Source organism: Lygodium microphyllum, chromosome 11, assembly GCF_053477565.2.
Source record: "Lygodium microphyllum isolate KBCC chromosome 11, Lygodium_microphyllum_v1.1.10, whole genome shotgun sequence".
Taxonomy (NCBI): Eukaryota; Viridiplantae; Streptophyta; class Polypodiopsida; order Schizaeales; family Lygodiaceae; genus Lygodium; species Lygodium microphyllum.
In genome coordinates, this window is record NC_141145.1 from 144,273,027 (window position 1) to 144,345,115 (window position 72,089).

A 72,089-nucleotide genomic window follows, 5' to 3' on the forward strand; every position below is an offset into this window, starting at 1 on the left:
CTATTTTTGGATGCTTCCTTTCTAAGTGGATCAGAAGTCTCGACATCCATGGGAATCAATGCATCGATCATTGCCTCTATCTCAGGCTCCAAGATTGTAGGTAGATCTGGAAGGCTGCATGTCTCCTTTGGTATTGACGGTATAGATTGGGTAGTACCTTCCAAGTGGTGGATTGGCTCAGGCACTCCATCCATCGCACGCCCACGAACTCTTCTAATTGGCTGCAAAGGGTGCACTCCTCTTTGGGATGAGACATCACCTTTCTGGATAGAAAATTTGCTAGCCACACCTAATCTTCTTGTATATGGTATTCAATTAGCTTGCAAGTACAATGCATGATTGATATTAACTTTTCTTACCGTTTGCTAAAAATCCAAGATCATCTTATCAATGATCTCAGATTGCAATTTGCCGAAGCGTTATACATGTTCTATAGACAATCGACGTTTTCGTCTAATTGCCAGCTTGCATTGAGAGCAAGGACATGGGACACACTAATTAAGATACGCCTCGCGATCTTGAACAATAAGACATTCATCATTTTCCATTTTATACGTTACGACAAACAATTTGTTTTTGTTATCATTCTTTTTTTCTTTCTTAAATTGTTTGAGAAGGGATTTCTTCTCTTGTAACTCAGCAAAAATTAACGTATGTAAAGTCTCTCTCCCTCTCTTATTTTCTTTAACAATCACGGCTACGACTACGATGAAGACCACGACCACGACCACAACCACGACTAAAACAACCACGACCACGACTACGACTACGACTACAACTACGACTACGACTACAACTACAACTACAACTACAACTACAACTACGACTACGACTACAACTACGACTACGACCACGACTATGACTACGACTATGACTATGACTATGACTACGACCACGACCACAACCACAACAACAACAATGATAACGATCACGACTACGACTATGACTATGATGACCACGACTACGACCATGACCACGACCACGACCATGACTACGACTACGACTACGACGACCACGACCACGACTATGACTATGACTACGATTATGATCACGACTATGACTACGACGACCACGACCACGACCACGATTATGACTACGACCACAACTACAACCACGACCATGACCACGATGACCACGACCACGACCACAACCACCACCACCACTACCACTACCACTACCACTACCACTACCACTACCACTACCACTACCACTACCACGACTACGACCACTATAATAAACAGGAAAAGAAGGCAAAAAAAAACAACAACAATTACTACTACTACTACTACAATAAACAAGAAAAGAAGAAAAAACTACTACTACTACTACTACAATAAATAAGAAAACTAAACAACAATAAACAAGAAAAGAAAAGAATACTACTACTACTACTACAAACAACAACAATTAATTTCCTTTTCTCTCTTTTCCTCTCCCTCCCTCATCCTCACCCTCTCTTTCTCTCTTTCCCTATCAGGTTTAATGTTTTTTCTCTCTTTTTCTCTCTCCTCTACCTCCCTCACCCTCTTCCTCTCTTTCTCTCTTTTCCTATTATATTTAGTGTATTTTCTCTTTCCTCTCCCTCTCTCATTTCCTTTTCTCTCTTCCTCTTCCTCTCTCATTTCGTCTCCCTATCTCACCCTCGTCCTCTTTTTCTCTCTTTCCCTATTAAGTTTAATGTTTTTTCTCAATTTTTTTCTCCCCTCTCCCTCTCTCATTTTTTCTCTCTCCTCCCCCTCTCTCATTTTCTTTTCTCTCTTTCTCTCCCTCTCTCGTTTCCTCACCCTCACCCTCTCTTTCTCTCTTTCCCTATTAGGTTTAATATTTTTCTCTCTCCTCTCCCTCTCTCCTCCCCCTCTCTCATTTCCTTTTCTCTCTTTCTCTCCCTCTCTCATTTCCTCTCCCTTTCTCACCCTCTCCCTCTCTTTCTCTCTTTCCCTATTAAGTATATGGGTTTTTTCTCTCTTTTTCTCTCTTATCTCCCTCTCTCATTTTTTCTCTCTCCTCTCCCTCTCTTATTTCCTTTTCTCTCTTTCTTTCCCTCTCTTGTATACGCTCCCTCCGTCACCCTCTCTCTCTCTTTCTCTCTTTCCCTATCAGGTTTAATGTTTTTTCTCTCTTTTTCTCTCTCTTCTCCCTCTCATTTTTTCTCTTTCTCTCATTTTTTTCTCTTTCTCTCCCTCTCTCATTTCCTCTCTCTCCCTCACCCTCACCCTCTCTTTATCTCTTTCCCTATTATGTTTAATGTTTTTTCTCTCTCCTCTCCCTCTCTCATTTCCTTTTCTCTCTTCCTCTCCCTCTCTCACTCGCTCTCATTGCCTCACCCTCTCCCTCTCTTTCTCTCTTTCCCTATTAGGTTTAATGTTTTTTCTCTCTTTTTCTCTTTTCTCTTTTCTCTCCCTCTCTCATTTCTTTTTCTCTCTTCCTCTCCCCCTTTCATTTCCTCTCCCTCCCTCACACTCACCCTCACCCTCTCTTTCTCTCTTTCCATATTATGTCTAACATATTTTCTCTTTTTCTCTCTCTTCTCTTTCTCTCATTTTTTCTCTCTCCTCTCCCTCTCTTATTTCCTTTTGTCCTCTTCCTCTCCCTCTCTCATTTCTTCTCCCTTCCTCAACCTCTCTCATTTATTTTTCTCTCTCCTCTCCCTCTCCCATTTCCTTTTGCTCTCTTCCTCTCCCTCTCTTATTTCTTCTCTCTCCCTCATCCTCACCCTCACCCTCTCTTTCTCTCTTTCCCTATTATGTTTAATGTTTTTTCTCTCTTTTCCTCTCCTTCCCCTTCTCTTTCTCTCTCACTCTCCCTCTCTTTCTCTCTTTGAATGTTTCCCTCTCCCTCCCTCTCCCTCTCTCATTTCCCTATTATGTTTAATGTCTCCCTCTCCCTCTCCCTCTCCCTCTCTCATTTCCTCTCTTTCTCTCTCCCTCCCACTTCCTTTCCTGTTTCCTCCCTCTCTCATTTTCTCTCCCTCCCTCTCCCTCTCCCTCTCCCTCTCTTTCTCTCTCATTTCCTCTCCCTCCTCCTCTCTTTCTCTCTCCCTCCCACTTCCTTTCCTATTTCCTCCCTCTCTCATTTCCTCTCCCTCCCTCTCCCTCTCCCTCTCCCTCTCCCTCTCTTTCTCTCTCATTTCCTCTCCCTCTCTCAATACACACGAATTATACCAAAAACAAGTAAAAGAGAGAGAGAAAACTCCCTCTCCCTCTCATTTTCTCTCCCTCTCCCTCTCCCTCTTTTTCTCTCTCCCTTCCTCTTTCTCTCTCAATACACACGAATTATACCTCATTTCCTCTCCCTCCCTCCCTCTCCCTCTCCCTCTCTTAATACACACGAATTATACCAAAAACAAGTAAAAGAGAGAGAGAAAACTCCCTCTCCATATCTCATTTTCTCTTCCTCTTCCTCTCCCTCCCCCTCTTCCTCTCCCTCCCTCCCTCTCCCTCTTTTTCTCTCTCATTTCCTCTCCCTCTCTCAATACACACGATTTATACAAAAAACAAGTAAAAGAGAGAGAGAGAACATTAAACCAAAGCAAGAATGGACAATGCACTCACCGTAAAGGCTTGAAGAAGGGTTTGGCGGCTCCTCTTTGCCCTCAGTACACCTCGTCCTCTTCTTCGCGAACGGCGGCGGTGGCTGCGGTGGCGGCGGTGGTGGTGAGAAGCCTTATTTCTCCTTCTTTCTTTCTTTCTCTCCCTCTCAACAAGATGCTCGCTCTCCCTCTCGCTCTCTCTTTTGTGAATGGGCAAAAAAAGACGCGCTCGGGTTTCGGCCTGTGTTAGCGACACCGCTATTTGTTGTCGCTAATGGGCGTCGCTATACCCTCATATCCTTGTAGTGTAATAGGATACTTTCATTAGCCTCATCCACTCAAATTCTTCATCTTTTAAGAAACATAGACAATACTAGGAAAACATGGACATGAAATAAGATCCCTTGTATCCAATAATAACAAACTCTTTAAATGCTTTGACTTAATCAAACCTAGAGACGTGTTTTTGAAAATTGCCTATAGTTATTGCCTTAAAAAAGCTTTGATTAATTGTATTACTTTAAATTTGCATATAAACCCAAATAAGTTTATAAAGAACCATTTAGCATATAAGATGAATCTATATGCAATAATTCTGATAGATTTTGATTATTTTGTAAGAAAATTGAGGAATTTTATTTAAACATCACTTCTTATCATTTACGCATCCTTCATCGCCCCCTTCTTATTGAATACTTCAATAAAGGCCTCAATCAGATCCCACAAGTAACCATTCTCCTCAATGAATTGTCGAATGGGTGGAAGAACTATGTGACATCTTAAACATTGATGTTTGGCAAGTGTATAAGAGCTATCTCAAGATTATAGTTTGGGTATCATTTCATAAAAAGTTTCCATGACATAGACAAAATAAGAAACCATGGTACTCTAACAAAATATTCTTAGATGAACTTAGGTTTATAACTAAATCACTTTTTGCATTTGGGCTTGATAAAGTAGCACAAATACTCGTCTTCATGTGTGAAAAACCAATTAGATTGGTTACATAAAAAGGATTGAATGACCATGTTTTGTCGAGAACGATCCCAATGCAGTAGACATTTTTGCATGTTGGCTTTCACTTCTTGAAGAATTAGAGCTACCCTATTCACACAAACACTTCCATTCCTATCTTTATCGGAATATATGAAATCGACAAATTTTCATTTATATGGATAACAAATGTACATGATTATATGTTTTTCTCACTTACAACATTCTTAGAAAAAACTCTCTAAGCTTTGGATATAATTATCAAGAGTACATTGAAGGATTACATAAAGATATAAACACTTTATCTAAAACTCAAATGTTCTTATTAGATCATTCAAAATCAATATGATTTTGCAATCAACCTTTCTAAGGATGTTTTCTCTATCACTCATACCCTTGACATTACTTCATGCTACAAAGCCATCCCATAGTATGGCCCAAATAGTCTTATGGAAATTATAATTGGCCTAATCAAGTTTGCCAAGAAGTTAGGGTGTGTTGGTTTCAAAAAATCTAGGAATTTGGTTAAAATGACTAAAAAAGCCAAAGACTTTTTCTTACATTTAGAAAGCTTTATCAAACTTAATTAGGGGTACTTTATTTAATTGCACATATTGGGAAAACCATAAAATAGCAAATAGAGGGCATTGTGATGGACTATCCATGATCTCCATTATGATGTAGCTTGTACCTCCACTTTTTAGAAATTGAATTTAACTTGAAAAACTTTCTAGACTTCGAAAATTTGGCATGCTCTCTAATTTCAAATTTCCATTAAAACTCATCGATGATTTATGTTCTATAAATAATAATTTCATTCTCACTTTTTTGAAGAATGGCATGTATTAATCTCACGGAGACCCTATGCCTATATACCCCATACACATAACTCACCAAACCTTATATTGGTGATTAATGTCTTTTACTACATGGAAGAAAGATAAGTATAATGTATAATGCTTCCTTCAATATCTTTTGTGTATTAACTATTTTTGCATTTGAATTATTTGTTTCATAAAAATGGTTTTTTCTAAATTGTGGCGACTAAAGATGTTGTCAATTTTTAAAAAGAAGGTAACTTTCTAGGAGTTCGTATTAACATGTAGGATATTGTTTTACTACCTTGTGGAGAGTGGGGCCACTTAGCAGACCTTAGTCCCCCATCTTGTGGCCATACCCCCAAGAATGGGGTGAGACAGACGTACACAAATGTTTACTATTCACTATGTATTCACACTTCCCAAAGCACATGCACTCTCTCCAAAAGCCCATTTACACTACTGCCCTCAAACCCTTTATGTTGTCTAATATTATAATAATATTATATTCTTTTATTACGTCAATTTTCCTTAATATCCTTCTTTTGGGAGATCCTTTTATATCAAACAATGGGGGAGGGTCCCCTTATCATGGCTACACTGTCCTTGAAATAGATGTGGATCGTATTCCCTTCTATTTGAGAGAGAAGCAATAATGGGATACAAGGTAGAAGCTATGGATTGCAAGAGGGTTGAGAGAGTTATTTGGGTTAAAAAATGAATGATATCCTTAATCTTTGTTATCTTCACATATATATGACTCTACACAGTGTGTACATATACAAAGGGTGTTTGGCTAGCTATTGGCCATTGGCCTTTACCCCAAGAGCCCCCCACTTAACCTCCCACTTAAAGGTCAATGTACCTTTATGGGATTATAAGCAAAAAGTGAAGATAATATCCAATGCCCATTAGTACTACATGGTATGAAAAGCACTCAAAAGATAAATTATTCATGAGTAGATCTACAGGGTTATTGTCTATATGAATCTTGAAGCTTAATGTGCTTGTCCTCAAGTACCTCCCTCATGAAGTTATAGTTCACCTCAATGTGTTTTGTCTTTGCATGAAAGATAAGATTGCATGCCAACTATCATAGTATAATATAGGCACCTCTCTCATACAATGCCTAGGTCTCACACTAGATGGGTAAGCCATATACCTTCATTGTAGGCTTCAATGATGACTTCAACATGCTCTCCCTCAAAGGTAGATAAAGCTATACACGGTTATAATCAAGAGACCCAAGAGACCACACCACTTGTGAAAGTGAAGATAAAACTTGTAGTAGACCTCCTAGTCTTTACATTCCTTATTAAATCAACATCTCTATATCCAAGAATAAATGCACCTTTACATTCAAAGCATATGCACATAGATCTAGTGTCATTCATGTATCTCACTATACTCTACTACCTTATGAATGCTTTTTTCTAGGGTTTTCCATACACCTGTTAATAACTCCCACTACATAGATAATATATGGATGGATGCATAGTAACCATAGCATATATCAAGCTATCAATTGTGGATGCATAAGGAACCTTGGTCATTTTAGTCTTTTTCTCATTTGACTTGGGGCTATCTTCCTCGCTAAATTTCATATATGGAGGCAATGGAACATGGATAGCTTTCTTGTTCTCCTTATCAAAATGCTCCAATACCTTCCCAATTTATGCCTTTTGAGACAAATATAGTATCTTTTTGCCTCAATCAATGTGTATACTAAGAATGTTGCCATCATTTCTGAAGCTCTTCATGTTAAATGCTTCATACGAACTTTTCTTTAAAGTATCCACATCCATGGTTAGCATGTCATCCACATACAGAATCAAGATCATAAGGCTACCATCCCGAGTCTTCCTATTGTATAGGCAATGATCAATCTCACTTCTACTGTACTCTTGAGATTACACGGAGGCATCAAACTTATGCTATCATTCCCTAAGAGTCTATTTCAAACTATATAATATTTTATGCATCTCACACATCAATTGCTCCTTAAGGGCCCTTCCACTCAAGTTGTTACGTATAAATAGACTCGTACAAGTCCCAGGAAAGGATTTGATCTTTACGTCTATTTGTATCAATTCCATATTCTCTCTATGAACCAAAGAAAAAACCATATGAAGGATGGGTATCTTAACTATTGGTGAGAAGATCTCATCAAACTCAATCCTCTTCTCCTTCTTAAATCCTTAGGCCAACAATCTTGCCTTGTACTTAGGCTACGCATCAAATGGAGATACTTTCAGCTTGTAGATCCACTTGCATGGTAGTGCATATTTGCTCTTAGGAAAAGAAACTAAATCCCAATTGGCATTCCTTTCTAGAGAGTCCATCTCTAACTAGATAGTCCTCTATACTTATGAGTGTCATCCCTAGTCATAGTGTCTGTATAACAAGAAGGCTTACCATAATCTATGACCATGGCATAGTCTAGAGTTGGAATATATCTATCTTGTAGTTTAAGAACCCATGTAGAGCTATGTAAAATTGGCTCAACAAAAGCTCTAGCTACCCCACCTTTCTATCCTATAAAACATGAGGTTGTTCACCATCCCATGGCACTCCCATCTTAGCTATCTAAGTGCTAGATCATGTGGAATATTCATGCAATTTCCTCATGTGTTGGTTGTCCATCATCTTGAAATACCACTATATAGATCTCAACTATTTTGATAGGCTGCTTATACATTTCATCCTCATTAAAGGTGCTATCATAGATACGGTACTATCCTTCTAGATTCAAGATCCCACAAGTGATAGCCCATTTTACCTTGACTCTTCATAGCTAAGAAAGATGCATTTCTTGGACTTAGGATCAACCTCATTCTACTTGTTTCTAGGTATATTCATAAATAGCTAATATACAAAAACACACCAGTGATCATAACTAGGTATCTTGCTAGACCGTAAGTTCTTTAGTATCTTACCATCCAATAGCTTGCTAAGAGACCTATTGATCAAATTACTATTGTCTTTATAGTTATAACACAAAATCCATTAATGAGATTAGTATTAGAAAGCTAGTATGGATCCTTTCTTGAATGGTCACGTTTATTTTCTCAGCTACACCATTTTGAGAAAGATTCTTAGGAGCTATTGACTCTCTCTTGATACCACAACTTGCACAAAAAGTTTGTAAAGCATGCAAGGTGTACTCTCCACTATTATTAGTCTTTAAGTATTTAAGCCTCTTTCTTGATTAATACTCTACAAATACCAAAGAAATTTTGAAATGTGTCAAATACATTACTCTTCTTACAAAGAGAATTAGCCTAAATCTTCCTTGTTTTGTTGTGCCGCTATTCGGACACAATGTGAAAAACTCTAGATCGCATTGTCATTCGGCTTTCTTATTGATCTAGAGAGTGAATGCCATATTAGTCATTAATGTCAGCGTGCATAGTATGGATGGTTCAAAAATACTAGATTTTTGGACAAGTTTAGCCAATTTTTGATATTTTGGATATCATTTCTTGTAAATATCTTAAAAAGCTATCGAAACTTCTAAAATAGGGTGACATGCAAAAATGAAGTTGATTTTTCAACTAGTTTTGGAGATTTCATGTAAAAAAGGACTAGTGAAATCGTGCGATCTCACTTTACACGCAACAAATAGCACTCCGAACTGGGAGAAGAATGAGTGATCGATCTGGAAGAATTCTAATCAAGTGTCTTGGGGTTTTACCCCCCATTCGGAGCCAACTGAACCATTAGATTTGTGATTTGAGCAATATAGAAGAAGCTATTGTTTTGATGCATGTTTTTGGTCTACAAGGGAGCTCCAGGAGATCTAATGCTTGGAGATTGCTTCTGAGTAGTGCTAGACAAGGAATTTGTTTATCTTCTCAGGTTCTATCAATAGATAGTGCTTTGATTCATTGTGCTTTGTCTTTATCTTGTGTACCTCTTGTCTATTGTTTTTCTTCTCTTCTATCTCATATTCTCTACTTCCTTCTATCTTTGATCCCCGGTGGATATGACATAAAACCCCTTCGACACTGGTGAATGTGACATGAAAGGTCGTCAGAAGGAAAGACTGGATGGGAGAGCCCGAGTTACTAAATTGTACATGCAAGATGCTAACTGGGTAGCTTTCAAGAAGACACTCAAAGAAGAATTTTACATTGAAGACACTAGTTTGATTACCCGCAAGGCTTTTCAAGAGTGGGTTCTACAACCCAATAAGGGTCTTGTGGCTACATAGTTATTAAGAGAATTTGAAAGTCAGTTTGAGTAGTTAGATCTTGTAGAACAGCAAGCTCTTGTAAGTTAGAAAATTAAATTGTTTCTACAAGCAATAGATCCTGAGCTTCAAGAGAAGCTTGATGATTTGTTAGAGGATCAAACTACAGAGACATGTCTTAAAACAGAGTGGAGGCATGCTAAGGAAGCTATTACTACATTGGTGAAAAAGCATAGAAGAAGAGAAAGATTGCATGTATCTAGCTTGCCCACTACTACAAGCAAAACAGTTGATGTATCCAGTAAGTCATCCACTTCTGTGGCTAATCCTATGGCTGCATCTACTATTCCCAATGTTAGAGAGAAGGATGTATTAGATGAATCAGTCAAGGCATGCAAGATCTTCAGTTGAAGGTCACAAAATTGGATGAGAAAGGACAAGAGAAAAGTGGATGGGTAGCAGCCCCTAAACAAAGAAAAAGATGTATGTGGTGTGATAGTTTGTAGCATGAAAAGAAGGATTGTGTTGCTTATCAGGAGGCCTTGGCACGACAACTTATCTTTTGGAAAGATAGAAAGATCCATGCACAGGAAACGGGATTGCCTCTTGCTTTGAATTTTGGAAAGGGAGGTATGCAAAATTTGTTGACTTGATTGGTCGAAATGCTAATATAGCTATACATGATTCTACTTTTGGTCTACATACAATTAGATAGAATGCTTGGCCAAGTGATGGTTGGTCCGAAGGCTACAATATAGACACATGCTTTGCATGTAGTTGAAAAGAGGAAAGTTACTGATAGTGAAATGTCTCATGTAGGGCAAGAAATTCGTGACATAATTGGCTGAAAATCACAGGTAGATACATATTCAATGGATGCATATTTAGCAAAAAGGCAAAACATGGATGTACTTGTGGAAGAGAAACAGAAGAGAGATGAAGATAATGCAAGGATATCTAAGAGAGCGACAAGAAGAAGTGTGGATCCTCCTAAAGTTGCAGATCGGTCACCTCTTAAGCATGTTATGGAAGAGATTGGGCACATGACTAGAAACATAATAGTAAGCAAGAGGGTAAGCACTTGGGATATAAGCTACAGTCTGATATTGAGACAACCATGGATGTCTTGGAAGATCATGTAGTGGAAAATTCAACTAATGCATATGTAGATTTTCTTAATGCATCTAAAGAGGTTTACAAAGATCATGTTTTACTTGATGCAAGGACTCAAAGGGAGATTGGTGACTTGTTGGATGCACATGATTTACAGGATATAGTTATCATTTCTAAGACAATTCATGAGCTCGATGACATGCCTTTAGAGGATGTTAGATATAATGCTCCACAGCTGGAAAATGTTTTGGATGTTTTGTCAGAGGCCTTGATAGGCAATTCAAAGATACTTCAAGATATACTTTACTATTTTTGGTAATGGTTAGCATGTGTTGGATGCAAGTGAGTCTCAATTTATGTTTGATGTGGTACACAATTGTCAATATAAGTAGATTTCTATGTGTTGGACTGTGAAAAAACATGCATGTTGCAATGTATTTATTGATGGATACATTGATAACATGTATATGGAGATTCAACAGCCTCTAGTGTATGATGCACATCAAGGCATTATGACCCTAGATGGGGCACTAGGTGTGGCTTAAGAGTTGTACAAATGCTGAATATTTTCATCTATGATCTAGGGGGATGCCTTCTTATATGCACATGATGGGTGACAAGTTGACGCTATGGGTGTTTCACTTAGTGGTGCATCAGTGGCACATACTAGAGGATGTGAAGGTTCAAAGCGAGTGGATGTCGCACTGCTACGCAGACACAGTGTGAAAAAATCTAGAGTGCATCGTCATACAGCTTTCTTATTGATCTAGAGAGTGAATACCATATTAGTCATTAGTGTCAATGTCCACATTATGGATGGTTCAAAAAAACTAGATTTTTGGATAAGTTTAGCCAATTTTGATATTTTGAATATTATTTTTTGTAAGTATCCTAAAAAGCTATGGAAACTTCTAGAATAGGGTGACATACAAAAAGCAAGTTGCTTTTTCAACCAGTTTTGGAAATTTCATGAAAAAAGGATTGGCGAAATCGCGTGTTGCGCGATCACAATTTATAGGCAGCAAACAACACTCTGACCTGGGAGAAGGAGTGATCTGAAAGATTTCTAATCAAGTGTCATGCGGTTTTACCCCCTTTTGGAGCCAATAGAACAGATCTAATACTTGGGGATTGCTTGTGAGTAGTGCTAGATAAGGAATTTGTTTATCTTCTCATGTTCTATTAATACATAGTACTTTGATTCATTGTGCTTTGTCTTTATCTTGTGTGTCTCTTGTCTATTCTTTTTCTTCTCTTTTGTCTCCTATTCTCTACTTCCTTCTATCTTTGATCCCCAGTGGATACAACCTTTTGACTAAAACCCCTTCGATAGCAGTATTGTCTATAAAAGTGACAAAGTATAATGCTCCACCCAATGAAGCCATGAGCATTAGGCCATATAAATCAATATGAACCAAATTAAGAAAAATAGGCACCAACATGGAGAGATGTTAGAGAAGATTGTTAACAACACAATGGATAAAGCTTTGAATGGATAACATAGTACTATGGTTGGAATCCTTATTTTTTGGATACTAAGCACCTCAAGGGGGCTTGGCCTCTCTTGCAAAGATTGAAAATCCATAGTTTTTTCCAAAAGGATGTAAGAGAAAGGCTTGAGATGAGGGATATTAAAAAAAGAAGAGAGAGAAAGAGAGTGCAAAACAAAGAGAAATGCTAACACAAGTGAGAGAAATATAGGAACAAGAGAGAGAAAGAGGTACAAATCCATTCAAGTTGTAGAGAAGATAGAAGATAAATAGGATTGTTTATTAGTAAATGATGATTTTTAAAAATCCTCTTATATCTTATATACTCATGTTAATGTGGTTAGAATGTTTCTTACTTGTTTTCTCTAAAATAATAGTGTCTTTTTCACTTTTTTACAAAGGAAAATGTCTAAATAGATGTTTGGGAAACAAGAATCTAGCATGCTTCTATATTTTTTAATTTTCTTGGTGCTTAATTTTTTAATTATTTATCCTTATACTTTTATCACAAAAGTTAAAAAAAATTATTCTTATAATTTTATTTTCCTTATCTTATTATCATAAATGTGGTTTTTTCCCATGTTTCTTGTGGTAAGGCCTAGTACATTCCCAATGTTATATTAATATGTTAGAAAATTGTGGAGTGATTATTTTTTCAAGACGATTGCATCTAGCCACTAAATTTTTCTAGTTCTAATGTTAAGCAGCTTGTCTTGTAATGTATGGTGATTTTGATCTTCTAACATTACGAGTTAAGGTTTTTTCAATATCATGTAAATGTGCAAATGTGTCAAGTATTCAATTCATTGATGAAATTAATATTCAAAATTTTTTACATAATAATTAGTTTGTTTCAAAACTCTCATTGGTTTATTGATCTGAGCTGCATGATGGGGAATGCTATTATTTCCCCCTTAGAAAATTTGAGACATCCTTAGCTCGAGAGAGAATTGGGATATTCTTTTAAAGAGTTGCCTTGTCAATTGAAGTGGCATCCTCTTTAGGATAATCCTTCCATTGTATAAGGTGTTCTCTTAGGATTTGACTCTTTAGAGGCTTTTCCTTTGTCTCAAGGATTCTCTCGAGTTGTATTTCTAGAATCCCTTAGGGAGGCATAACTACTCATCATCAATACACATTCTCTTAGGATTTGACTCTTTAGAGGCTTTTCCTTTGTCTTAAGGATTCTCTTGAGTTGTATTTCTAGAATCCCTTAGGGAGGCGTAACCACTTATCATCAATACATGTTCTAGATTAGGTATATAGGGCTTAAGTAGGTGTATATGAAATGTAAAAATTACAAATCATAGTGAACAAAGTCTATGCAAGGAGCAAAGAATGCATCAAATATCAGAATAATAGAAACTTATCTAATTACAAATAAATCAATAGAAAGATGGCTTTGTCCATCCATGCTTTTCCATTGTGAAGCTTAGATTGTGATCTAGAAAGATAATAGGTGAAGAGCTTAAGGCTAATTGAAAGAACTCTAATTGGGTGAAAGATAGATTGATAATGGCTTTGGAGGGCTCTTCCCTCTATAGCATGGGAATGTAATTTGGTCGATATGTTCGACCATATTATGAAGCTTCCTTAGTTGGCCAAGGAATATTCCCTTTATCATCAATTTGGTGGCACTACCCTCGAACCCCTATCAAAAGCCACTCCTCATCAGGATAATGAATATGAGGTGCTCATGGCCAAGGTACTTCAAGTTAAAGTTTTTGGACGAGGAAGCCAAGATAAAAGACTATCATGCAAGCAATGGGTGTCCTTACTACTAAGACTGATATGCATGCTCATCCTAATGAAGTGACTTTGGTCTGTGATGAAGAGACATTATAGCTTGAAACTCAATCCAAATTGGGCTAGATTGAAGGAGAATGCTTTGCTACAGCAAAGTAAGGACACTACTATGAAAGGCAATGCAAACAAATCCTGAGGGAATTGGAAATCCTTCTTTCAAGTATGGTAAAAGTTTTTAGAAATTTGTTATATCCTTGGCTTCCAAGTTTAAGCATCTTGCTAATAGATCATATGTATGTACTACAAGGCAACAATATAATAATGCTAGTTCATGGCATGTTGTATAGGCCACACAATCTCAATAAGTTCACTTAATGCATTAGTTGTTGGCTAAACTACTATTGTGCTACTACTACTACTCACTGTGATAGATTATTACTATTGCTATTTGTTCACTATTGCTCTACTGCTAGCTTAACATTCTTGCATTGGTATTCCCGCTCACAATGCAAAACTTTGTAACTCAAGCATACTATCCACTCATCTTTTAATTAGGCACCTATCCCAATTTTAGGTGTAGTAAATGTATCCTTTACTCATGGTATTATGGCACGAGAGGCAAGCACTTACTTTGAAACAGGTTGCTTCAATGAGGCTAGAATCCAACTCAAATTTCATTTGCTAGCATCACTTGGTCATTCAAATTAGCCACCTGGTCCAGTAGCTAGTGCATGGATTTACTTACAATATTGCTAAGAAATCACCATCTCAAACTATGCAAGCAATTTCTAATGCCTCATTCCAATCTTTGATTGATCCTTCAAGATGATGATCGTAGTGAACTACAAAATTCCATAAATTTTTGCACTCTAAACTACCAAGAAACACATGCATATACTATTGTTCACTACTACCTATTGAGAGGAAGAATCTTAGGAAGAAGAACAATGGAGGTCATTGCTCAAAGAGTAGTGAAAGTTGCTATTGATATTCAATTTATTTAACAGAGATGTCCTCTAGAGACAATCTTCTAATTTTCTCAGAGCAATATCCCATCTATAACAAATATGTCCTCCAAGCCCTATTGTGTAGTTGTTGCTTTTATGCAAAGATAGTCCATAGGTCTACAAGCATTTTCCAAGAATTTCAGTCTTACAATCATAGTGTGATTGTTGATGATGCCATCCATCTTCTAGCAAATTTGCAACCTTGCATGCTTTGAATCTTTAGAGACATGTCACTACCAACTCTAGGTTCATGGACCATTGAATAGTCATTATCAATCTTGTCTAGACCCAAGGCTATGAGAGCATTAATTAGGACTAAAATATGGGATGTTGGTGCAAGGAGATCTTTGAGTATTGTGTCCTAGTCTACAAAATTTAGACTCTCTAATTGACCACTAGGAATTTGGAAATAAGGTTCTCCTAACTTGGATGTTGCATCTTGCCTAGATCCTATCTCACTCCAAGTTCACTGCTTGCCTCAAAGAAATGATATCTAGTTGCTCCTACATGCAAACGATTGCACGATACAAATAGACTTGATAGCAATTCAATGCTTGCAGCACTAGCATTTTCTCAAAGAGTAGTAAAACTTGATTGTTGAAAAGAAAAATACTAGGTAGGCTCCAAAATTATATTGATAATGAGTCACCAATGTATTATCCTTCAGCTGCTAATGTTGTAGTGGTAATCTTCCATGATAATTGCAACATTAGTTCTCTTTAAGAAAATGAAGTATGTGGTTGATACTAGTAGCTTTCCTTCACAAGGAACTATAACCTCCCTTTATGCAAGTAGAGACCTTTTGGGCCACTCCTTCAAGCTCAAGAAGAAGATACTTTGTTGCAAATGTCATTGTCCTACCCCATACTCATCAATAGATAGCATCCACCATGAATAAAACCTCATAATCCTTTCTCATTCAATTTCTCCAGGAAAGAAGAATTCTCCATAGACTTCTTTCTCTAACCAATGATAGGAAGTATATGTCACTCTTCCCTTCCTTCATACATTAAACTAAGTGATTTGCATCACACTCTTGGTAGAGTGGTACCTCAAGAGATCAAAAAGCTTGGATCTATTCTAGCTATCGTCATGAATGCCTAGCTTGAAATGGTATAGTTTGCAAACTACAAACTATAGCCTTTCTAAGATTGATGAGTGCCATCCTTTTTAACATTCATCGTGTGTAATATGAACCCATTATGTGGCTTTAATCATGTCCAAAAATGTTATAGTATTGACATACTAAGCAACCTCAAACCAATAGTTTGTAAAAATCTTCTCCCCCACCCTCTGTTTGTAGCTAGCCATACCTATCCTTCAAGGCCTCAAATTATAGCTACAATCTACCTCTAGGGAATGCACAACTTGCATTGGTGCTAGTGCTAACAGAAAAATAGAGAGATTCACAAGTATGATTTTGCCAATGTCTCCTAGTATTTGTAGCTAGCCAATTGCAACTAGAGCCTAAGCCCGAACATTGGTTAGATTCTGACTTGACTTATATATCAAATGAGGTCTATGTTACCAAATGGCAAAAAGGTAACATTTGAAGATCTAGTCTTTGGGTTAGATAGAGTAGTTATGCTAGTAGCAACTCAAGTTACAATGAATTGAGTTTTGGGGTGTGGGAGTTACCATAGATAGAAATGGTTTTGAGTCAATTCAAAGTCAATTTGGCATAAAAATTATCTCTGGGTTCTAATTCACAAAAATAGGGGCTTGGCAAGGGTTTAAGAGGCATTGAATAGACTTAACAAGGATGTAACATTGATCTTTACTAAGCATGAAACCCAAACACCATCAAAATGGTCACCAACATGGAGAGATTTGAGAGAAGATTGTGAATAGCACAATGGATGATGAAGCTTCTTCAAGTGGATAGCATGGCTAGGATCGTCACATATTGAAGATTAAGCATCTCTAAGGGCTTGGTCTCTCTTGTGAAGATTAAGTCCATGGTCTCTGGAAGGGAAAGGCTTAAATAGATGTTTGAGGAAGAAGAATTTGAAATGCTTTTCTCTCTTTCCCCCTTTTTTTTAGCGCTCTTTTTTTGAATTAGCCTTGTTGAGTGTACCCTTCTTCCAAACACATGCTTGATTTTAGTTTTCTTATTTTTATCACAAAAGTAAAATTTAAAATTCTTTTACCACTCTACTTTATTTTTCCTTCTCCCAATTATCTTGTTGTTCTAAAAGCACTTTTTCTCCTTATTTCAGGTTAGATTTAGTCGATCCCAATATCATATTGCAAAATTGTAGAGTGACTAATTTTTTGAGACAAATACATCTATGCCACTAATTTATTATTTTTTAAAGTGTTAAGCAACCTATTTAAAGTGTGGAGATTTTTTGTCCTTATTTTATAAGTTAAATTTTTTCAATTTAACTCACATTTAATAATGTGTAAATGTGCAAATGTGTCAAGAATTCATATTTCGTTGTCAATCACTTTGATTCAAAAAAAATTACATATCAATTAATTTTTTTTGAAACTCTTAGTATTATAATGATCTAAGCTATGTAGCAGGGATGTTACAAGGGTTGCAAAGGAAGGATGAATATTAATTCAACACTATTTGAAGGGAGGAGGGTCATTTTAAGATGCATCCTCTCATCTTCCCTCATCCTCATCTTATCTTGTCATGCTTTTCAAATGATGGTACTTAGTGTTTAGATGGCCATGATAATACCAACAATGAGAACATCTAGAAAGAGGCTAATTTTATAATTCTCCTTTCATTTTAGTCCTTTGTATTTTTCAAGGCTTATAGTCTTTATTATTAAAGCTCATTCCATACATAATGCAATCGGGATGCAATATGGAATCGAAAACATTTCATACTACATTATCTCCCCCATTAAAGAAATCGAGATGTCCTCATCTCAAGAAAAACTTAGTGTTCTAGCTTGCCTTAGATTCATCAAACACTGTTAAATCGAGCTCAAAACTTGATTTAGCTATCCACAACATTCTCAATCAAAGTCCTTACATTCACTCTATATACTCATTTCAATTAGTCTATTTTTCCCTTTTCTTAATTTGGAAATCCCTTCCTTCACACAAAGTCTACTTAACATCACTTCTCAATCAAACCCTCATGGAAACAACATGGAGTAAGTTTCCACCAAGTAACTTAAATGAATGTCCTTTTGAATAATAATGAATCCAATGATAACAAAATACTTATGCTCTAATAGTATGTTGATATACCTATTGCTACACTACAACAAATGAAGGGTACACCAATGCATACTTTCATAAAAGTACACATGAAAAAGTGTAAAAATATTGGATCACATCATTGATATATATGCCAAAATAATATTCAAAACAAACATATTGAAATATATGGCAAAAATACCATCAAAATATTTGTCGTTATGACCATGACCATCTACTTTTTATGCATATTTTGACTATATTTATAATTTGTATTTACTTTCATTGGTTTTCTTACTTCTCTTAATTTCTCTTAGTTTAAGCTATACGTAATTGGTCCTAGGTCAGTGCTTATACTCTAGGGTCTGAGAAGAGTACTTGACATGAGACTTAATGGCACTCTTTCTCTAATATGTACTCCCTTCAAAACTTGATAGGCTGTTAGTTGACTCAACTATACCTTGCTAAGGTCTTCTATGCCTAAGTCCTTAATCATAAGGTTCTGTAACTTTGAAATCCCGCCACAACTCATCAACACTGAACTCGTCAAGTCCCAACACATCAAATCCCACCTTACCAATACACAATTTGTGAACTCTCAACTCATCAATTGTCAATTTTCCAATTTGTTAACTCTCAACTTGCCAATTGTCAACTCGTCAATTATAACCTATTAACTTATTGCTTGAGACATAACTTATCTTGTCAATGTGTTGAGTGTTGAGAATAGCAATGATGCTTGGCCATAAAGGCCAGATGTATGCCATAGAGGCTGAATCTATGCCTTGAAGAGGCTAGAAAGATAGACAAACAATATATGCTCTAGGAAGAGATGTTTAGAATCCCATATGCACAATGAGAAGAATGGTACTATCCAAAAATCTATAAAGGCATGTACTTGGTTGTTGACATATATAACAAGGGCAATGGAACTATCAGTTTGAGTTGCTCGAGAGTGTCTTTATGAATCCAAGCTAATCTATCTTGGAACCTAATTCACTTGAGTTACAATCTCTCATTCTGATAATGTATCATGTGTTTGATTTGCGTCCACCATAGCTAACTAGCTCTAGATTCGTGTTTCTCAACATTGAGGGAACTTGTCAACTAATTGAGACAAAGCTTATCAACTTGTCAAGACAAGGGGAACTTGCCAATTTATCAATGCACCAACTTGTCAGGTTAGTATATTGGTTACATTACAAGACTAGAAGAGCATCATGCTAGTCTAATGAATTTGTTTAACTATCCTACACATTTGAATATATTTATTAATACAAATTCTATCTTTTCATGCCTACTTGTTACCTACTCATTTTTTTCTCATGTTTATTCACTCATTTTAATTCTCATGTTTATTCAAGTTTATTATCAATTTTCTTTTTACTTTTTGTATTTCTTACAACAAACTAAAAAGATATAAATAATTGTTTTTTAGATTTTGTTACTATACAATAGTTAATACTTTCTATGTGAAAACTTAATATTTTTAACTAGTATTTACTTTTTATTTTCACATTTTTTAACACTTTACACACTCCAATAATATAAAAATATAATGCCAAATCAACATGCCTAGTGTAGGCTTAGTAAAGAGGTCAAAGTCAAATATTGGTCCACGATTCTAGACATTACATATAGGAGGTATCTCTCTAGTAGTGTGTGATCTAGGAATTATACTTATAATCATAAAATTAATCATTTTTATACCTCAAGCATATATATATATATATATATATATATATGCATATATATATATATATATCTCCCCACACACACACAGGCATGCACACACATGCACGCACACACGTATGCACACGTGTGCGCACGCACGCACACACACACACGCACACGCACACGCACACACACACACACACACACACACACACACACACACACACACACACACACACACACACACACACACACACACACACACACACACACACAAAGAAGAGAAAATATGAAAAAAATAGGTCAATCCCATTCTAATCAAGAAATTCTTAAAGCTTCTTAGAGGGGGTGACATCTATTATTTGGGAGAGGCCTGGTGCCTTCAATGGAAATTTAACTTTGCTAGGACTCCTCCTTGACTTTCCTACGCTTGTTGCTATTGATCATGCAAGAGAACAGGGTGACGGTCATGTTTAGGTGGTGGTTGTAGTGGCAAAATGTAGAACAAGTAGATTATGTGTAACAACAGTAGGAAGTTGCTCAAAAACTCCTTGCACACACTCAATGTGAGATACCAAGTGGCATCCTTGACTTCAAAGAAGCCACCCAAAATTCCTATCACAAGTTTAATGGTTGACCAAATGAGGATGCTAAATTACATATTAACAACTTTCAAGAGCTAATGTTTAACTATCAAATAAATGAGGGAGCCCATAACATAATGTTTTCTAGAATGACACTTAAAGGGAATTTATTGTAGTGGTACTATTACCTTGCGAATTATTCTCAATTGCCACTATGCAAGAGTCTTAAGTCTCTTTTCATATGGAATTCTCCCCCAAAAAAGGTGGACAATGCTAGTTATATATACTCAATGAGACTTCTAGAGTTTAATGAAAGTGTAAAGTTGTATGCTCAAAAGCTATGTGAGATGTTTCATTACTTAGACACAACCATTCCATTAAGTTGTAGTTGTTCTTAAGGGGTTTGGACACTATGATCAAGCTTCACTTGAGTAACACCTCACTTAATGATATTGATGTAGCTATAACTACAAGCCAAAGGGGTAGAATTTAAAATTCAAGCAGCCTATGTAGTGAGAGGGCAAACTCTCTCAATCCCTAGTATAATGCCCAATATTGTGCTACTAGATTATAACCTATTACCTGAATTATCTAGTAGTTCTATAGGTCAGACACATGGACTCATAAATCAAGGGTTTCTACAAAAGGATGCCCAATGCAATTTAGTCTATGCCTATGATGTCTATGATTAGTGGACATGCTCTACTAGTGAATCAAGGAACTAAACAACCAGTCAACCCTTTACATATAGTGAAATCTAACGTGGAGGTGACTACTAAAGCTACAAGATATGAATCTTCTATGTCTAATACCATGCAAAACAATAATTGATTGATTGCTAAGATCTTCATACATGTTGAAATTTTGTGTCAAATAAGAAACGTGTCAGTAAAGGAAAATTGGGAAGCATCCATGATTTACTTAATTAAATCTTTGAACCTATCTCTTTTTTCTTTTGAAATTTTGTGAAAAGTAATATTTGTTGTTGCATGCTAGAAATAGAATTCCTCTCACACTCTCCCCATCTCTCCTTTTGTGTGGTGCACTTCATTCCTCTACTACAATATGCTACTCTCTCTCTCTCTCTCTCTCTCTCTCTCTCTCTCTCTCTCTCTCTCTCTCTCTCTCTCTCTCTCTCTCTCTCTCTCTCTCTCTCTCTCTCTCTCTCTCTCTCTCTCTCTCTCTCTCTCTCTCTCCCCCACCCCGCCCACACACACACACCATGCTTGACTGAGCGAATGGCGATGCCAACACCACATGGTTCATTGCATGAGGGTATGGCTATGGGCATTGCTTGAGTTTTGTAATGCATACATATATTAAATAATCAAGAACATATGTATATCATTATGTAAGAAGCACTAACACCAAAACTTTAGCTATATCTAGGTAAATGCTTTACTAGCACTAATTTAAACACATGTGCCTTCTTTTTAAAAACCCTAAACGAGGCCAAACACTCTTTCTTTACATAAGATAAACACCTCCTTAATTGGGATTTTCTTTTCCTTTCTCATCACAACTCTATTTATATTTTCCCAAAGATGCTTGAAGACTAGAGCTTTGACAACATCCCATAGCTTCACAGTCTCCTTGTCCATGTTTGCCACATCACCAAAAAGTGTTGTTCTCATTCATCTTCAGCTTCTTGTTGAACCCAACCATCTTAAACCACTTCTTGACCATGTTCCAAAGAATCTTTGACTCCCTACAACACCAAAAGAGGTGCATAGTTGTCTCTTTGCTAGTTGCATAGAAAGGGATTGTGTGCTCCCTTTCCCCGTTTTCCCAACTCTATCTTTGGTTGATAGCTTCCTAGCCACCACCTTCCAAAGCAATCAATTAAGTTGCTTACTTGGTGTTGCCTTCCATGCACTCTCCAATCTTTTCTTCCATATAAACACAAAGGTATGTGGATACTTTGCTTGACAAGTACTCATAGTCTTCAATGCTCCTATGGGGTTTTTGTCTTGAAAGTTTTTCCTTTGCTTGAGTTTGACAACTGGCTTTCCCCTTCAGTTGACCGTACATTTCCATAAGCTTCTAATTGTTGTATTACCCTTTGGGGGCCAATCCTTCTTCTTTTTTTCTAGATCTTGTTGCAACCAATTTGTTTCCCTCTTAGTCAAGCCACATCTGCCTATGATCTCTTCCTTAGTCAAGATTTCTTTATCTCCCTTGTGCCATACATCCATCTTAGCACTCCCTTCCTTGCCACACTACTCGCCATCTTCCATTGGTGTCGCTTTCATCTTATAGCCAAAGGGGAAAGTCCATTGAGATTGGAGTAGGCCTAAATCCCCTCAAATTATCTTCCATCCATTTCAAGCCCTTGATTACCTCTCTCTAGCCCTTCAACATTGTTTTAACCATTTCATATCCTTTGATGTGAAGCTTAAGTTTTGGGGGAGTGCAAGGGGTTTTTAGCTACACATGTGGTTGATCTATGCACCCATAGTTTCAATGAAGAGGGCTATATTATGGGAGGAATTAAAATTGAAATTACAAGCTAGATGTACAATTCTTATTGGGAAGTGGAACACGATAGTTTCACAAATGGGCAGATCACATGCTAGTTCCATGGTGACTAAGGCAAAAAAAGAAATCTTGGAAGAACCTTGTCAACCAAAATGTTGATGGATGTTTCATACATGATTGAAAAGGAGAAAGCAAGGAGATTCACTTGGCATAATCATTAGTGAGATGACTCCTGGTGCATGGTTAGATTGGATAGGATGTATGTAAATCTAGAAGGGTGGTGGATTGTACCTCAACCATCACTAAAAGTCATTGGTGAAGTCATGGACTCAAATCATTCCTTGATTTAGCTCACTTGTAAGGTCACCACCCCAAGGGCTTTCAATCATAGCCACCCTCCTTTATGTTCAATTGTTAGTTTCTTAAATATAAGAAGTTTGTTAATAGAGAGTTATGGGCAAAGCTTAGCTTAGAATCAAATGATCAAATAAACAAAGTCATGAAGGGAATTAAAGCAATCACATTAATTGTTAAAAAGCATGGCCAATTTAAAGCTATGAAAGTGACGAGAGATAGAGATCAAGTTGTTAAATGTAGATGATATCTTTTGGATACTCTTATTGCTTGCCAAAGGGATACTATTTTGGTTAATGTCTTACAAGATGTTGAAGTTTTTCTTGAAATGGAAGAATGTGGCAGAGTTGTAGCTATCAAGACACAATTAAAAGGGAGCCACTTCATCAAAAGAGATGCCCCTAATCATGCTTTCTTTTAGGCATTGCAAGAGAAATAGAGAAGGAGAACATTTTGGTGATTGAAGACAATGATGGCCAGAGATACATTGATGAAGTGTCAATTGCTATGGTATTCATGTGACAACTGTCAAGTATTGTTAGGGCCCCACTAGTATAAGATGTCAATTATGGGGAAAAGTTGAACATATTTTTGTAGCCAATAGAAAGGAAGATAATGGAAGATTATGCCATCCTATTGGCTTGGCCTTTCTCCACACAAGAACTAGAATTTACATTTCAGATTATGAGAAAGGGGAAATCCCCAAGACCTGACGGTATACCAATTGAAGTGTATGAAACAATCTAGGAAGCTTGTGGGAATTATGTATGTGCTTTTGTAAATGCATGCATGAGGAAGGGAAAAATCATTCAAGAAATAAATGAGGGGAGGATTGAATTGCTACCTAAATCCCTCATAAGAGACAAACTTAGGCAGTGGAGACCTTAATCCATCCTCAATGTCATTTATAAGATAATGGCCAAGACCCTAGCACTTAGAGTGAAATTCCGATTGGGCAAGGTGCTTCATAAGGCCTGATATGGATTTGTGCATGGCAAGAGAATCAAAGATGCCATCTTGAACTTGGTCCTCTCAATAGAACATGCCTTGGTGGAAACTAGAGGGAACTTCATATTGATCAATATGGACTCAAATAAAGCATACGACAAGTTGTAGTGGGACTTCCTTCTCAAACTTATGGAGAATATGAGTTTTGGTAGTCAATTTTGTAAGATTTTGAGGACTTTGTTTTCTAATGCCACAAATGGCAAAAGTGGGGGTTGAATGGATTCATGTAATAGGCATTTATTTTGCAAATATCAATTAGAAAAGGATGTCCCTTTGCCCCTCTCTTGTTTGCTATTGGAGTTGACCCTCTATTGAGGGTGTTGGAATATAAGGTACAATGTGGAGCCATTCACAGTCTTCCATTGCTAGATGGGTCTCAACAGCTATGCCCATTTGTTTCCTAATGACAATTCTAATATTGTTAGTGCAGATAAGGAGAATGTGGATAGGCTACTACAAGTGTATGGTGAATGTGCCTAGCTATTTGGAGCATTAGTACATAGACCCAAAATTCAAATGCTATTCTTGGGATTGTAGGAAATGCCCAGATGGATCCAACAATATGGGTTCAAATTGATCAAGGTGGGGGAGATGCTGAGGTATGTGAGAGCCCTTCTAGGGATGGGCACCACATCTTGCTAGAAAATAAAATGGATCGAGGAAAAGATGGAGAAGAAAATTGGTAAGTTTTCCAAACTACCTCACGCTCATTGTGTGGCACACAAAATTGTATTCCCACATGTTGTATTTGTAGCGGTAGTGACTGCTATTACCCCCCAACCTTCCTTTTCCTGCCTTCTCAACTTGGTGCTCAAGTCTTCCTTAATCAAAAGGGTTGAGAGCCCCCTTTACCTCTTCTACCAAAAGCAATAAAAATAGTGTAGTTGGATCCTTAATGTCTCCCTTATCAATCTTGATTTTCTAGAGAGCCACCATATAAGTCCTTCTACTTGGTCCATAAAATACATAAACAAAATGCATGTTTGAAAGTTTGCATACCTTCTCTTAATATTCTTAATGGAGAGGGCCACTGGTGCTTTGGGAATCTTGGCCTTGCCTTCAACTACTTTTTTCCTCTTCTTGTTAGCTGAAGCCATTGATGCTGGCATGAACCTTTTTCTTAACCTCTCCCATATCCACTTCTTGATGCTTAGCCACAACCAAGCAATCCATGTCCATATCTCCATTGTGCGTGCATTTCTTGCTTACCTCCTCCATAGTCTCACCATTATCAGTCTATGAACAGTTACCTGCTACCTTCTCCTATGTGGGCCGCTACCATTTGGCAACCTATTATTATATAAATGGCATTTAAAGGCTTTAAACATGCATGTTCTCTCATACCTAGCTCATGAGCTGCCCAAGTTTCCATTTCATGTTTTCACTCTTGTTTCAAAATTATGCAAGTAAACTGTTTAAGTTAAATGTTGGGGGTAAAGGTGCCCATGCACCTAGCCACTTGTGTATTAGTTGCACTGTATATTAGCTACCCGCACCATGTATTAGTTACCCACACGCTTGTACAATGCACGTGGTGGGTGTCCATCACTTATTCTTTATTCTCTTAGTGACATTTGAATAAAGAGAAGGCAAGTCACACATTGTGACTATTGGAGTTCCCACATCTTGTGTGTGTCTCTCTCTTGCTCTCACTCCTTCCACCATAGCTCTTGCTTCCACTCCATGCTTCCACTTTAGGGCTCACTCCCTTCAACTAGTATAAGAGCCATCTTCCCCAAAAGCTCGAGCTCAACCTAGCATTGCTTTAGTTTGCATTCAAACACCTGCAATAGTTCTTCTTTAATGGCAACCATGGCTCATCTTGGAGAGGTATGATTTAGTGTTCTTCTCCTTCTTGGTGATCAAAGTCTTGTTGAGGCCAAGCCTTTGCTCCAAGCCTTCCCTTGGCCACAGTAAACATTGTCTTAGGATCTCTTGTGGGAGCATAAGCTATGGTAAGAGGGGCTACAAGCAGCGTCTTCACGCTTGTTGTCCCTGCCCCATTTGGCACTCCTCCTACCTCCCGTTTGGCTTCTACCACTTGGTTGAATCTTGGGCAATCACCCTTTGTACCCTCAGCATTGGTTATTGGCTCTTGGGATTGGATTTGAGCTTTCCCATTTCAATCATTGACTGTGTATTCATAGTAGTTTGATGTATATTTCCTGTGAATAGCAAGTATTGAGCTTGTCTTTACCTATGTGATGGTCCCCGGGCATGACATTGATGCCCAGATGTTAGCTTGATTCTTGGGATGCTTCTTGGGCTTTGATTGTGCTCATTCCGATCAATTGAGAGAGTTGTTTCATTGTTGTAATAACAAGGCAACATACTATTTTATCAAAGATCTTGTATGCCTATTTCTATTTGATGCACCTTGAGTACTTTGGATGATACACTAGGGTATACCACTGATCTTACACTCTTGGTTATGCTCTTTACATGTTGTTGAGCTAAGATTGGAGCTTTGACTCTTAACATTGGTTGTCATTCAGTGTTATGTATAATCATCAAATGCTATAGTAAGAGCTTTGCAAGTTATTTAGATTAGATGCTCCTCTCAGATATATGCTACTTCAACATTGGATGTATAGATGCCTTCCAAATGATGTTTTGAGCTTTGTTTGCTCATCTTGCATTTGACTTTTATTCCAATGGGAGGTGTTTCTTAACACTTGGATGCTACATTGAGCATTTGGTTATGCAGTTGAGCTTGAGGGTCTCACAGTGAGACCATGGGACTTGGTGACATATACATGCTCTCGTCATGCTTTATGTATGTAGTTGATGCTTAGTGGGTTGATCTAACATTGCTTTTGAGTTGGCACCTATCTCTATCACGATGTTGTCAATGATATATACATCTTGGTTGGCTATGTATTGAGCTTCCATTACATTGCTCAGTCCATTGTGCCTTTGGTCGGTCTCTTCTGTTACCTATGGGACCTGCTCTATGCATGATGGTTATGTCTATGGGATGTATCTCAGTCTTACACATTGATCCTTTGATAGTTCTCAGTGCCAGTCGCATATTCCCTCATTGCTAGTTGGAGCTATTCCTTGGCAGTTGTAGTTTGTCTTGTATCAATGATTTCCCCTCTTTAGCATTGATTTCTTATTGGGGTACTTCATTTCCAGCATCTTGTAATTGTAGTTTACTGCACTGTTTATGTGAGCAATCACCTCCATTTAACAGTCTTGTGCATTGAGTTTGTGGACCGCTTATTACTTGGTCAATATCCCTTGTTTTTAGCTTGATCTAGCAGAGGTATTGGGGTTTATTTGCAAGTAATTAGAGCAACCTATTTTTCCCTTTTGTGCATTTTATTGGTCCTAATATGGTTGATGATTCCAATGATAGTTCTATCTTTAATATTGATAAGTTGGATGGCACCAACTATAGCTATTGGAAGGCCCAAATTCGATAAGTTTTAGTGTAGAAAATGCAGGTTAAGCCTTTCAAACATGAGGGTGTCAAGCCCGAATATATTGATGCAAAGGATTGGGCTGAATTAGATGAGATATATAAGTCTATCATCATTTTGTACCTCTAAGCATGTATTCTATAATGTTGTCTGTGATGGGCAGTCTTGTGCATGGGACTTATGGGATAAGTTTTGCAATTCCCTAGTAAGTCTAGTGTTAAGATTGAAGAGATTAATATTGTGTAGATTGATTCTAATTATGATTTCATACTAAAGGGCACAATAGCTATGTGCATTTGTTATGGTGGCTAGGATATAGGAATCATGGGGTACACTGACTTTGATTATGTAGGACATGCAAACAATAGGAAGTCCAATCTCGCAATGTCTTCACCTTTGTTGGAGGTGCTGTTTCTTGGATGTCTAGGGTGCAAAAATGCATGGCCCTATCTACTACAAAAGCATAATATGTTGCAGCCATTGAGACTTGTAAGGAGGCTCTCTCGTTAGGCGTCAGACCTTGGCATTATTGGTGAGGTCCCTACACTGTATTCGAATTCTATGAGTGCTATTTAGTTGGCCAAGAATCCGATCTTCCATGTGAAAACAAAACACATTGCGAGGTGTGTTACCACTTTATTTGAGATGTCATTGAGGACAAGTCCATTGAGCTTGTCAAGATCTCAACTGACCAAAATCCTACATATCTGCTCACTAAAAGTCTTTCAATAGAGCATTTTCCACTCCTTAGGAAGTTAATGGGTATTGGATGAGGTGACATCTTTCCTCATCCTGTTGTACTTATGTACATTTGTACTTTGTCAAATTTTTCTTGTTCTTTTCTCACTAGGGGCACATTCGCCTTTAAGCAGAAGGTTGTGGGGGGTAAAGTCACTTGTGCCTTGTCGCCTGTGTATTAGTTACACTGATAATACCCAGATGTACACTATAGGGGGTGGGCGTTCATCATTGTCACTTTATTCTTTGTTCTTTTAGTGACATTTGAATAAAGGGAAGGACAGTCACACATTGAGATTGTTGAAGTTCCCACATTCTCTCTCTCTCTCTCTCTCTCTCTCTCTCCTTCCACCATAGCTCTTGCTTTTGCTCTGTGCTTTCACTTCATGGCTCACTCCCTTCATTAAATAACAATTATTTATTGATCATACAGCCTAAAACCTATGCATTAATGCATATATGATAGATAGTCTACTTTGTAAAAGATATTTAAAAGTTGTTCCAATATATCCAAGTTACAAAATGATGCATTTATAGAGGAAGTTCTTTCAACATGTGAAGTTAACCCTTCCACTCATTGTTGACATTGTGTATGTACGAGAGAGAGAGAGAGAGAGAGAGAGAGAGAGAGAGAGAGAGAGAGAGAGAGAGAGAGAGAGAGAGAGCATTCACCGATGACCTTATGTTTCAAAAATTTACCACTTTACTTTCTATAAATGACTATCTACAAACAATTGATAGGCAAACATATCATACCTATGTTTCCTAGAAAGATGATTTTATGCATGAAGAAAAGTCATTGCATACATCGAACATAGTGCAAATACTTTGGATTGTACAAATGCACCCATGATAGGCCTTGAAGTACGCATGTAATCTCCATGAAAAAGCTTGCATTGATTGATGTTGCATACTTGATACCTAACATATACTCTATATTACAATAATGCTCTCTATGCTTGTTATAACCTATCCTATAGCTCTCAATAATATAAGACACAAGTATAGCATGAGTATCATGTGGATGAGATCACAACTAATTGAGATTTGTAGTAGCCATGCTAACATACTTGGCTCATGTTGTGGCACCAAAAGATGGAATCAAAGCCTCATGACACACACACACACACACACACACACACACACACACACACTCTCTCTCTCTCTCTCTCTCTCTCTCTCTCTCTCTCTCTCTCTATGTGCATGGCCATTGTGATGAATTGGGCATCGTTTGTTGTGAGCTCCACCTAGCCATTGAAGGAATTGCTCTTGCCCAATTAGTACAATAGTTAAGTACTTGCCTTTTGATATAGTAGTCTAACAAGATCCATGCTATTTTGAACTCTCTTTCCAAGCCATACCACCATATCCAAATGATGAAAAGTTGCCCATTGGGTTCCATGCTTCAATTAAACATGCCTAATAAAAAAAGGCCATTGAACACCCTCTCTAAAAGAAATAATCACCCATTGAGCTCCATGCTCTGACTAAACTTGCCTATTAAAGAAAGTCCATGTAACACCCTCATTAAGAGAACTGTGTTTAGTTACTTGGAGTGTTGCAAGTCCAATTATTCTAGGTGTGCATGAATATGCACACCATGACATACAAAATGAAATGGTTAGTTGGAAACTTAAGCTTTAAAATGTATACCCCTTCTATTATCATATATTTCAAGGGATTGGGCCGGTAGCATTGTTTTTCTGAAATCAAGAAATTTGTGTATCTCCATGCTTGTAAAATGCCAATTCATGAAATGTACTTGGAATGCTAACCCCTGGGAAAGGGAAAGGATGGACTCTTCTACCTCTTTCCATGATTGGAGGAATAACACAGGCATGACGGTTACGAGTTACTACGGAGTGCTCCCCTAAGATCTATCAAAGAAAAGAGGTGACCAATCCAAATCTTATAACATAATCATTGAAAGGATTATCGGCAATTGAAATGTTAGATAACTTCCAATATGACCCTTGTAATAGTGGTTCCTAACATAAGCTAGAATGAATCCAATCATCTTTGGTAGTTTTTGCTACATTCGAGCTTGTGTAGGTGTTTCAATGTGCTTTAGAACAAGTTTGAAACTCATAAGACGTTCAATGGTGGGCATATGCCTATGCAATAAAATATCAATAAGGTGGTTGATTTGTTGGTGATTGTAGCGTCGATGGTTGTTAAAGCCACATATATATCAAGCGATTGTCTGCTCAAGCATTATATGCCATATGCACGTTTGTACCATAAATTATGTAACGTTTTGATTTATTAATTGAACGATACATTTCGCTTTTTTCTGCTATTGTATGCTGTACACGAGTTTCGTAGTGAGATAAGAGCAAATCAGATTTTATTTGCAAGACAATTGGCTCGTCTGCGGATCCCTTGCGCTGTTTGACCTATTTTTTGTGATCACATGGAGAGGGCCGTGGCTATGCAGATTCACCATCACGTGCGATTTGCATCACAAAAATAGCAAGATAAATCAAATAGCGAAGCTGTTGTGGCTTCCTAGTTCCAACCTTCGCGAAAATAAATAAAAAATCGAATAGCGCAAGATAAAATAAAAAAATGTGCAATGGTGAGGACGGATGGCTAAGAGGACGGGATCGCGATGGAGAAGAGCAAAAGCAGAGTGTTAATCGTCGGTGCCACAGGTCACCTAGGCAGACACCTTGCTCTCACAAGCGCTGCACTCCATCACCCTACCTTCGCCTTGGTCCGCCCTTCCACCATGTTGACCAAGCAAGAGCTGATCTCTTCTTTCATCTCTGCTGGTATCACAATTCTTGAGGTAAGCCTGGAGTATCAGCTGTCAAGCTTTTCTCGCTTTACACACCGATCATTTATCATCAGTGTGTTCATACAGGCACCTACAGACCTCCATATAAGCCTACGTGTGCTTCTAGCCTCAACGATGACCTTAAATCAAATACCTTTTGTGCATATCTCAGGTTTGCATTTGCCTTGCAGGGCTCTTTGGAAGATGTTAAAAATCTTGTAGGTGCTGTGAAGCAAGTAGACATTGTCATTGCTGCGGTTGCAAGTGAGTGCCTGATTGATCAGCTCAATATTATTGTTGCCATCAAGGAAGTACGAACTATAAAGGTACTGATTAATCTTCACAGTAGCTCCATCCATTTTGTATGATAACTTGTTTACTCTGTAATCCTTCCCAGACTATGCTATAGCTGGGTTTCTTTATATCATGTTCCAGACTATGCTATAGCATATATCAAAGTATCAGTTTAGAAAAATGATCAAGCATGCCTAGCTTCTAGCTCTACATCATGCTTCAGTGACCCTTACACGCCAAGAGAAGAAGATTTGATTGATTTGGCTGCACTACAGAATCCTTCAGTGGCCCTTACATGCCATGGAAGAAAAATTGATTAATTCTACCACAGCTGAAAATGTGAAGGCTAAAAGAAAAATGGTAAAGCTGAACCCAAACAAAAAGAAAAAGTCAAAATAAATGGGTGAGTACAATTATCCAGACTAGTTTGAGTTTGCATGTGGAAGCAATAGTGCATCTGAGAGACATGTAAAACATACACAATGTAGCAAGCAAAATTTGAGTAAGGAATAGAGAATACATAGCAAATTAGAGAAGAATAGAAATTTCTTTAATTCCAAATAGATTGATACAACATGGCCTTGTCTATTTGTGTGCTTCCATTGTGATGATCTAGACAGAGGATAGCTGAAGAGCTTAAGGCTAGTTGAAAAAACATTGACTAGGCGAAATATGGATGATTATGTCTCTAGGACGGCCACTCTTTTATAGCATGTGAAGGTTGTCAAGTTGACCTCATTGACGTGTTGCTGCCCTTAGACCCTCGTGATAATAACTCCCATATCCTCCAACTTGATGTAGTCCTCATTGACGTGTTGCTGCCCTTAGACCCTCGTGATAATAACTCCCATATCCTCCAACTTGATGTAGTGTGTCTCAAGTTGCTACTAACTTAACTATTGTATTTAATGTGAAGGTTAAACCCACAAAGGTAACCTTTTTGCCTTTTGGTCATATAGACCTGCTTTGACATACAACTTAAGAACCCTGGGCTCACACATTTCTTCTCCTCTTAATGGGGACGTTATAACTTTGAGCACCATGGATTATTGGTGGCACTTTATGAGGGTGGGGCATTGAGCATATCTAATGTGAGAGAGAGAGAGAGAGAGAGAGAGAGAGAGAGAGAGGTAAAAAAAATTGAACAACGAAAGAGAAAATAGGACAATGTACAATGTCGAAGTTGATAGATTGGGCCCTTGCATGAATGCCATCGCGAGGGTGCCAAATGGAGGAAGAGAGGAGAGAGAGAAGATTTGATGATGGGGAAGAGGAGAGATTGCAAAAAATGCACACTGAAGGATAGAGAAAAGGCTGCAACAGCAGTAATGATGGTCACTCCCTCCATAGTGCTGATTCCTTCAAACGTATTGTCACCTAATCAATCAAGACAGTACAGTCATCTAGGGTCACTCCATCAATGCCAAACTTTGTTACTCATGCCTCAGCCCCAGTACGAGAGACATGGAAGGCAAGGGGCCCAGTTGTATCATCATTAGATTTGCTTTTGAGTTTATGAATTGACTATCAATTTTGTTGTATAGTTTGTCATCTCTAGTATAAACACTATCATCATTTTAAATTGTATCAAAGGTCATAGGGTTTCTTTGTGCTTTCTTTACACTATGCACTTGCAATGTCAACATCTGCATGTACATACTCAGTGACATACACTCGTGCTTATCACAACTTTGACACTTTGTAAGCAAGGATGTAACTTGGCAGGGTGGTATGACAGATATTTAATACCGCAGCAAAATTTTTCAAGTAGAGATACATGAACACTGACAAGCTGCCAAAGGTGAGAAAGTTCTCTCTCTCTTTTCCTCAAATCTATCATCAAACTCTTGGCAGCTCTCTACCAAATTCTCAAGGTGAATATAAAGCAAAACCGTGAAGAGATCCTTCCCTAAGTAGAATAAAAAGATAGATCTTGGAACAGCCTCAATTGATTATCACAATGTAGTACCAATCTCACTAAATAAAAATTATGGATGAAAATTGGAGAAGATGATTTGGCATAAAAAACAATAGTCTTCTATCTCATATGGGCAAAGAAAGTAGCATGGGAGGCTTTTCCAAGAGGAAAATTGCCGCAAATGATCTGAGATGAAGTAGGTAAATTTTATTTGGTGAAAATGAGTGGTGAAAGGTGAGAATGATCGAAGCTTGCTTGGAAGTGAGCTATGGCGGAGAGCAAGAGCAAGAAGAGAGACACAAATGGGAACTTTAATAGTCACAATGTGTGACTGGGCCTTCCTTTATTCAAACTGTTACTAAAAGAATAAAGAATAAAGTGATGATGACGGGCGTCCACCACTTGCAGTGTGCTGTGGCGAGTATTGTCAGCGTAGTAATACACGAGCGGCTAGGCAGAGGTGCCTTTATCCCCAACAACCTCCCACTAAAGGGCGAATCTGCCCTAGTGAGGTGTGAAAAGAAAAAGAAAAAACAGTACAATGTATACATGTATAACAGGATGAGGAAAAATGTCATCTCATCCAACGCCCATCAATCTCTTGAGGAAGGCAAAACGTTCAGTAGTGAGGCTTTTCGTGAGTAGATCTACAGGATTTTCGTCAGTGGAGATCTTGATAAGGCCAACAGACTTGTCCTCCACAACCCCACGTATGAAGTGATACCTCACCTCAATGTGTTTCGTCTTCGCATGGAAGACCGGATTCTTAGCTAGTTGAATAGCACTTGTAGAATTGGAATGCAGCGTAGGTATAGTATCAATCCCAAGGTCATGAACCAAATGGCCCATGCGAAAACGCTCAAGGACTTTATGAATGTACTGCCTCTGTGAGAGGTAGAGTAGTTCTTAATGCGTGTTGCACTTAATGCGTATACCAAGAATGTGAGAGACTTGTCCTAAATCCTTCATCTCAAAGCTCTTCTCCTGTCACGAGGACGTGAAAATTTGATGCTTTGCTTATGCTTGATTGACATTTGATTAAAGGATTAATCAAATGTGCAATTAGAAGATACACATGCGTTGCACATATGAGGTGCAAGCTACTTTTTCTCAGTTGAAGGTTGAAGGACCTTGTGAAAAAGATGGGTGTCAAAGGCAAAAGTTGTAACAAGTTATACTTATTAGATTCTAGGTGAATTTTGGTGTCAGTTTGCCCCTAGGATCATTAATTAGCCATTAAGTGTTAGTGGTGACACTAGGGACTAGACATTAATTAATGGATTAATGCTTGTCCAAGGGTCAATTAATCCATGGGATCACTTTGGGTTGCAAATGGCCTAGCCAATTAATTTTTGGATGGGCAAGGTCAATTTTTTGGGCATGGATTAAGGGCTGAAATAGTTTTCAGAATTAATTAATTCTGAAAATTAATTAAGTGGTTGGAAATTGTCGAAAATGGATTAAGAAAGTTGTCACTTGACAAAACTTTCCCATGCAAGTGGGGAAAAGGCTAAATAGGGCTGAAGAGAGAGGGAAATCTCATTTTTTCATTTTGGAGCTGTTGGAAAGAGGTGTTGGATTGTTGCTGCTAGCTTTTGGGGCCATTTCCCAGCCATTGGAGACCATTTTGGTGATGGAGATTGCATATCCTTGACCTTGGGAAGCTGGCAATTGCTGCTGATGCACTTTCTTCTCAAGATCACAGTCTCTGATGCTTCTATTGTTGTTGGTGCATCCGTTTGGGGCTGGTACAGCAGGCCACCAACTGATTTTGATCAGTTCTTCGCGACAAATCTCAAAATTTTCTCTCTCTACAGCATTCTCTCATCTCCTTCAGCCTATGCTCAGCCATTCTCAGCCATTTGGAGGAGATTTCAGTCATTTTTGGTAGGCTGATCTGTAATTTCTGCAGTAAACCCTAATTTACAACAGAAATTAGGGTTTAGCAGCCACCTTGGATCTGTGCCAGAGATTGAAGGCTCAAGGGACTGAAATCAGTAGCTGATAATTGAAGATTATCAAGGGATTTCAAGAGCCAGCCCATCCCGAATTGATTTGGCGCAGCATTTGGCCAGCCAAGGGTCAAATTGGAGAAGAAGTCCTAGGTGAATCAAGGGGTAAATGACCCAAAAGGCTTGCTGGTCATTTATGACAGCAAGAGCAATTGGTTAGCAGGAGGAGTTTGAAGAATCTCAAGTTGTACTCCTTCCAATTGAATGAAAGCTAGAGAAATACCGCAAGGGGCGTCGGTTTTGGGACCAACAGGGAGTCTACTATCCAAGAATGTTATGGTAAAGTGTGTATTTCATTTTATGTGTATTTATTTATTGCTGTAATTAACTCTTAAATCAGGTTATTACCACCCATTCCAAGAAGAAAGGTTGGTTTCATCTCTAGCTGAGATTTAAGAGCATCTAGCTCATCATGAGCTTTACCTGCTATTAGCATATCATCCACATAAAATACAAAAATAAGCAATGAGCCATCACGGGCTTTCTTCGTGTAAAGACACAAATCCATAGCTCTCATGCTGTAGCCCTGTGATTGTATAAAGACATCAAACTTATGATACGACTCTCTAAGGTACTTGCTTCAAGCCATAAAAACTTTTCTTCAACTTGCACATTAGGTGCTCCCTGTCAGGTTCTGTGAAGCCCTTAGGTTGCTCCATGTATATCTCATCATGCGAATCCCCATACAAGAATGCAGTCTTGACATCCATTTGATACATGTCTAAGTCAAACTGTGCGACTAAGGCCAAAACCAAGCGTAGGGTGGTCATCTTGACCACAAGAGAAAAGACTTCATCAAAGTCAACTCTATGCTCCTGTTTAAAATCCTTAGCAACAAGTCTTGTCTTATAAGCCAACTTGGGATTTCTAGGGGTACTTTCAGCTTGTACACTCGTTTGCATGGCAAAGCTTTCTTACCGTGAGGCAATGCAACCAAATCCCAAGGCATATTCTTATGTAGGGAGTCCATCTCAGATTGAATAGCCCTCTCCCAGGAGTGACTATCACCCCTGCACATAGCCTCATCATAGGTGAGAGGCCCTTCTGCATCTGTAACCAAGACATAATGCATCAAGGGCTCAAATCTATTAGGTGGACGTTTAGCTCTAGTAGATCGTCTCACTGCAGGCTCTACTGCATGTGTAGCATCCTGTCCAACACCCTGGTCATGTGTACCAACTGCTGCTGCAGGTTGTCCAACTGGTTGTGCAGGAGTACGTGGCTTTTTCTAGGATATAACCCTGCGTATCTCAGCCACCTTCTCAGGCTGCCTATGCATCTTGTCTTCATAGAAGACTACATCATGGCTGCGGATGACTTTCCGTGCCTGTGGATCCCAAAGGCGGTAACCCATCTCACCTGCATCTCCATAGCCAAGGAAAATGCATTTGACACTCTTAGGATCCAACTTAGTCTGCTTGTCCTTGGGTATATGGCAAAATGCCTCACATCCAAAGACACGTAGATGCGTATAAGACGGAGGTTTCCCAGTTTATACCTCCTCTACAACCTGGAAATCCAAACCACTGGAAGGTGATCTATTGGTGACATGCACAGCTGTACTTATTGCCTCAGCCCAAAAGCTCTGCGGTAGGCCTGCATGGCTAAGTATACTACGTACACGCTCCTGGATGGTTTTATTCATCCGCTCAGCCAAACCATTCTGGGGTAGGGTATAGGGGACAGTCAATTGACGTTTAATACCCCTCTCGTCACATAGGTGCTCAAAGGCACGTGACACATATTCTCCCCCATTGTCAATTCTAAGGCATTTCAGCCCATGCTCAGTTAGGTTCTCAACCAATGCAAGCCATCTCTGAAGCACAGCCAAGATATCTGACTTAAGCTTAATGGGGTAAGCCCAGACTTTACGCAAAAAATCGTCAATGAATGTCACAAAATACTTTGTACCACCCATAGATTAACCGGGCATGGGCCCACAGACATCTGAATGTACCAATGCCAAGGGCTCACTCATGCGTGTCCTACCAGACTTCTTATGCATATTCCTAGTCTCTGTCTGCCATAAAGACAATGGTCACATGAATCAAAACATGTATAGTCAAGGGACAGTAAGTACTGCAAACCAGAAAGCATTTTTATTCCCTTCAAGGACATATGGCCTAAATGGGCATGTCAAAGAGATACATGTGGGATGGAGCTCACTGACAAAACATGATCAACAAAGGATCCATCAACTACAAGAGGATAGAGATTGCTAGCCTTGGCACCTCTAGCAAGCACAAGTCTGCCATGGGTGATCTTCCAGGTAGAATCTCTAAATGAAACATGAAATCTAGCATCATCAAGTTGCCTTGCAGACATAAGATTGCGTGTAAGCGCAGGTACATGATGTACATTCTGTAACAGAAAAGTATTGCCGGTAGAGAACTGCAACTGTACATCCCCAATGCCAATAATAGCAAGTGACCTGTCATCACCCAAGCGAACCGAACCTGAGACAGTGCGGTAGGAGCGAAATCACTCAGGGCATGGTGTAACATGAAATGAAGCACTAGAATCCAAAAGCCAGCACTGTGCATATATAGAGTGAACCTCAGTCAATGGTGTAGCATCACAAGAACTAGCTGCAAGTATGTATTCCTTATCGGAGTCATCAGTCTACATGACATTTATCTCCTCTATTTTTACACTGGATTTTACAGGTACCATGCTGCGATCAGAGGACTTTTCTTGTACTTTGTCTTTCTCCTTAGCTTTGCGCTTCTCATTGCGCAACTCATGATACTGTGGGCATATATGACCCTTCTTGCTGCAATGATGACATGTCACATTAGGATTTCTCCCACGAGACTTGCTGCGCGACTTACCATGCGACTTAGACCTAGACTTCTGCGAGTCTCTGCCACGTTCATACCCACGGTCATTCTTACTATCTTTGCCTCTAACAGTCAAAGCATGCAACATACGAGAGGTATCCAAGTTCTTACGGTTGATCTCTTCTTGCAGAAGAGCACTCTCTACATCAGGAAAGTTCAAAATAGTAGCAGGAGCACATAAGGCAATGCGGAATCCCATGACTCACTCAGAGTCCCAAGCAAAAGCAATGGAGTAACCTCATCGTTGAAGGTAATACCCTGCGAAGTCAAGCTCTTGAGAATAGCATAGAACTGGCTCAAATGAGCAAACATCGTCATATTCTCCTTCATGCGCAGGTCCATAAGTTGCTTTAGCCAATACATCTGACTTGTTGGACTTTTCTTGTCATAGAGATTTTTGATTTTATCCCAAAGCTGCCAAGCACTCTGTGCTTCCTTAACCACATTGTAATGCACCTGTTCGGTGAGAGACAAGATGAGGGTGGACTCGCATAACTCATCAAGCTCATCCCATTCGTCATCAGTCATAGTTTCAGGCTGGTTGCCATGCATCCTTAGTGGCTTTATCTGTGATTTATGCACCAATACCTGCCAAACTTGGCTCCTCCAATAGGCATAATTCGTACCATCAAGCTTAGTGATGTTGAAGATAGCACTGTCATTGGAAGAAGAATCCATAATGCAGTCCAAAACGGTGCAGACAGTTTAAAACTGCTTGCTGTTTTCTGTTGTAGACAGTCAAAATGCCATTAAAACCACGGCAAAATGACCACGAACTGATAGCTAATGATGCTGCCCACCAAGTACCATAAAAATCGGGATGATTCAGCATGAAAATTCCATGTCAGTCCATGCATAACTGCTTGCTGTAATAAATTACAGCCAAGTACAATGAGAGCAAACTGTAGGCAAAATAAATGCACCAAGGCAACCACTGACTGTCAAAGCATAACCAGCATCAAGTGGGCATAAATCAGCATGTGACAATCATACGGACATCGAGCAAACACCCAAGCATATCAAACGAATCCGTCAGTAAGCTGGCACATCCCTTGTGTAATTGGATAAAGTGTACACAACACTGGCAAGACCTGACACAAGGAGGTGTATGCTCAGGGAGTGCAAAGCCCAAATCAACCCAAGTACATGTATGCAGACCACGGCATATCAACCATGCAACATCCAAGTGAAGAAGATTCCAGTCTCAGAAGACTCAAAGCTCAATAGTATAAACCACCTACTCAATGTCTGTCAAGTATCTAAAGATGCTCCCATTGGCACAAAAGTCGTATGGATCAAGCCAATAAGCTCAAGAAAGACATATGATAGTACGAGTGACAAAAGATCCAATACTAAGCATCAATAAGACATCATGAGCATATAGGCTTTGTAGCCTCCAATTATAGCATCCATAGACATTAACTATATCCCAAATACAACTATAGCAAGCCAAGAAATATCCCAAGTAAGTTCCGGGAATCCAAACCCAAGCCAAGACAAGGCTCTAGTAGCAATCGGTTCCAAACAATGTAACTAGCATGTAGTAGTGCTATAGGCCAAGTATGTCACGACCGGCCAGATATAGGTAACATACATGCCATATGTACATCCAAGATGGTGCATCAAATGCATTCCAAAGCCGAGCTCAAGCTCAAATAAAGATCCGGAACCAAAGACATCAATACTTCATTGCTATCCCAAAGACATAGCCCGAAGCCAATAGGCATAACCAAAGGCATGTAAGATAGCTTTAGCCCACCCTAGTACAACAAAGATTTACTGTTAAAACTGAGTATTTTCAGCAAGCAAATCAGTCCAAAATGATGGCATAACATGTGCCTTGCATCCCCCAAACAATCGGGCATCAATAGGTACCAAATTGGTTAAGTAGAAGTGCCCAAACAAGCATAGCATTAGATGCCAATGTTACTTCTGCATAACATGACTGTGGGACTGCTGTAAACAGTCTTGGGAATGTAGAGATTACACCCAAATCTGATGCCAATGATCAGGGAGGCTTCAACACATGTTAGAGACCATAGCCAAGTGCATTGCCAAGCCAAAAGAAGCATGACATAGCCATCACTAAGGAGTAGGTGTGCTGTTGTGTTATGCTGTCCATGAATCAGCAAAAAATGGCACAAATTTGCTGGTGTTCTTCTACTGTTGTACATCCACGTGGCCTCAATGGCAATGGTTAGAGGCTCCAGGGGGTGCCCAAGGAGGCACACAACAAGCCTTAAGTGCCCAAATGCAAGGGGGAGCAAGATACAAGCTCCAAGGTTTTGAGCTATGGCTGCCCTGATTGATTGCAACTTGAGAACCGAAGAAAAGCATTGAAAGAACATTTTAATACCTCTGTAGCAATGCCCTGAGGATGCCTCAATAGACCGGGAAGGTGCTTGGGAAGCCGGGGAGTGATGGGAGCTCGGGAAGGTCCGCTATGGCTGTCGAGAAGGAGATCCACTGCTATAGGTATTTGAATAGAAATTGAGGATGCCACGAATCAAGCTTGGAAAGTCGGGAAGCCAATCTCTGATACGAGTTGAAAGGTGAGAAGGATCAAAGCTTGCTTGAAAGTGAGCTATGGCAGAGAGCAATTGTTATAAGATCTGAGATACACGCGATTTTTTTATATACTTAAATTATATATGGCGAATATTATGTTGGCACAGAGGGAGAATAGATGAGAGAAAAGAAAGATGGAGAGAGAGAGAGAGAGAAGTAGAGAAATTGGCAACATACTAGGGACTGGAAGATGGGCCAGTCTCCCCCTTTGTGGAGCTATATTATCAACAAGGAGCAAGCTCCTCCGTTACATATAAGCCAGTTTTTACTCGTAGATCTTGGAAACAAGATCACGGTTTCTATACAACCGGGTAACACTTGCACAACTTGGAAGTTGGCATCTTTTGATCCTTTTTGAGTCTCCTTCTCTCTTACACAATATGTGTAGGGCTCTTCTCTTGGCGCTTGATTTTGTTGGGGGTAAAGGTGCGTCTGCCTAGCCGCCCGTGTATTACTACACTGACAGTCACCGCTGCACACTGCAGATGACGGGTGCCCGTCATTGTTACTTTATTCTTTATTCTTTTAGTGACAATTTGAATAAAGCAAGGGCCGGTCACACATTTTGACCGTTGGAGTTTCCATTTCTAGTCTCTCCCTTTCTTGCTCTTGCTCTTCCGCCATAGCTCTCGAGTCCAACCTTCGATCCGTCGCTCCCTTTCAACTGGTATTAGAGCTTTGCTTTCCGACTCTTGAGCTTGGTTCGTGGCATTCTTAGCATCCCATCGACTCCCTACTTGCATTGGGTCTCCTTTCCGGGAGCCATATCTGACTCCTTCGAGCTCTCGTCACTCCCCAGCTTCCCGAGCACATTCCCGGCATTGTTGGGCACCTTCAGGGCATTACATCAGAGGTATTTGATCATTTTCTTTAGGGTTTACTTCAATTCTCAGGTCTCACAGGCTGTAAATAAGGTTGGAGCAGCCACCATTGAAGCTCCCTTGCTTCATATCTCACTTGCCTTTGAATAAGACTTGCTGGAGCTTGTTTGAGGCCTTCCTTGGCTTTAACCGGACCCTTCCGAAGCTTGGCCACCATTTTTTGCAGCCCCAGGACCAGCATTTACAGTCACAACAGCAGCTCTCCCCCTCCATTGGCACTTCGAAAGGCTCCATTTTGGGTATATGAACATGCTTTGATGCTTGGTTTTGATGGTTGATGTGTTGACATAGCATTTGGACTGATTTAACACTGTTTTGGGACTGTCATAACAGTTCACAGACAGTTTATGACAGTGTTACACTGACATTTGATGCTACAGCTTATTTGACATTGTCATTTAATGCCCGGTTGGTCCCATTTGATGCCCGGATGTTAGAGGAATGTATGCCTATTGTTTGGCAACCATTTGGAGCTGATTTTGGTGCTGAAATTCTTAGTTTTGAACAGCAAATCACTGCTGTACACAATTGTGCTAAATTCATTTTACTCATGTATACTTATGCCTATGCTTTTTGGGCTATGTTTTGGACATATATGGTAATGTATTGACACTTGGGGCTCGACATAGAGCTTGGTTTTGATTCGGGATCGTTGGTTGAGCTTGAGCTCGCTTTGCAAAGCATTTGGATGCTCTGTCTTGGATGTACTTATGGCATGTATGTTGCTTATGTCTGACAGGTCTTGACATGCTTAGCTTATGCCATTACTATATGCTAGTTACATTGTTTGGAGCCTATTGCCACTGGAGCTCGGTCTTGGCTTGACCTTGGATTCTCGGAGCTTACTTGAGCTATTTATTGGCTTTGCTAGAGTTGTATCTTGGGATGTACTTGATGTCTTACATACTTATGGATGCTACATATGGATGCTCTACCGCCTACATGTTCGGGATGTACTATTGATGTATTGTCTTGGACTTATGTCATTGGCAGTGTGTCTTGCCTTGGCTTGAGCTCTTGAGCTCATACATACGGCTTTTGTGCCAGTGGGAGCATTCTTGAATGCTTATCAGACATTGAGCAGGTGGTACTTTTATGCATTGAGCCGTTACATGCTATTGAGCAGTTACAGACACTTGAGATTTTGGGACTTCTTACCTTTTGGGAAGATACATCATATGTCTTGGTTCACTGTATGCTTATGAGCAAAGTCTCAGTTTTGGATCCGTATTTTTGTGAACTGACACCTAATTGTGTCAAGTTTTGGTAGTGGCAGGAACACTTTGCCCCGTTGCCTGGGGGGGTGTGCCTACCCACTGGTAGATGTTTGTATGACATACTTGGGTGTTGGATTCATGCTTATCGACCGTCATATGCTTATGCTATGCTCGCATGATGTCGGCTTTGGTCTTGGCAGTATCTGATTGCCTTGGGATCCGATTTTGGCATTGTTAGCTCTCTTTTACTGAAATCTGAAATTTATTACAACAAGCATATATGTATGGATTGACATGGATTTTTCATGCTGAAACACTTTGAAATGATATACTTTTACTAGTACTTGGTGGGCAGCAGCTTTGGTTCCACTTTCTTCACAAATTTTTCTCGATTTTGGTGATTTTTTGGTCATTTTCTACAGTAAACCGCAAGTAGTTTTGAACTGTCTACAGTCTTCCAGCTTGCATTATGGCGAGTTCGTCCACTGATCATGCCATTTTCAACATCACGAAGCTTGATGGTACGGAGTACTCTTATTGGAAGAGCCAGATTTGGCAGGTGTTGGTGCAGAAATCGCAGATCAAACCTTTGAGGTTAAGCGGGCATCCGCTTGCAACTATGCTGGATGAGGAATGGCTTGAGCTTGATGAGTTATGCAAGTCCACTATTGTATTGTCTCTCACAGAACAGGTTCACTATAATATCTTTGAGGAAGAACAGAGTGCATGGCAGTTGTGGGAAAAGATAAAAAATCTCTATGACAAGAAAAGTCCAGCGAGTCAGATGTATTGACTAAAGCAGCTTATGGATCTGCGCATAAAGGAGAATGTGACTATGTCTGCTCACTTGAGCCAGTTCCATGCTATACTCAAGAACTTGACTTCGCAGGACATCACTTTTGTAGAGGATGTCACTTCTCTTTTCTTGCTTGGTACTCTTAATGAGTCATGGGATGTATTTCGCACTGCATTATGTGCCTCTACTGCTACCTTGAAATTATCTGATGTTGAGAGTGCTCTTCTACAGGAAGAGGTTAACCGTAAGAATTTGGATGTCTCTCGTGTGTCTCATGCTATGACAGTTAGAGGCAAGAATGATGGATATGGAAAGCATGGCAGTGGTAGTGGCCGTGGACGGGATTCTCAGAAATCTCGGTCCAAGTCTCGTGGGAAGTTACGTAGCACATCCCGTGGCAGGAATGCAGATGTTACTTGTCACCATTGTGGGAAAAAGGGCTATATTAGGCCACAATGCCATGAATTGCGCAATGAAAGACAGAAAGATAAGGGAAAAGACAAAGTGCAAGATAAGTCTTCTGATCGCAGCATAGTACCTGCAAAGTCCAGTGTTAAAATTGAAGAGATCAATGCTATGTAGTCTGAGAATGTTGATGATGATGATTATATCCTAGCAGCTTCTTCTAGTGCTTCGCAGATGACAGAGATACACTCTATGTATGCATAGTGTTGGCTTTTGGACTCAAGTGCGTCCTTTCATGTGACACCTTGTCGAGAGTGGTTTCATTCATACCGTACTGTTTTGGGTTTTGTGCGCTTGGGTGATGATAGCTCTCTTGATATTGTGGGCATTGGTGATGTTAGGCTACAGTTTCCTTCTGGCAGCATTTTTGTTATGCAGGATGCACGTCATGTATCTGCTTTGACATGAGTCTCATGTCAGCTGGACAGCTTGATGACGCAGGATATCATGTATGTTTTGGAGACTTTGAATGGAAGATCACTCGTGGTAGACTTGTGATTACGAGAGGTGCCAAGGCTGGTAGTCTCTACCCCTTGATTGTATCAGCTTCTTTCCTTGATCATGTTTTGTCTATGGGTTCTATCCCACATGTATCTCTTTGGTATGCCCGTTCGGGCCATATGTCTTTGAAGGGAATGAAAATGCTTTTTGGTTTGTAGTACTTACCGCCCCTTGATTATGCATGTTTTGATTCATGTGAGCATTGTCTTTATGGCAGGTAGACTAGGTCTATGCATAAGAAGTCTGGTAGGCCACGCATGAGTGAGCCCTTGGCATTGGTACATTTGGATGTCTGTTGTCCCATGCCTTGTCAGTCTATGGGTGGTGCAAAGTATTTTGTTATGTTCATAGATGATTTTTCACGGAAAGTTTGGGCTTATCCCAATAAGCTGAAATCTGATGTCTTGACTGTGTTTCAGAGATGGCTTGCATTGGTTGAGAACCAGTCTAGGTATAGGCTAAAATGTCTAAGGACAGATAATGGGGGTGAGTATGTCTCACGTGCTTTTGAGCAGTTATGTGATGAGAGGGGTATTAAGCGTCAGTTGACCGCTCTCTACCCCCTCCCCCCCAGAATGGTTTGGTTGAGCGGATGAATAGAACTATCCAGGAGCGTGTACGCAATATGCTTAGCCATGCAGGTCTACCATAGAGCTTTTGGGCTGAGGCAGTTAGTACAGCTGTGCATGTCATAAACAGATCACCCTCTAGTGGTTTGGATTTTCAGGTTGCAGAGGAGGTATGGACTGGAAAACCTCCCTCTTATGCGTATCTCCGTGTCTTTGGATGTGAGACATTTTGCCATGTGCCCAGGGACAAGAGAAGCAAGCTGGATTCTAAGAGTGTCAAATGCATTTTCCTTGGTTATGGGGATGCATGCGAGATGGGTTACCGTCTCTGGGATCCGCAGTCACGGAAAGTCATCCGTAGTCATGATGTAGTCTTCCATGAAGACAAAATGCATAGGCAGCCTGAGAAAGTTGTTGAGATCCGCAGGGTCATATTTCAGGAAGAGCCGAGAGCTCCCGCACAGCCAGTTGGACAGCCTACAGTTGCAGCAGATGCTCATGGTTGGGGTGTTGGACAGGCAGCTGGGCAGACACCCGAGCCTTCCGTGAGACGGTCTACTAGAGACAGACGTCCACCAGAAAGATTTCAGCCTCGATGCATTATGTCTTGGTTACAGACGCAAGAGAGTCTTTCACCTATGATGAGGCTATGCACAAGGGTGACAGTCACTCTTGGGAAAGGGCTATGCAGTCTGAGATAGACTCCCTGCATAAGAATGACACTTCGGATTTGGTTTTCTTGCCTACGGGCAAGAAGGCTTTGCCATGCAAGTGGGTGTACAAGCTAAAAAGTATCCCTGGACATCTCAAGCCGGCATACAAGGCTAGATTGGTAGCAAAGGGTTTTAAGCAGAAGCATGGTGTGGACTTTGACGAGGTCTTTTCTCCTGTGGTTAAGATGACCGCCCTGTGCTTAGTCTTGGCTTTGGTTGCTCAGCTTGACTTAGATTTATACCAGATGGATGTCAAGACGGCTTTCTTACATGGGGGCTTGCATGATGAGATTTATATGGAGCAGCCTAAGGGCTTTGCAGAACCTGACAGGCAGCACCTAGTGTGCAAATTGAAGAAAAGTCTTTATGGCTTGAAACAGGCACCTAGGGAGTGGTATCATAAGTTTGATGCCTTTATGCAGTCACAGGGTTACCGCGAGAGTGCTATGGATCTGTGTCTTTACATGAAGAAAGCCCATGATGGTTCTTTATTGATTTTGGTACTCTATGTGGATGATATGCTGATAGCAGGGAAAGCTCATGATGAGCTAGATGCTCTTAAGGCTCAGCTAAAGAAGAGCTTTGAGATGAAAGATCTGGGACATGCCGCTCACATACTTGGTATGCGCATTAGACGTGATAGGCATCAGGGACTCCTCTACTTGTCACAGAGGGAGTATATTCATAAAGTCCTTGAGCGCTTCCACATGCAGGATGTAAAGTCTATTGGCTGTCCATTGCCTTCTTATGTGAAGGCATCACAGGCTGATTGTCCGCAAATAGATGAGCAGAGGGCCAAGATGACCAAGATTTCCTATGCATCCGCAGTGGGCAATCTTATGTATGCCATGATAGCCACTTGTCTAGATATTGCCTTTGCAGTTCGTGTTGTGGCACGCTATATGGCTACACTTGGCAAGAAGCATTGGGATGCCGTGAAGGGTATCATGAGGTACCTGAAGGACACTACAGATATGTGCATATGCTATGGCAGCCAGGATACAGGAGTCGTGGGGTACACTGCCTCTAATTATGCAGGGCATGCAGATAGTAGGAAGTTCACTTTCGGCTATGTATTCACCTATGCTGGAGGTGCTGTTTCTTGGATGTCTAGGGTGCAGAAATGCACGGCCCTTTCTACTACAGAGGCCGAGTATGTTGCAGCCACTGAGGCTTGTAAGGAGGCCATTTGGTTGGGTCGTTTAGTTGCTGACCTTGGTATTGATGCTATCCCTACACTGCATTTGGATTCTATGAGTGCTATTCAGTTAGCCAAGAATCCGGTCTTCCATGCGAAGACGAAACACATTGAGGTGAGGTATCACTTCATACGTGGGGTCGTTGAGGACAAGTTTGTTGATCTTGTCAAGATCTCGATTGACCAGAATCTTGCAGATCTGCTCACGAAAAGCCTCTCTATAGAGCTCTTTGTCTTCCTTAGGAGGTTGATGGGCCTGGGATGAGATGACGTCTTTCCTCATCGTGTTGTACATGTATACATGTTGTACTGTCTTTTTTCTTCTTCTTTTCACTCCTCACTGAGGCAGATTCGCCTTTAAGTGGGAGGTTGGGGGTAAAGGCGCCTCTGCCTAGCCGCCCGTGTATTACTACACTGACAGTCACCGCCACTGCACACTGCAGGTGACGGGCGTCCGTCACCGTCACTTTATTCTTTATTCTTTTAGTGACAGTTTGAATAAAGGAAGGCCCGGTCACACATTGTGACCGTTGGAGTTCCCATTTCTAGTCTCTCCCTTTCTTGCTCTTGCTCTCTCGCCATAGCTCTCGAGTCTAACCTTCGATCCGTCGCTCCCTTTCAGATTTCAGCAGAGCTTCCGTAGCACTTGCACATTCTCTTCTCCTCTTGGAACTTGATTTCAGCAAAGCTTCCGCAGCACTTTATTTCAGCAGAGCTTCCGTAGCACTTATACCTTCTCTTCTCCTCTTGGATGCATGCAAAGTGATGCTTCCTTTACCCTCTCACAGCCAAGGAGAGCCTCCTCTTTTATAGGCTTTTAAGAGCTTCTCTTCTTGGAGAGAGACTTGAGTTGATCTTTATGCAAGATGTGGTTGTTCTAGGACCTACTCTGGAGCACTAATTTCAAGATATCTCTCTGTGCGTTGTTGGATGAAAAAACATCCAACATGAAAGTTGTAGATCTTGCTGTTTCCGATAACCCTTGCAGCCCGTTTTTAGAGATCGTCTTTCTATCGCGAGATATTTTAAAAATAGATTCACCATGTTTTTTTTAAAAAGAACAGCTTCTCAAACTGTACTCTTAACTTATGGTCCATGCAACCACCTTAAGGAGAGTTCATTAAATTGCCTTGGGCCTCAACCTTAAGATTGACTTCCACACAAAAGCTTGTGTCTTTTTAGACCTTAGAAAGAGAAAATTACTTCTCTCTTCACTTTCAGAGGATCACGTCTCTTGTCTTTCTTAGTGAGAGAATTACCTCTCTTGTCTTTCTTAATGAAAGAAAAGACCTTAAACCTTGACTTGTAAGGAGAGGATAACTCTAAATGAATACAATGCTTATTACACACAAGTAAATGTTCCCAAGCGTCCCTGGATACACACATAAATACATATACACAATGCTAATGCACTTCCTCTTCTTAGAACTTAATCCATCTTCATTTATGTGTAACTTCTTGGTTCTTGTGTACACTCTTACACTTGGCAGACACTTCTTTTCCCCTTCATAACTTGTACTGCCTGTACTAGATATCCCCGTCACAGTGTTCTGATTACCCCATTAAGTAATGCACTAGGAATATTGGTCTCTAAATGGTCTCATGGCCATGCTAGATCATCATCAACACTTAAATAATGAATTTATTAAATAGAGAATGTGTAATAAGCAATCAATTTAGTGACAGCAAGAGCAAGAAGAGAGACACAAATGGGAACTCCAACAGTCACAATGTGTGACCGGGCGTTCCTTTATTCAAATTGTCACTAAAAGAATAAATAATAAAGTGACAGTGACAGGTGCCTACCACTTGCAGTGTGCAGTGGCAGGTATTGTCAGTGTAGTAATACATGGGCGGCTAGACAGAGGCGCCTTTACCCCCAACAAGTGGCAGCTCGAGATGTCGAGACTCTAATTAACTTCAAGACTTTCGAAGACTTGCATACATCAGTAAATGCAATCACAGAAAACCGTAACCCTAGAGTAGCAACATATCTCAAGTACATGCACTCTCACCACCCAACCACGACTTGCATACACGACTTGTAGCATCAGCACTCTTTCCAGGCACCCAACACCTTGACCTCATATCAGTCCCAAATAAACTCTTGAGTGCTATAAGAGAATGCCTCCAAAGCAAGTCGACCATTATTGATAGCAGCCAACCAGTTACAACAGGTCGGACCTTCATTTTGTCATATTGGCCAGATCAGGTTGCTGCCCCTATTTATGGCCCTCCTCTTTTTTGTCCTTTTCATCACATGCCAGCATTCTCCACTCTCCTTTGGTGGTTGTGGACAGTCCTTTGGGCCCTGGGGGATGCCAAATAAGACACTGAATAAAGGTAGACAGCAGTAAAGGGAGTGAAACACAGTCCTTTGTAGCTATAGGTGATAAAGATGATGATCTCTAGGGGCAGCAACAGCAAAAACGAAATTGTTTGCGGATGGATGAACATGTAGCAAGGAAAATGTAAATGTCTGCTCTGTGAGAAAAGCCTTCAGGAAGGTCTCCATGGATAGCAATAGCAAAAATGTAATTGTTTGTGGATGAAAGGGCCTGTAGTAGCAAAAATGCTAATTGTCTATTAATGGAAAAACTCTAGGAAGGTCTACAAGGGGAGCAGCAGCAGAAATGAAATTATTTACTCGTTGGGACAGTGGAGAGGTGAACAATTGCTCTAGATGACAATTGGCAGGCTCCAATAGGTGTAGCAGTGGAAAGTGCAGCAGTGCATGAAGATTGGGGCACCCAGATGCTGAATGCAGGTGGGCAGCAAGTCATCAAAGACTTGCAGCAGTTGGTGATCTGAGATGGCAGCGGTTCTAGAAGGCACCGAACAGGGCAGCAGCAGCTCCATTGTGGTAGCATACACCAGGTGCACCTATAGGAAGAAGAGGGGCAGCACTAGGAGAAGAGAGAGTGGCTGGGAGAATGAAGAGTAAGGGTGGTGTTATAGTGATTGAGAGACAGTAGGGATGCCTACAACGTGGCCTTTTGTAGGGGATAGGGATGCCCATAACAGGCCTTTTATAAGGGGTTTTGATGCATTTTTCATATTGTGCAAATAAAAGCCTTTTAACCATAAATTGGGCATTTTGGGGCTGAATTAAGGAGCAATAATTATGCATTTATGCATGCAAATTGATATTTAATGCTAGCCTCAGTTTGGTTGCTCAACACATAGAACTTGTGCTCCTGATATACTTGCATCTGCATGTACACAATTATGCATGCAATAATCTCTCTCATAACACCTGATCAATGCTTAGGTGAGGAAAGCAGGCCAATAGGGTATTTTCACGTCTCATGGACCACAATTAACACATGCTCTTGGTAACCTGTTCCGAAAGTCTTCGACCATGATCATTCCCAATTGTAGCCTTTTCCATGTTTAAATTGCTTTACTTTTCTTTTTGTTTCATTAACGTTTGATTTCATTAGGCGGTATATTCAGGAATATCACCTGTCTTGTGAATGTTCGATAACTTTGTTCATATGTGAAGTTCTTGCTGCCTACTAACCAAATGTATGCAGCGGTTTGTGCCATCAGAATTTGGTTTGGATCCTGATCATGTGCAAGGTATTGGAGCTTTTCGTTCAAATCTGGAAGCGAGAATGAAAATCCGCAGAGCTGCAGAGGAGGCAAGGATACCACATACATGTATCTCAAGTTTTGGTTTTGCACAATTCTTTCTCAAGAATTTGATGCAGCCAGACCTAATTTCCCCACCGCGCGACAGAATTGTGATTTATGGTGATGGAAATGTGAAAGGTAAGCTGTTGTCTTTTAGATTTTGAAAGCCCTTGGATGAATCACAAGTTAGTCTGACCCTTTTATTCAGTAAGTGCTACAGGCATGCTTTATAATTCACTCACTGACAGGATGTTTATCTGCAGCTGTCTTTGTATCTGAACAAGATGTGGCACTTTTCACCTTAAAGATTGCAGAGGATCCAAGGACTTTAAATAAAACTGTGCTTTTAAGGCCACCTAAAAATATTCTTTCACAAAATGAAGTAGTTGCATTATGGGAGGACAAAATTGGGAAGCAACTGGAAAAGGTTTTTCTCACAGAAGAAGAGCTACTGAAGGAAATAGAAGGTGAGACAGTGTCTAAGTTGTTGCAGATTTTGATAATCTGAAAATTGTTATGTTAACATTTCTTGATGTTTCTTCCTGGTGTTCTCTCCTGATTTTTGCACGCAGGTTTGCCATACCCTCAGAATGTGTATCCATCCTTTGCATACATTATATTTTTGAGGGGTGGATACATAAAGTTTGAGCTCGGTCAAAAGGATATAGAGGCATCAACCCTGTACCCAGATTTAGAGTGTACTAGTCCAGAGAAGATACTTGAGCAATACCTTTAGTACAATCGCATTAAAATATTTTACAGGCATATTTTACAGTATGCCTGTAAAATATGCTGCGCAAGTCTTTACTACTCAACAATGATGCACCAAGTTCAGATTCTTGATCAAAATATTGGGTGGCTCTGTGTGCCTGTTGTCTTTCGCATCAATTGTTGTAACCCATTTAATGTACATTGTTGTGTACAACAATCGTGGGGTGCCTTTACTTTGAGGTGCTAGAATCCCAGTTGCTTGCAGCACACCAGTGCCAGATAGCAGCACAAGGTCTTGTGAAAGAAGCTGGATCTGCAATGTGGTAGGCAGGCCAGGCTTAGGAGTTCTCACATTAAGGGCACCAATTTTCGACGTATAAAATTATCCCCGTCTTGGAGCTGTGAATACTCAAGCAGCAACTCTTTACTGAAGCGTTCTTAAGAGCCTTTCGGCCTGATACTGCAGATTTTTGACTAAGGATGGGCTCACATAGATTCCAGCATCTATGTCGTCTATCCAGGACTAATAAAAACCCTTATCTATTGCAGGGGTTCCTACGGTGGAGGCTTTATGGAAGAAGATTGTGAAAACAATGATCGACTTTGGAGTTTATAAGCGGATCTCTTTTAGGTAGCTTCACATGCTGGTCATTGACATACATCTTTGGACCTGTCAGTCTACGTTGATTTTAAATGGTTTCCTTGTTTCTTCCATAGCATTAATTGACTAGGATGTACCAACTCGTTCAAAGACTTCTTGCCAAGGGATCAGAAAACTGATAGTCGTTTGAGGTGGACATGCAAAGAGACACATCCACCCCAATGGGATACCCCAAATATCAAGTAATCATGAAGCTTTTAGAAGCCATATCCACCCAATGGGATAAACTTTCGAGCATTAACATAGAGACTCGATGTTGATTAACTTGATGCCCACATTGCTATCACTCTAGATACATTTGCCTTTGTTTAAGGGACATGAATGAATCATTTGTCAGAGATGATTGCCCTATTGGGAAGAGTCAAACCAACTAGCTCATCATTTGTTACAAGCTCATCCTTCGAAGGTAGCATTGAATTAGTCATTAAGGCAAACAATAAATGGCTATGAGAGTGTCCTTGTGTTAGAGAGCATAAGAGTGATTTCTTTACACTTTTCTCTTGAACATCGTACATGCAACCCCATTTAGTTGGTTGGGTCAATGATATAGCACTACACCCACCATATCTGCCCCCTTCCTCCCTCGTGCCATAAGGGCTTTGTAGGTATACCATGGTGTTGCTACGAAGGCACCTATATAGGAAGTAGTAATGACTTCGAGCTTTGCTTGGTCGCTACTCTACATGTGATTCCCTATATCTTAGTGGTAAAGTCTCACTTGTGTAGCCTCACTTGTGCGGTGTCATGAGGATATAGTCCTAGTGTGTACCTATGTTGTATCTTTTATTTCATTGAGCAATATAAGAGTATACCTTGCTCTCATATATCATGTTACCGTTCTATGTTATATTGAGTGAGTGATTGAGTGCAGGCTTCTTTTTACATCCACACTTTGAACCCTTGCTCCTTATTCTTCCTTTTGGCTACCTACTCCAGATGGAATCCAACAGGCTTGGCATACCTTCAAAATGTCTCTGTAATTCGACTACTTTTTCTTCTTAAGCTTCTCTCCATTCTTGACCTCGACTCTTTTTCTTGTCTTTAACCCCAATAGCAAGGTTGGTTTTATTCATTGCATTGTCTCCCTTGGTGTTGTTGGAAGTTGTGCCTTAGCTTTGGGTGGTATGCTAAGGGGAGTTGCATTTAGACTCCAGGGTTATTATTGCAGGCAAGCCTTGTTTTGCCATTGGGTGTTAGTTGTATTGCAGGGAAGCTATGTCTCGCCTTCGGATGGTATGTCACATGGGGATGTTACGACATAGGTTATCATGACATGACTTTGGGACATTGAATCTTCTCTCTTGTTTCTATGAGTACTCCTAGACTCTGACTCTTGCTCAGAGTCTAGGATTACACTTGGTATCAAAGATGTAAACTACAAGAGGAGATAGATAGGTTGGTAGATAGATTCGCCCTAGAGGAAGCATCTAGAAAACACACACACACACACACACACACACACTCACACACACACACATAGAGTGAAGCTGTAGTAGGCAAGAAAAATGAGGTGGCAACCGAAGCATCTCGTAATAAGAAAAAGAGAAAAAAAAAGAAGGGACGAATGATGGAGAGGAGGGTAAGAGTTTAAGAGGCGACTATGGAAAGTTCAAGATGCTGCAATCTACTAAGTATAAAGGAGAGAGAGAGATTAATCTTAAGAGAAGTGAATCATAGAGGTAGATAAGTACTTGAAGTATGCCATGATAACTTAAGAGAGAGAGGGAGAGGTGACATCCATTTACCTCAAAGAGAATGTTGCTAGTTGGTACTTGTTGGAACAAGAGCAACATCGTACTATCTTCTCATGGGAGGAACTACAAGAGGAGTTGAAGGACTATTTCATCTCAAAGATGGAGAAATTTAAGGTTAGGGATGAGTGGAGAAACCTTAAGCAGGCATAAGGGAAGATGGAGGAGTATGCTACTAAGTATCAGTGATTAATGCTTGAACTCCCAAACATGGATATAGGCACTAAGCTACATGGATTCCTATTTGATATGTAGGAGTGGGCAAGAAGAGATATAGAGAGAAAAAAATCTAAGAGTCTAAGCGAGATTATGAGAATGGTTGAGAGACTAGTAGACTTGGAAAGGAGGATCACCCATGGGAACAAAACCAGGTTAAACACAAACCTCTCCACCAATACTTTGACCTCAAGATTAAATTCCTGAAGGGAACTTGCCTTTGAAACTAAAAGTTGGATCTTAGGAGTAACCCCAGCCATATCACAATCCACCTTGTTATTAAGGGGAGTATTTGGAAGGTAGAAAACAATCATTATAGACAAACTCCAAGTGTATCTTAGGGGTTAGGAGGATCAAATGCATCATGGTGGAGACTCTTAAGTCTTAGCCACAAGAGTTAGATGTTTCAAGTGCGGCATCCCACACTATTAGAATAGATGCTCCATGGAAGACACATCGCCAAGTGGATTTAGAGTAGCATCTATGAGTGCAAATGGAGGAGATGAGCCATGACCCCTATGCATTCAAGAGATTTCAAATGGAAGTGAGGAGAAACAATATCATCCAAGAGTGGATATAGTAGCAACTTATAACTTCATCACTCTAGAGTGTGTAGCAAAGCATGGATTGTGATTGACCAAGGTACTAAAAGGGTTAATAGTAACCTTTGCGCAAGGAGAAGTAAAAGAAGTGAAATAAGTATCCATGGTCCAAGTGGAAGTAAGAAAATGGAAGATTAAGCTCAACTTCTTAGTGATCCCTATGGATGACTTGAAAGTCATTTTGGGCCTTGAGTTTTCATTTGGATTAAAAACCTTCAATAAATGCACTTTTGTTAATCACAAGATTAAGAAAATGACTAAAGTGAGTTTGCTATGTGTGCAAGAATATGGTATTATTGTCTCATTTTTGGAGATAATAGAGTACTTTGTAATTCTCTCATTTTTTAAAGCCAAAATCTCCAAAGTTGGACATGTTTTGGTAGTTTCGAAGTTCTTATTTACTTATAAAATTTGAACAAGGACATAATAAAGTTAATAATGACTTTTTTGAAAGTCGAGAACTTTTAATATTTTTTTGGCACTCAATATATTTTTATTAGTCTTTTTAATATTGATTTTTAGTTCATTCACCTTTGTCGTTGAGGCTTTTTTCTTTGCGAATTAAATTTGTGTATGATATTCACAAGGCATCCTTCTCATTTAGTAAACTCTTATACTATCGATAGTCGAGGAGCTGAGGAAAATTGGGAGTAAAAAACCTTTAGCATAAATGACTAGGTTACTATGTTGTCCTCTTATAAGTGCTCTCATAAGATGAAAATAAAAAAACGAGAGGATATAAAACATCATTGAAAGGGACATATCATTACTTTCAAAATTATACTTAAAGGACAGCCTGTCAAAATGCAATATGTTTACATAGCATATGCACTTGCCTCCAAATGAACATGTTTTTCAGCAAACATGTTGTAAGTCTTTAGTTAATACCATATGTAATGTTTTTTTAATTTAAACAAATACTAATAACGAAATCTTGGTTGTAGACATATTTCGATTAATAAGTACTGAATGGCAACTTGTGGAAAGCTTAAGTGGAATCTTTATTGCAATTCATAAGGTGTTTGCAGACACATTATCTATACTAATGAAACCATGGGTTCTTTTAGCGAGAGTAGGGTTTTTATATATTATGCATAGTATATGGTTCCCTCTAGAGCAAGTATATATAGACGTATTGAGGATTTGCCATTGCTAAGTCATTCATCTTTAAATTCAGAGATTTTTGATAAGGTAATGATGCATAGTTTTAAATTCAAAATATGTCAGGATATTCTAAAAGTCTATGACGACTAGAAGGATCTCAAGAAGAATACGTCTATCATGGTTTATACCCTTGTATCTCTTTGTTGTGTGCTTCAAAATAGTACATTTACAAAGGACAAAGGTATCTTGGCTAAGTAGACATTTTATAGAGGAGGAACTAGAGAACATTATAGGAATGCTTTGAAAATCTAGAGAGTATGACCATAAGGACGATACCATGAGGTGTATTGTGTGTCCCCAATCCCTATATTTGTCTTACAACATTGCACGACAAACTCTTATTTTGGGCTTTGATTATATGAGATACAAACTTAAACTAGGCATTTGGATTCCCTTGGATTTTGATATAGATTACATGTCAGATGCACGTCATGATACATGAAGAAGAAACAGAGGTAAATCTTACTTTGAATTGGAGTCTAAAGGATGTAAGGGATAGTTGGTATACTAAAAAAGAGTCCCTAAAAAAATAAACAGTATGAAAGAGACTTACATTCACTTTATCTATCTTGAGTATGTTTAAATTTATTGTCCTATAGACATTTGAAATCACTCTCCATCTAGAAGTATGTGCATTACTTTGCAATGGTGCTTTTTATTGGAGAAAGTTATATGGTTTTTCAGGCTCAGCAATATTCTCATATGTCGTGTCCAAGAAGATAGTCACAAGCCAGTCAACACTACAAATGGAAACTTGTAACTAAAATAGACAATCAAATAAAATGAACAATTAACAAAAGAGCAAGCAACATTCTATTTAACGCATATTTTTGCTTGGCCATGGATACCACTTAGAGAGTTTACGAGGATAATTTCTCTGGTGAGTACATCAATATATATAAGACTTTAATGTTCTTATAAGGTAAAACATTGGTAAGAAATAAATATAACAAAAAAGCATATATTAATCCTTTTAAAAAATCATATATAGGTAGTTTATGATGAAATCAAAAGATTTAAAAAACATTGCTATGTTTAAATCAGATTTCAAAAATAATTCCATTGATAACAATGGATCAACAATAGATATACTTTTAGAGATATCTTGGCTAAGAGAAGCAATTAACACCCTAAAGCCAATAGCAAAAATAAAGGAATGTTATTTATAATCAACATCACAATCATTCAATATACTAAAAATTTTGAGGATTAAAATGCCTTACCTTATGTAACAATAAACTATATAATTTAACAGTTGCATATTTTTTTTCACTAGTATGGACTTGTTCTCAAGAGATATGCTAAGATAGTCATTTTCCTCAGACTAAGTGCAAGAAACATTGACAACTATTTGTTTGTACACCTCACCCATCCTTATTAATAGAGCCAAGCAAAGTGATTTTTCTCTTGTAAACACCATCCTTGGTTTCTATGACCTCTTGTGTTTTTTCTTCTTGGACTTAATGGGATGCATTTCTTGTTGGGGTGTGTCATATCCTCAATCTTTGACCCTTTCACTTTTGTAGATAATTTTGGGGGAATGTTAAGGATCTCAAAGGCTTTTTTTATTAGTAGTGGACAAGGACCTCAATACCTTATCGAACCTATTCCTAATTTTGCTAACGATACTAAAATCTTTGTTCATCAAGGTGATCCTATGAGCATGAGTAGGAACAATGTAAGCATAATTCATAAAGTCAATAACGAAATCTTCAGTTGCCTCTTGAAGAAAGAATCATTGCAAATCTCCATTTCTTTTGAAGGCCAAATTTAGTTGTCAATCTTGATAATCTATCAAAAATATCCTTGACAACTCTGATAAAAGCTGTCTTTGGAATGACATGCTGTGTAGCTCTTTGGGCATTCCTTATCTTATTAAAATACTTCTGCATATAGTAAAACCTAGATATTTTTCTCCTTGACTTGGAAGACTCACTTTCTTGAGCAAAAGAGGGTCTAGCTTGATCTGTTGGCTTATTAGATGCTCTAGGGAAGGTTGGAACCTTGACTAGAGGAGGAGAAAAATGTATAGTAAGATTATAGGGTTGGCCATTAACCACATGGACCTTGCCTTGGGCAGGAGGAGAAGACATAGTCTCTACACGATTGCTTTGATTGCATAGTAGGAGATTGGAAAAAACCAGGGAGAGGAAGGAGCTCAGGAGGAATAGTCTATGGAACCTCTAATGGCATTGCCTCTTGTTCACTAATCTTGCTCTCCATATAAACTTTCCTTACTGTCTGCTTTGTCCTTGCCATCAATGTCTCATAGAAAATGATAGAAAGAGCAAACAAAAACTATTCGACTAGGGGCGTACTATGGAGGACCTGCCAAGTAGGAGCCAACACACACCGACTAGCAGCAATCCATCTCTGTGCTAAGGAGAGATTGTGCCACTTCATAGGCAGAGACACTGGTTGATACGACATGAGAGGCAGCAATTGGGAAGCTCAGAAGAAGCCATAATCACACCGTATCTTGGATTACTCATCGGGCACTAGTCGATATGACATGAGAGGTAAGGTTGGGAAGCTTTGTAGGACTTGTCTTTGTGTCGTTTTGTGGATGACACACCATACCGACCAATACAACACAAGAGGTAATGGTTCAAATGTTTCGAAGGAGTCATAGTTGCATTGTTTTGTGGTTTGACTCACCAGGGGCATTGGCCAATACAACGCGAGAGGCAAGGTTGGGAAGCTTCGTATGACTTCTTTTCACGCTGTTTTGTGGATGACACACTAGGCCTTGGCCGATACAACATGAGACACAATGATTTGGATGTTTCGAAAGAGGCACAGTTATGCCATTTTGTGGTTTGACTCACCAGGCATGATACAGTGTGAGAGGCAAGGTTGGGAAGCTCCATATGAGGACTCTTCATGTCGTTTTGTGGATACGGTGCGAGAGGCAATGGTTGGGATGTTTTGAAGGAGGCCTCCTCGTGTTGTGTCCTAGATGACTCATCGGGCACGCCTCTTCCCAACCCTCAATCACGGTGTTGCTGGATGACTAAAACAAGCCATGTAAGTAGGGTTCTTGGACTATCTCCAATCATAGAGGTCTCTATCTTAGTATGACTCCTAGACTTTCTTCTTTAGAATGGTATGGAGCTATCTTACTATGCAATTACAAATGATATTTTCAACCATGATTGGGATACTGATAATGTAGTGAATTCTCACAAATTTTTTTGTGTGGAGAACTTTACTAAGTTTGAAAGTCTAGCATTGCATGTGGTTGTTGAGAGTGGAAAAATACTGAATTTTTGACTGATTTTTGTTGTTTTTGAGGACCGAATGATTGATTTTTGATGGATTTAGAGTGATGTATGGTTGTAAATGGAAGCATTTGAGAGTGTTTTGGATAAAATTGATTATTTTTTGGAAGTTCATGATGATTTTTAGTGGAGATATGAAGCTCTGTGATGTTCTGGTAGGTTCTGTTGAGGTTCTGATTGGTTCTCATAACTCATACTCAAATCATTCCATACTATCAAAAACTGTTCAATAAGCTTCCAAAAAATCTCAATCAGAACTTTTGTACAAAAACTATTCAATAAGCTTGTTGATGTTACAAGATAGATTTTCTTGCAAGAGAATTCCCTTTTCCTTGGTGTTCCTCTTGGGGCTCCATGTTTTTGGTGCACAACTGGGGAAACTTGCCATCAACAAGCACCAAAAGAGATTGAAAATGAAGGAAATGGCATTGTCAAGAAGAGGAGAATTCAATAGATGTTTGCAAAGTTCCTTCTTCCACTGAAGAGTTGGAATTTCTCATTATCAAAGCCACTTTCCACAAGAAGTTCATCCCACAATGGCGGAAACATATCACCATCATGATGCATGCTCTAAGTGGTGGACTGTTTTCTTTTCTTGTTGAAGCAGCAGAAACTTGCATCTTGGTGGCAAACTGTTTGGGAACAAACTGAAGAGCAGAAACAGAGAGAATGACCATCCATGGAAGATTTGGCATTCATTGAGAAGTTTTCAGACATCATCAAGTGGGAGATTGTGAAGAAGCTTCAGGAGTCTTGGTCTGTGGAGGTTCACAAAGACAAGAAGGAAAAGAGTTGGAATTTGTTCGTGGATGCTCAATAGCAAGATACATGGGATGCTTGGTGCACTGACAATCTTCTGTTTGTCCAATTAGCAATCCACTGGAAGTTGGTAGACAGAGTGTTTTTTACAATATACACTGTTGAAACCCTCAGAAGTTGGCATTATTGTAATGATACAACAACAATCCTAAGAAGAATGAGTTTTGATACTTTCAGAACAGAATATCTTCCCCTTTGTAGTGGTTTGAAAGCTGAATTCAGAGATGTTGAAAAGAAGGAAGTAGAGGAGATGTTGGCTAGAGAATCCATCAGAGAGATTGAAGCCCTCTCTGATACTATCCTGTTGAGTTCAGACCAATTGGTTGAAGCCAACCCCCCGATGAATGATGCAATAAAGAGGCAAGCGTTAGAACGAGTCTAGAGGTACGTGAGAAGAGAGAAGGCATACATCAAAGTTGAGAACGAGCTCGTAGCAGAAGCCTCCTTTGACGCCTTAAAAGCACTCTTTACAGAAGTTCCCATGGCGACTCAGGGTCCCCTTCCTAGTCAGATTCGTCCTGGAAATATTGATGATGACAGGCCAGCAAATGTTGTCCCATTGCCAGTTTTAAAGGGAGAGTTGGTAGCATGTGTGGCTAACAATGCCAGAACCCCTGAGCATTGGTTAGCAATATTCCCTGCCACTTTCAAGGGTGCGGCGTTTCAATGGTATGAGAGACAAGCAGCAGGAACTTTTGGCACATGGAACGACCTAAAGTTGGCCTTCCTCACTAAATTCAGGCGTGAAGGTTTTGAAGAGCGGATGCGAGAGGAGTTCATGAACCTAAGTCAGTCCTCTGGAGAAAGAGTAGAAGCTTATGTCTCGCGAATGGAATCCATCCTGAAGAGATGGACTAACCATCATTTGGATGAAAGAATCCAAAAAGGAGTGTTTCTTAGGGTCCTATAACCAGAAGTTCGTAAGTTCATGGAATTGAGAAGACCAGTCAATCTGCAAGCTGCAGTGGAAGGTGTAAGATTGTATAACGAAGTTGAAGCAAGGTTGTCAATGACTCCAGGAAGAGGAGTCTTACCTCCTCCCATGCCTGGAATAGTATATCCACCAAATGCAATCCCAGGGACAGTTTTCTACCCCTATCCCTAGATGCAAACAATGCCACAGTATAATGCACCTAATCCACAGTGGTCACCGTAGACGACAATGCCTCGAATGATAGTTCAACCACAACAACAATGGCCTCAAACAGTTCCTCCAATGGCGAATCAACAACAGTGGAACCCTACAAATTGGAATCAATAACCCCAAGTCTCAACAGGAGCTCTGAATCAGAGCCAGAACAGAGGACCCTTTGGATCGACCCAACCAGTGTATGCAGTAATTACAGAAGCTTCCCAAAACCCTACTACAAGTACTTCAGAAGGTGAATATCTGAAGGACTACTTATCCAACTCAGTTGCAAGTATCAAGAAAGAGCTTCTAGATGTGATTATAGAGCAGCTACAAATGCTGAAGGTGAATACCACCAATATATCCACTCCTGTGGGAGCTGGAAGAGATGTGATGCGCTCTAATACATGGTGCGGAAAGTGCTATCAAGCGGGATATTTAGCCACTGAATGTACCCAAAAACCAACCATTCCTGGATCCTTCTGTTCCTACTGTTTGCAGAAGAACCATACAGAGGATATTTGCTCTTTGAAAGAGATGCATGAACGAAGACAGAAGGATGAAAATGCAAGATTTAACTTGCTGGAATCCAAAATGGCAACATAGGGTATTGGACCAAAGCCTAGGGAATTTGGTCCTAATTTTGGTCCAAGGAGGTTTCCCTCTCAAAGTTACAGAGGATGACAGTCTGGTGGTGGTCAGAGAATAGAGGTAGAATGTTATAGGTGTGGAGAAAAGGGACATATCTCCACAAATTGCCCAAACCCTAGACGATTTGTGGATTACAAGCCCTTATGCAGCCGATGCAAAGGTGAAGGCCACACTGCAAAGGACTGTCCAAGTCCAGCCCCTGTAAAGGCCAATGCCATTGATAGCCATTAGAAGGTACAAGAGGCTGCTTCCAATTTGGTAGAGTTGGAAGTTGCTGCTGTTACGCGCACCAAGAAGAAGGAACTAGTGGTTCAGAACGAAAATGATTCTCTTGCCAAGACTGTGAAGTTCAACCTACCTACAGAGGGACAGAGCAGTACAGAACAGAACAGTGCAGTACAGAGCACTACAGTGCCACAGAGAGTTACAAAGATAGTCCCAGAGACGGGACCAGAGGCCCAGGAGATAGATGATACAGAAGCACTTCCAGAAACAGAGGAAGTGCCGATGCTGCAATTGTTAGAAGAAAAAGGAAAGATGAAAATGGGTATAGCCCCATTTCCTAGCCGACTGAAAAAGCCTGTGGATCCTATCAAAGTTAATGACTTGGTCAAAGACCTAGACACTTTTAAACCAAACTTAACATTCTGACAGTTGCTGATGTTGTCTCCCAGCTACCAAAAGAAATTTAAAAGCATTTTGACAAGAAGACGTGGACTAAGGATCGCTCCTTCAACAGCGACCAAGACCAATAAGGCCCCCGAGCCTGTAAAGGAAGTAGATGTGGCTAATGCCTTCCTAGATCCTGGAACCCCAGAGATTAGTGTATGGATAGAAGGATGCTTTATTTCAGATGCATTGATTGATGGAGGCTCATCAGTAAACATAATGATAGATGTGACAATGAAGGACTTAGGGTTGCAAGGAATTCAACCTACACAGACCTTGAATTAAATACTCTCTCTTACTAAATAAAATGTGATATTCTTTTCTCTCCATGCCTTCTTTATTACTTGAACAAGATTTGTAATCAAATATTTGAACACTTCTAGATATGTGTATGTTGTCTTTTGTTGCTTGAGGAGATTTAGAAAGTGTCTCTAAACCTCCATCCTTAAAAATGCAAGTCATGGTGTGTTTACAATGTTTGTCATTATCCCACACATATCTCTCCAATACTCCTTAGTAATGCTTACATGTTTTCTTGTATGGTTTCTTGAAAAAGTGTCTAGCTTTTGAGTCTCCCATTGAGACATTAGCCAAGACATCTCTTGTTTTCCCTGAAAGTGTTGGGTCTTTTCTTAAGTGAACTTGACCTCCCTGAAAACCCATTTTCAAGAGTAATGCCTTACATTTGTCAAATTGAATACACTCATCTGATAAAACAGGGGCTTAATTGAGTATGCATAGTTGAGATGCAACCTGAGAAGTTTGTTAATTATTCTAATCTTTACATGCAAAGTATAAATACGAACATTTCTAAGCGGAATTGAAAGAATGGGATCCCATATGTCTTCAATGTTTTTAAATTCACTCAAATCTATAGAGTCCGTAGTTGGGACTCTTCTTGCAAGGTACAAGTTGCTCCAATCTTTAGATCCAACAATTTTCATGCAATAAACACAATGATATTTTACATTTGGCTCATTGCATATTCCAAGCATACATTTGATAGCTTTTAAGTCAGCACTTACATGCCATTCCACATTAAAAATACCAACCCTATCAACCACCAACATTTCTCCTTCAATTTGAGAGTTAATAATGTTTGGAATACCTATATGAGTGAACAACCATTTCAATGTTTGATGATTCTCAATTGGTACTTGAGCTGTACAAACTCTCTAAATCTCCATCTTGGACTAGAACTTATGCACTAATGCTTGACCCCCACCATCGTTGTGATCCAATACCCTGTTCATGATGTAAATGTTGACTCTTTTCATCTTTTGTCCTTTTTGAATATGTGCTTCATCTAACTTCAAAGAAAACTTCAAAACATCGTGACATTCCCCTACCGTGAGTCTATACATGTGGACCATTGCAATATGCACTCGTCTTAGATTAACCCATATATTGTTAAATGCATTGTATTAAAAAAAATATATATATATTTGGCTTTTCATATGGCATAGACCCTTCAATATGAATGTATTCCCCAAAAACATGTGAAATCTTATGATTCATAGCAATCCTTGCAATTGATACTACAAGGGCCCAAGGCAAACCAAATGTACTTATTTTATTAAATTTAAGATTTTTAAATCGTAATCTAGAGATAGCATGATAGCCTTTTTGACTAATACCCATAGTACCACATGTCTCTACAATTTCATTTGGTTTTATTGTGTGCTTTAAGTCCTTTACCAATTCTTTGAGAGTTGAGCCTCTCAAATCTACATTCTTAGGTGATTTAAGAATCCTTAAAATATATTTCTTATTCATGGTCTCTTTTAAAAGATTGATTCTCTCGTTACTCTCTCAGATATTAATGCCCGATATGTTGGAAACATATTTCTTTACAAGATTTAGTCTTATTTTCTTTACTCACACACAAGCTAGTTATTTTAATGGTCTCTTTCTCTCTCTGAATCCTGTTAGAGTTTCCTTCAAGTGGGTTAGCTTGTCTTGTAATGACTTATTAGTTTTTCAAAATATCAATCTTATCCACTCGTTAGCTTAAAAATGCATGTTTGTGCAATTAATACTGTTTATCTCATTTCATGCATTTGAACCATGTATGTGCAATATGCAAAGCATAAACTTGTACAATTCTCCAACATATCTTACGTAGTCATGAATAATTAAAAAAAAAAGGTTCACTTGTAGAAGTGTCATTGGGATAAATATTTTCATCCACCCACAAATCTATATGGTTCTTTCCTAGTATTTGCAATCTATTAGCCTCCATATCATCTATTAGCAGTTGATGATGTATACTTCTCCAAGATGTATAAATCACATCTAGTTGAATGGTAAGTTTTTACTTGTATATGCTTTTATCTATATTACTTGAAGAGGTATTGCTTAACATTTTAGCAAATCAACTACAAATGAATCTCACAATGATAAGAAAGTGAGTGCAAAGAAGAGAATAGTGAAAGAGAATAAACGAGAACGACGAAAGAGAATGATGTGTGAAAAGAAGATGTTGAAGCAAATAAATGTGATTTTTGTGCATATATCTAAAAAATATAAAGTCTCCTAAGTTTTAAGACAAAAACAGTCGAAAAGGTGACCCTAACATAAATTAAAAGTTAAGGGCAATTAATAGTTGGCCCCTTCAAAGAACCAAATATTTTCTTATTAATCATATATGAGCAACCAAATTTGGTGGTTTCATTCTTTCAAAATCTCAACTAATTAGCATCTTAACCGTTTTCTTACAAGTGCATTTTTTGAAGCATTTTTTGTCTTAATGTATTATGACAAGTATGGGAAAGGAGTCAATGCGATGCTACTAGATATGAAAGGAGTAGGAGTTCCATGTGAGATAATGCAACTCCCAAAATAGATCACCGATCAAAGTGCAAATGAAGAAAATCAAACCATATTGGGCCTTGAGTTGTATGATAAGTATGCTATTGCAATGTTTGGAAAAGGAGTCAATGAGATTTTACAAGATATGCAAGGAGGAGTAGGAGTCCCATATGAGAGACTGCAACTCCCACGTTCTCTTTATGATATGGTAGAGTCCTGTGATTATCATTGATCAAAGTGTAAATGAAGGAAAGAAAACCAGGAGCCTCTTGCCAAGCCCAAAGCATTAGGAAAAAAATGAACTCACAAATGGGCCCTTAAAAATAATATAGTTTAAGATGTGGGCCTTTTGGATTGTCCAATAGGAAGGCTAGATGTTGACATCCATGGAGGGTGAATCTTCTCTCTCCAAATCTTGGGTTTTCTATTAAAAAAAGGACTAGTGGGGGATTCAAAAAAAGGGAGATGAATAGTACACAAAATTTGAGTTTCTCTCACCTTGTATTTTTCCCTTTTTTTGGAGAATTTTCAATTTTGTTTTTTTTCCCTCTCATGAAATCATTTTGACCCAAAAGTTGAGCAACAGACCACTTTCCCTCTCTTCTCTATACTCGTGAATTTTTGTCTCCATTGAAGCTCCCTGCTAAAAATAATTCGAGTTTTGAGAGTTTTGCTTATCTCTACACTTTCTTCTCCAGGCAGCTCCAGATTTTGGGCAAAACATAGGTGCCCATCTCTCTTTGCATTTTTTCTTGTTTGCTATTTTCAATAGGGTTTGGCAGAGGTTGTTTGGGGGAGGAGATAGAGGTGCTCATCTCTCTCTCTTTCTCTCTCTCTCTATGTGTTGTTTCTCTTTTATGTTGTGTTTTCAATAGAATTTGATGTTGGTACTAATTGTTGTTTTCTTGTAGAGTTTATTTGGAGCAAGAGGAAAAGGTGTTAATATCTCTCTCTTTGTTTTTTTTTTTTTTTGCTGATATCTTTTCAATACAACATAATGTTAGTTCTAAACCTTGTTGCTGTTTTATTGTAGATATAATTTTGGGTGACATTGCATAAGTGCTCATCTCTCTCTCCCTCTCTCTTTCTCTCTCTGTGTTTCCTATTCTCTACTGTTTTTTCAGTATATATTTATGTAAATACTAACTCTTGCTATTGTCTTTTGCAGAGATCAATTTGGGCAAGATTGGATAAGTTCTCATTTCTTTCTCTTTCCTACGTACTCACACACACTCTCTTTCTTCCTCTTTGTATTTTTCCTTTCCTACTATCTTTACAATAGGGCTTGATGCTAGTTCTAACTTAAGGATCAATTGTTGTTGCAGCACTTAACACAAGGTAGAGCAAGATTTTGTAGCTCAATTTACAGGTAAATTTGCCATATTTTGTGACACCAAAATTTATTCGTTTAATTAGTGACTTTTATGTTTGATGGAATTGATGTTTTCTTATGTCCATCATTTGCAATGGGTTTTTATAAGCAAGGATTCAATCTTATCTTTAGCAGATCAGCTTATAGGTAAATTGGCCCTGTTTTGTATTGCTTCTATTCATGCAGTTATCTAGATATTCTTTGCTAAAAGGGATTCATGCAAGTATTTTTGTTAAAAGGGATTCATGCATGTATTTTTTTGTACATGCATGTACTGTACAAGGTTTAGGTGAAGCACATAAATCTCGATCGACTATTTTAATGTGGTGAGTGATTCCTTTATGCTGGATGATATAAATTTATTGGAAGTCGATGGTTCAAAAATCCTCTGTTGTATTGGTCCTATGTGTCCATTCAGATCTCCATGCCAATTGGCAATGATCCATGAAACTCTTGTATCATATGATATAACACACAATGTGTTGAGTCTTAGAATATCTCAGATGTCAATCCAATGTGCCTATTAAGATTTGCATGCCATGTGGCTGCTATCCTTGTAACATCTACTCTATAATACCCACATTTCATATAATATATTGTGTCTAATCAGACTCTTATTCATTATAATAAAATTTATTTTGGCAAAATTCTCTGAGTATTCATGTGCTATTCTTTTCATTATATTTTATGTAAATGGTATAATTAAAGTGATGCCTTGAAATTGAATCTATAATTTGTGTCGATGTACATATCCACATGCATTTTGATATCGATGTTTATGTCTGTTTATAAAAGTGTAAACATCTCTTAATGCCATGTTGATTTGTATGGTATATTGGTGATTACTAGACAGACTTAAAATGCTTATTATTTAGGGATTAATACATATTTCTTTACATCTAATGCATAGGTTATAATGCTTGAGAAAGGAACAAGCATTCTCTCGATAGAAGTACGTAACATAAAAGATGAAGAATGGAATTGGATCACTGATACGTATCATTGCTCGTCTTGGGTACACATGCATCCAAGTATGAAGGGAGCTTTCAGGGTGAAAGCATATGCAATTGCAGATCTATTAAAGCACTGGAAGGGTAAAATTTTAGCTCTTAGACAAAGGAATGCTGATTCTCACCTTGTAACAAAGGCCTTTGTACAACATATATTCATGCAAAAACAAATACATATTGTGTCCACTGTTTCCTTTCAATGAAACATTGCAAGCAGTAAGTATTTGCAACTCATTGAGAATGAGAAATTTTATGATATCTATGTAACAACTTGTCTCGTATTTATAGAAGTATACTCTTTGGATTGCTGTGAGTGGCAAAATGTTGAGAGTTTCACAGGTTCTTTTAAGTGTTACCACCTTAAAATTGGTATATTGCTCTTTGAGGGGCGTAAAGCTAAGAAGCTCGCAGAGGATCTTGTTTTTTTCTATGACTCCAAGTACATATTGCCCAAGGGGGGTCGACAATATGGAACCCTTGAGTCTATACACATATCGAATCTCAATAGCATAGAATTGCCATTGTGTAGTAGCGACATTTTACACATGTGTAGCACAAAAATTTCAGCAGACATATTGAATTCTATGGAGTCAAGCACCGGCTCAAAGAATGTACATCTAAGTTGGTTCATACTGATTGCAATTTTTGCACACATGTTCAAGGAATGTAAGGGTTTGAGACGTACCAAAAGCACGTACGTTATAAAAAGTGCATCAGAGTATTATGTAACAAGGATTTTAGGCAAAACTTGGATATAAAAAATGACTCACAGTCCTGACACAGTGGAGTATCGAGTCACAACAAGGGACATGGCTTTCAAGTAAATTTTTTCTCTCTTAGTTGACTATTATCTTACTTTGGGATGAATCGACTAACTTTCCATTTCAATTATAGGTACTTTGTCACACGGCAAACTTTATGCCTAGTGTTCAAGTATCGTAGATGGAGGATGCTCAATGGTAAATGGTTGTGCCTTGATCAAGACATGCGTGAAAGTGCAGCTCTGGATGTTATTGTCATTTGTGAGGGCCATGAGCCCCAAGTGTTGCAAATGGAGGATGATTGGCCCTTGAGTATAATGCGCTGGGAAATTACAATGTTAATGCAGAATCCACTTGTTAGCTTCTATTTTAAACTAGATTGTAGGAAAATTTGAAGTCGAGCTGAGGATATTGTTACCAATGGAAAGTGTGTGGCTCCACATATTTTAGAAATTGTAGAGTCTCCTTAAAATCCCAACACCACAAGTTGTAAGATCCAACACCTATAAAATTTTGGACTTTTTTGGCCAATAGAATATTGTCGCTTGCAAACTTGTAATATTTAAAAATTATGGTATTTATGCAAAATCATACACTTGTTATATACTTTCCACATCAACACATTTACATATACAAGTAAACTTTACAAAGACATAAGTAAAGCCATAAGTAAATATCATATACGAACAACCCTTAATGGTTTAAAACTTAAGGTTTTTAAGGTAGAACTAGTTTAGTTTTTGTTTCATTGTTTCATTTCACACTTTCTCTCTTCATCTCTTTATATCCACCATATCCCTCCTACCTGCTATGATGGATGCTCTTGCACACTTTGATGAGTGGATCCACGAGACTATGTTTGCCAACTAGGGTGATAAGATATTTCAGGTTTTCTCTAAGAACTTCAACCTTGAAAGCGTACTCTCATCGTTGGATCCCCCCCTTTAGGTTTTGGAAGACTTTGTGAGCACCATCGCTACTTGCACATACTCCATCAAAGGATCCGACATGACTTGGGTGCCTCTGGAACAGTTCATGGTATTTCAGGTAGGGAAGAATCACCAAAAAGTGGTGAATAGGTGTCTGGCCCATGTGGATCCTTCGCACAAAGTATGCACTGTTCCCATGGGCAATGCACTAGGTACAACACCTTTGGATCTTGTGGAGTGTGATTGCACATTGGCAATTTACCTACACCCTTAGAGAGGAGAAAAGCGATGAAGATACAACTCCACAGGTTGTTGCTATCACATACACGGGAGAAGAACTGATTGAAGAGCTCATAAATGTTGAAGAGGAACATTGGGTGGTGGCAGAGCAAGGGTTGGCTCTCATGGTGCCATCTTCTTCGGAACAGCCACAAGTCAACAAACCCAACCTTGCCTCATTGACGCCCATTGAAGTAGATGGTGTACAATACTTGCTTCTATCAGATGTGCTGCAATACTTGGAAATGAGGGAAGAAGAGTTGTTTTCCATCCTAGTTAGGGAATTGATGGAAGACCTGATCGATTATGATTACATGGATGTGCATTTGACGATGGCAGAGATTGAATGATATGATGGCACAAGCTTAGATACAGTGAGTGCCATCATAGCAGCACAGGAGCATATTACCCCGGTTGAAAAAGATTACTTTGTGCCAGATGCTGAATTTGAAGCACTACAACATGATCTATTCGACCAAGGCCCCAGCTTCCTACCAAGGAGTTTGTAGATCCCTGTGCCCAAAGAGGGGCCTCGCTGACACACGAGGAAATGAAGATACAAGATGATCCAGAGAAGGTGAGATTTCTAACTACCATATATTTTTATGCAACAATGCTTGACGCTAGGATGCGTTGGGTCCCCCGGAGTCCACCGGTGAAATCTTGACAGAAAATGATGCCTGCATCAGTCTGCCCTGTCTGAAGTTTGGTGTTTGGGGCCACTTTCTGGAAGGTGCGTCGGGTCCCTCGACGAAATCTTGGCAAAAAATGATGCTTATAGTTGCCCTATCCGAAGTCTGGTGTTTGGGGCCACTTTCTAGCTCGTGCGTTCGGTCCCCCCAAGTCCACGAGTAAAATATTTATTGAATAGTGATGGTAAATACTTTCTAGCCCGTACGTTGGGTCTCCGAAGTTTGGCGGTCTGGGGCCACTTTCTCGGCTGGGACCACTTTTTGAGTAGAAAGCTATCTGGGACCACTTTCTGTTCAAAAAGCGGCCCCAGACGCCAAACTTTGGACAGGGGAGCAGTGTGGCTCCAGATGCCAAACTTTATAGATAGGGCAGCTGTAGGCATCATTTTTTGCCAAGATTTAATTGATGGACTCCGGGGACCCGATGCACCTACCTTCAAGTTTTGTCACTTTTTGATAACCCTAGGTTAGTCGCTGAATATATTGTTTGATTTGACTTTGTCATTCAGGACATATTGTATATAGATGAGTTTGCATCAAGGCAAGGAGGAGCTCGGCATGTGAATCGACGGAAGGATTCAACTCTGAAGGAGTACATTGGCAAAACTTGTTGCATAATTGGTGGTCTTCCATAAGAAGTGCTCACTAGGAGGACAAGAAATAATCATGAAAATTCAAGCTTTGACCAAGTTAGGACCTTTTCGAGCGATTCCTGTGACATCTAGCTTCGAGAAGGTGGTGCTAATCAAGTGGTCAAAGCTTCTTTACTTGTTTGACCAAATGTGTGGTGGAGCAATATGTGTGCTTGCTACATTAGGTGACCTTGCTAAAGTGTTAGATCCGCTTCTCTTGGAGAAAGAGCGAAAGGGGAAGTGCATCATTTTTGAAGCAAAGAAGGAACTTATATTTTCATCAGAAGCTGGCACCTCCTCTCCATCAATGAAAAGCCAAGGAACAATTGAGAGTTCTTATTGGCTATTGACTTTTTGTATCTACCATCACTATAAGCTATTGCATGTATTTTTCTTGATGAATATAAGATATTTTACTTTGTCCTTATAAATGGTTTTTTATTTTGTGAATGTGTATGGAAAAGTAAAAGAAGAAAAATAATTTAAGATGCATAAAAATGGAGGGAAAAAGAGCACTTACCTTGATATATTGTGCATTTGGATTATTGCATAATGCTACAAGACACATAAATGAGTAGAGAAAGTTTTTCTTTAGGTATATTTCCAAATAGCATTGGTAAATGAATAGATGCTTGCATTGGTATTTACACAAATACATATGCCAGTATATGTGATCCTATATAGTGATATGCATATTGGTACACATATTGATGCATATACCAATATGAATAATATTTCATATACTAGTGCATGTACTGGCATAAACGCCAACAATTCTACTGGTACATATACCAATGTCATGCCAAGAAACACTTGAACCATTAGAAATTAGGATCAAAATAGCCTTGATTTATTGTAATGATCATGATCCACCACCTCTATAAACATAAGAAGGAACCATAAAGCACCTCTTATACTATCATAACAATAAGAGCTAACACACATATTTTAGCATCAAATATTTTACAAGTTATGGGTCAACCATGCTATAGATAAAACAAATCTTGATAAAATGCTTGAAAGAGAGAAGGTGGAGGCTCCCCAAGAAAAACCAACTTGCACTATTCATTGTGAAATGCCTCCCTACAAACTTTGAAATACAATCACCAACCTTTTTTTAATAGCTGCTCTCTTCTAAAATCAATTATTCCATTGTGCAAAAGAGGCCATCACCTTGATGGTTGAATAATAACACACTTCATATCACGATAAGGCCTCCTTTCAACTACTAAAACCAACTCTTCCTAGAGC

General features: G+C 39.1%; 1 protein-coding gene across 2 annotated transcripts; it reads left to right on the plus strand.

Annotated features, from left to right (window-relative positions):
• The first annotated feature begins 30,696 nt into the window (after nt 1-30,696).
• On the plus strand, nt 30,697-52,466 carry LOC148029469 (phenylcoumaran benzylic ether reductase IRL1-like). 2 transcript variants are annotated; one of them, XR_015692432.1, is made up of 6 exons: nt 30,697-31,102; nt 31,282-31,416; nt 50,599-50,836; nt 50,962-51,165; nt 51,271-52,040; nt 52,127-52,463. XR_015692432.1 is itself a non-coding variant. In XM_087688294.1 (5 exons), exons 1-5 carry the CDS (start codon nt 30,923-30,925, stop codon nt 51,432-51,434), a joined length of 921 nt encoding a protein of 306 aa, XP_087544420.1. In that variant the 5' UTR covers nt 30,697-30,922; the 3' UTR covers nt 51,435-52,466. The 2 variants fall into 2 exon arrangements, 1 of the variants encoding a protein (XP_087544420.1); XM_087688294.1 differs by having other exon boundaries at nt 51,271-52,466.
• Nucleotides 52,467-72,089: the final 19,623 nt, after the last annotated feature.

What these genes read in the sequence shown, in the direction of transcription:
- LOC148029469 (XM_087688294.1), top strand. Translation starts at nt 30,923, where the DNA reads ATGGAGAAGAGCAAAAGCAGAGTGTTAATCGTCGGTGCCACAGGTCAC. An exon ending in CTGGTATCACAATTCTTGAG is followed by an intron (nt 31,103 to 31,281) that starts GTAAGCCTGGAG and finishes TTTGCCTTGCAG; the next exon opens with GGCTCTTTGGAAGATGTTAA. An exon ending in GCTACTGAAGGAAATAGAAG is followed by an intron (nt 51,166 to 51,270) that starts GTGAGACAGTGT and finishes TTTTGCACGCAG; the next exon opens with GTTTGCCATACCCTCAGAAT.